The sequence below is a fragment of the Haliotis rufescens genome, unplaced genomic scaffold (assembly GCF_023055435.1).
Source record: "Haliotis rufescens isolate VD_foot unplaced genomic scaffold, xgHalRufe1.0.p SCAF_18, whole genome shotgun sequence".
NCBI lineage: Eukaryota > Metazoa > Mollusca > Gastropoda > Lepetellida > Haliotidae > Haliotis > Haliotis rufescens.
In genome coordinates this window covers 26,279,597-26,351,685 of record NW_025963868.1, presented here as the reverse complement: position 1 = coordinate 26,351,685, position 72,089 = coordinate 26,279,597, and the positions used below count along the sequence as shown (strand labels likewise).

General features: G+C 38.7%; 3 protein-coding genes across 7 annotated transcripts; 2 read left to right on the top strand and 1 right to left on the bottom strand.

Annotated features, from left to right (window-relative positions):
- The first annotated feature begins 2,708 nt into the window (after positions 1-2,708).
- Positions 2,709-25,494, top strand: LOC124122903 (tolloid-like protein 2). Of its 5 annotated transcripts, none has more exons than XM_048398506.1 (20): positions 2,710-2,993; positions 6,191-6,269; positions 6,385-6,524; positions 6,956-7,105; positions 7,633-7,720; positions 9,034-9,155; positions 9,599-9,790; positions 10,204-10,306; positions 12,011-12,132; positions 12,305-12,454; positions 13,524-13,593; positions 16,279-16,400; positions 16,582-16,731; positions 17,191-17,269; positions 19,108-19,232; positions 19,643-19,804; positions 20,567-20,645; positions 22,485-22,609; positions 23,022-23,183; positions 24,274-25,494. In XM_048398506.1, exons 1-20 carry the CDS (start codon positions 2,936-2,938, stop codon positions 24,651-24,653), a joined length of 2,658 nt encoding a protein of 885 aa, XP_048254463.1. In that variant the 5' UTR covers positions 2,710-2,935; the 3' UTR covers positions 24,654-25,494. The 5 variants fall into 5 exon arrangements, with proteins under 5 accessions (XP_048254465.1, XP_048254466.1, XP_048254463.1 ...); XM_048398505.1 differs by having other exon boundaries at positions 17,185-17,269; XM_048398507.1 differs by lacking the exon at positions 2,710-2,993 and adding an exon at positions 3,797-3,871 and having other exon boundaries at positions 17,185-17,269.
- A 14,978-nt stretch (positions 25,495-40,472) lies between these two features.
- LOC124122899 (mucin-7-like) lies at positions 40,473-41,592 on the top strand. The gene is made up of 2 exons (XM_048397978.1): positions 40,473-40,824; positions 41,318-41,592. Exons 1-2 carry the CDS (start codon positions 40,473-40,475, stop codon positions 41,590-41,592), a joined length of 627 nt encoding a protein of 208 aa, XP_048253935.1.
- A 9,236-nt stretch (positions 41,593-50,828) lies between these two features.
- Positions 50,829-61,521, bottom strand: LOC124122898 (tolloid-like protein 2). The gene is made up of 11 exons (XM_046486086.2): positions 61,356-61,521; positions 60,811-60,907; positions 59,256-59,377; positions 58,922-59,071; positions 57,980-58,073; positions 55,912-56,051; positions 55,581-55,730; positions 54,852-54,930; positions 52,891-53,015; positions 52,325-52,492; positions 50,829-51,247 (listed from the first exon to the last, which is right to left on the bottom strand). The coding sequence occupies exons 1-11, from the start codon at positions 61,444-61,446 to the stop codon at positions 50,874-50,876; spliced, it is 1,590 nt and encodes a 529-aa protein (XP_046342042.2). The 5' UTR covers positions 61,447-61,521; the 3' UTR covers positions 50,829-50,873.
- Between the last annotated feature and the right edge of the window lie 10,568 nt (positions 61,522-72,089).

The window sequence follows — 72,089 nt, the reverse complement described above, 5'->3', positions numbered from 1 at the left end:
TAGGATTATTACACCTATGTACGCATGCACGTGTGTGTGTGTGTGTGTGTGTGGCTGCTTGTACTAGTCCGGACTATTGCTGTTTTAATAGTGCTGTCCCACTGACATACCATATCACAGTTTAGGATTATTACACTTATGTACGTATGCACTTGTGTATGTGTATGTGGCTGCTTGTGCTTGTCTGAACTAATGCTGTTTTAATAGTGGTAGGCTACTGAGATACCATGTCACAGTTTAAGATGAATATCCAACTCAGTGTTTTGGTCTTACAGGGTATACAATTGAAAGCCCAACCTTCCGCTCTCCGGGCGGACGATCTACCTGTAGACCACTCTATGGAGGCGGTCGGATATTACAGAAGAAGCCATGGTTCTTTTACGACAGAGCCTGAAATGTTTTGAATCCGATGGATGGTATACATTCGTATTTTATCTTTAACTTACTAAATTTAAACGAGAGTGGGTGGGATTGGGTTGAACAAAGATACCTGCAATAGTTTCGTTCTTCATGTTCCACGATTGGTATGGTGCTCGCCAACCCAATAGCATTACCAAGATGCAACCTGCAGTCGAACCAATAATGAGCCGATACCGGAACCCAGTGACGGAACGGAGAACTGATATTATCGGCGCCACGGTCCATCTGATCATACATGCCCTGACAAAACCATAAAGATATGGACATTGATATAATAGACCAAAACCATGTCGCTTCGATCAATATATTTCTCTAACACTAAAGAGTTTCCAGTTTTTTTAGTCATGGTAGAAGGGAGATACGCATAATGTGTTTTCAATGTAGAGCTAGGCTACCGGCAGATTTAACCTCGTTCAATTTAAGATTTGAAATCTCATACAACGCATGCGGTTCCAAATTCAATTTAGCGAGGTGAAATCTACAAGTAACCTCTCTCCAGTTTTGAAGACACAGAGTGTTGATCTCCTAATTTATGCATTCGCTATACACACATTGCTTCAATTCAGACACCACTGGGTTTGGATCTTTTTGGATAATCAGCACATTTTGTCCGTGAATAATGCAGCTTCTAAATGCCAGTTTACGATTTATAACAGCATAAAGGTTTTCAGTTCGTAGATGAGTCATTGATTATTGTCTTTTCAGTTAATAGATACATGTATGGTTAACGGGGATTACCTCCCTTAGACCGTTACTCTCACCGTCGTGCGCTGGTAAATCGTATTATCTAACTATGTATGGGAGTCATTGATTATCGTCTTTTCAGGTAACAGATACATGTATGGTTAACGGGGATTGCCTCCCTTAGACCGTTACGCGCTCGTCTCGTCGTCGTGCGCTGGTAAATCGTATTATCTGACTTTGTTGCAACTTTATACACATGGTATTTCATTAAAGATGTGATTTAGATGTGGTCGTTAATTGTGATATATATTGGATGCACTGGATTCCATGACGAAATATGTACAATTTTAGATAAATCCCATATTTAGGTTTCTAATACAGTTCTGTGACAGAAAATACAGAACCTTCTGTGAAAAAAATATAGACTTAGATATACAGTGATATTGTTTACACATAATGTTTTGCAGTCGTTACATGTAAACACATATATCATCAGTCTAATAACAGTTCTTGCTGGCACATGTAAGACATGGAGTGTCACCTGCTGGAGAACTGGAGTGGCACCGGGGTTGCCAGAAACGATTCGGCTTGACCATGCGTTCAGCCGGAGTAAGTTGACCATTTGCTGACCTTTGTCGCTGGACTTGATTGTTCAGTTTAATGGTCATTAGCTGACAAGCTGAGCCTCGGAAACATATTCGATGTCGTCAGGTTGCAACCATGTGGCCATTTCAGTTGTCTGGTTTGTGGGAGAATATGATGCAATAAGAACGTTTTCAGACGTTTTCAGTTTTTCGAGAAGTTATCTTTGTAGGGATTTGAATGAAGTCTAACTTTGGCTTGGTTGTCTGATACCAAAAAAATGGCGGCAGGTTTTTCTCAATTGTATAAAACCAAGTCCCAGAGGCCAGTCAGTAGAATCATGGTCTCCTATTTTAATTTTAGAAGTGTGAACTGTGCTCGACAAGCAGCACTAATGTTGATAGACATGCAGTCCAAGGTAAGGATGTGCAGGATGTCCATGACTATTTAAAACTCAAAGATGATAAAGTACTATCCGAGTCAGGGATGTCCTTAAATTTTATATTGTAACAGTCACAATGTTTTATTTGAACGATTTCATAATGTTTAAACAAGTTATTCCCATATCGACGAATGTGACCTTATCTGCGAAACATCTGTCGTTCTATCACTGCAATGACTCACCGTAAAACAGAACGTTATCTAAGCCGGTAACGCCGGGTTGTACGGGTTGACACAGTCGTTCCAAGGCGCGGGAATGCACTTTGCGGAGTTGCACCCCTACAATGTTAGGTTAAACATGGCATATATTCCTGAAATAGGGGCATTTACATATTGCGTCACAATGTTAGTGATTTCCCTTTGAGTGTGCTGCCGAGAAATATTCCCATTTTATCATAAATACTTCTATCAGTTATATTGCTTTGTATAAAAAAAACATCATTGTAAATAACACAACATGAACAGATGCATAACAGAGACCGAACACTGATGTCATGGGCGTGACAGTGTGGTGACAGTGCACTCGTTTATCAAACAGGACTTATCACACTACCTGGTAAGCGTATCCGGGTGTCGCTGGGGACTATTGCACTTGAGGCCTTATCTTGATGTTGAAATAGGTCACATTGGGACGTGTATGTTGCAATAAATTGACAGTTTTTTCATGCGAGTGTCGCCATACACTCCAGGCAGACCACCGTGTACACAGGGCTGAGCTATTTCTGAATCTGGTGGTACAGGTACATTGTGGTGGGATATAGTAATCACTGTCTTCAGGGAGAGCGGTTGGCGACGACAGGACGCCATTATGATCATTTCTTGTTTCATTGGAGTATGTGTGCTGTTGTTTGGGCCGCTGGTCTCAAGTGAGTGTTACATATATTGGTCATAACATATTGTTCATATGTGAAATTGTAACTTGTAAAATGCATTTAAACAGGTTGTACATATAAACAGTATTGATTCCGTTACTTAGCACAAATTACATTGTTGCTCTGTCAATCGCATCAATGTAGTGTTTATATTTAGTATCATAATTTGCACGTACCATCAGTTCGGGTGATGTGATTATTTAAATCATAATAAGACACACCGTATGTATCTTCAGTTTGTGAATGTGTCTGAAAATGCATTGTATGCGATAGTCTCCTCTGTTCACTATCGGGTTTGTATCGGGTCGGCTGTTTAAACAAGATGGCGGACTCCGCTATTGTGTAATGTTTACTTCCATCCCCCTAGCTGCAAGTTTTATTCTAATCTGTAAATAATAAACATAATAATAATAATAATAATAATAATAATATGTTATTTGTTTATGTTAATATGAATAACTACTACTACTACTACTACTACTACTACTACTACTACTACTAATACTAATACTACTAATACTAATACTAATACTAATACTACTTCTACCATTACCACCACCACCACTACTACTACTACAACTACTGCTACTGCTACCACTACTACAACTACTACTACTACTACTACTACTACTGCTACTACTAATACTACTAATGCTAATAATAAATGCCGAATCAGTGTGGATGTTATTCCTCCAAAGTCGTAAGAAAGCAAATAACACCCCATTTAATTAACACCAGCCACTATGTAAATAAAAAGAAATGAGTACTGTGACATACGTTTCTTACAAAGAACATCGTGGTAAACCCGACCGTTAGTGTGTGCTCACTGGTGAGACAGGAATGCGTTAAACAATAATCCCAGGTGGTGTAAGGTAATGTGTTTTTTGGCATTCATCCTTTGTTCCCCTGGAAGTAACTTTCTACCCCGGAAGTAACTCTCATAAAGATTATCAGTGCAGCCACCATGTTCGACCTCGTAATCAGAACAAGTCACAACTAAATCTTGCAAACTATGACCTGAGTTGATAAAGACAGATTACAGAATGGGCTCAGGATGTAAAATTTGCTTTTGATTGATGTTGTTGACGTGTGCACTTGTCGAGTAATTAATACCGTTGTTAAGTGAGTGAGTGAGTATGTTTTACGCCGCTTTTAGCAATATTCCAGCAATATCACGGCGGTCCGTTGTTAAGCAAACAACAATCCCAGGGTCGCGTACATGTGTTTAAAGGAGAAGTCAACAGGTTACCCATCCTGTTAGCGTCGGCGGCTTCCTGGTTGCATGACAGACAGACGGACGGACGGACGGACGGAGGGACGGACGGACGGACGGACACACAGACCGACAGACAGACTTATCACAACACTGTTACATAATAAAATACCTATATGAGATTCTTCTAAAAGATATTCACATTTTAAGCATAGATAATAAGGACAGAAGCTGACTAGGATTTTTCCTTTTTTGTAAAATGCCATTGCAGGTTTTGGCGGTAACAGAACACATTATATTATATTTTGTACGTCACACTTGTTTAAGAGACTACGTCGCTCAACATTATACACAGGACAATTTAAAATGACATTGCATTCATTTTCAACAACGGCAAGACACTGAAAACACTTCCTGTCTTCTAACGGCATGTTAATATACCGTCCTAATTCAATTTGGATAGGCGCGGTGGCACATTAAAATTTAGCCAAAGCGCTTCTGTGGGCACGGGGCATAGGGCGGATGATATACTCATCAGCAGTATAGTCATGCTTTGAGCAATAGCTATAATCTAAGTTTATAACCTCCCGTGCGCGATGGACCAACAGGGTGTGAAATGGCATTTTTCCATTAGATTTTATGTGAATTAAAAACCAATCGTTTAACAATAAACCCTGATCTAAACAATTGCCTGGGGGAATAAAATGTCTCAAGTCCAGATCTATTAATTAACAATGAGTGCGGAAGTAAAGATTCTTCTTTATTCTGGTTGCTCCGAGATTACTCCATAGACATATTTTACGAACGATACGATCTTGGTTTATATTGCAAAGACGTTTCTATTGTCGAACCACACTTCCCCATTGGCGTACTACTGGTGGGGTCCATGCCATGACGCTGCTTACACCTACGTTTTGGACATACTTTGTCACAGTGAGAACAGAACGTATTGCACGATTCTGTACAGCATTAATATACGGCATATCATTCATTCACCACATACAAGATCCATATTCTAAAACCGAGCACACATCGTGTCATTTAACGTTGTAAATGTACGGTATTGCATAACACCATTTTCTTACGAAGTAAGGAAAAGAATTTATGGATAAACAACTTCTTTATTACTTTGTACTCCCACTTCTAAATGCCTATCAAAGAAGATATATTTGATAGTTTGAGATCAGTTAACCAAACGCTCTGCTAGCTGAGCTAGCAGCTGCTTTGCCATACGTGTATGGTCCAGATATTCTGTTAACAATACCCCTAAATAGAAGTAACTTTCCAATATGTGTAAAATCAAGTAAATGCGGAGTTCGTCTTCAAGACTTTGACTACAAATATTTTTGTTTTGTTATAACACCAGTCACCAAGATAGTCAAGCATAATGTTAATGTAATAAAAGTATGACTGATCGTTTGTTGGTACATGGCTCGCCTGTAATTACGGGATTATCGAATTGCCAAGAACGCTTGTTCAGTTGACTCATGAACATGTCCTAAAGCTTCATTGTACATGGGTGACATTTCAAACAACATGTATCCGACAGAATGTGTATTTTGTTTCCATTTGCATACAGGTAATATCAGTATGATGTGAATTATGTCCCTATAATCTCATAGAAAGCAGATCCATTACAACGGATATTTTTTGTCACATATCAGAAAACTTGCGAAATAATTCCATGCACTGCTAACTGTCGACATGTAGAGGCACGCAACTATGAAGAAAACGTTGTTCCAATTCTGTACAGTACTGGTTTTATATACAACTGTCAGCTATATATCTGTAAGAGTATTATTAATTTACCTTAACCGTTTTTCAATGCTTTCTTTAATAACACATACTTCATTATCAAAGGAACCAGTGTCAAGTAAGGAAATCTCTCATTACAATCCTTAGCTGTTCTTGAACTAGAGTGATGATAAAAATAATGTATACAATTGCATATATATAAACGGTAAACGTTTCCTTACAGGCGCGTGTAACGTTACGCTCTACGCTCAAGGGGAACCGCTGAATTTCACATCTCCCAACTACCCAGGCAACTACATGAGGTATGTAACGGGATATTCCTGTTCAATATAATTGTTATTCTTGATACGTCCGAATTTAATACAAACAGGTTGATGTTGTTTTGGTTCCAAACAAGCATTCTGTTTTTTTCTGCAGCAATGACAACTGCTATTGGGACATCTACCCTCAAACAAGAGGGTACAACGTTATACTCGACATGGTGTTCTCCGATATCGAAGGCTCATCCGGATCCAACTGTCCATATGACGCCCTTACCATATACGTAAAAAATAATGGTAAAATAATTAGTTTGTACATTGAAAACCTCATTTGTCTTAAATAGTCTCAGAAATAAATTATTATTGTTATAAGTAAAAGCAATAAGAATCGTTTGATTATATGTGGATTGGTGAAAGATGCTTTAAAAGTCAATCGCCTATTGGTTATTACATGTCATTGCAATAGTTTTTCATCAATCGTTTTCTGCTTATGTTTTCTTAATTTGTTAGTTACTCCGTCAAAGTACAACATTAACACGTTCTTGTTTCATGATGTCTGTAGGACATTTAGGAAGGCAGCTCATTGATATTCGCTAAATTTTTATTTTGACATTCCACGTTTTGTTAATTTGCAATTTTATTTAAGCTATTTCCAAGCATACTAAGATACATTAATGTTTGTAACTAGAAATTACTGATAACTGGCAATTACATTTTTTCCACCCTAGGTGATCAAAGGATAGGCGAGTCAAAAAGAATTTGTGGACAAAGCAGATTAAATCTTTTTACCCGTGAAGACCAACATATTCATGCAATGTTCGAGACTGATGGCAGTGTAACCAGAGGCGGTTTCTTAATTAAATATTATGAAACTGACGGTGAGTAAAACCATGACCTTGTTTGTAGCTCCAGTAACCACATGACCATCATGTTTCATTCATACCATAATAGCTCAGGAAGAGGCTTTCGCTTGCAAGACTCATCTGGAGTATATTTCTTGCAAATAATTTTGATATTTTACAAAATCAACATGTTGGTGTTTCATGTTGGTCAAATTCTAGTTCTTGTCCTCCTTAAAGTTTGAAAAATATATTTTCCTTGATGACCGCAAAGACCCATTCTGTGAGAGACTTTTTCCTTATTTAACAGGGTACCCACCACGGAGTAACTTACACCTTACGACTTGTCAGGCATCAGATTAAACATCCTTGAGAATAACAGGCACGATCTCATCTGTGTTTGCGTAAAATGACAAACCCCAATGGGATTTTTACGACGAACGACGTTAATCCTCTTAGTTTTAATCACTGTAGCTGTCAAATCGTCAAATTCTCGTTTTGTTTAATTGTGAATTATTTTGAATATGTTCGTTATTACATTTTGTTTTCCTTTATGTTAATTGAAGGTCACTCTTGTGGATTATCAGATCTTTCCGCCTCTTCTGTTGCATGGACGAACTTGACTTCTCCTGGCTATCCTTCAAACTATTCCAAGTAGGTACCTACTCACGTAACAAATGAGTAATAGTTAGTCAGTCAGTTAGTAGCTCTACTCAATTGACAAATAACACTGCAAGGGTGGCAAATAGCACCATACATGTAACGTGAAGGTAGCACTACACATGTGTCAAGTAAGTAGCACCACACACGTGACCTAAAGGTAGCACTACACATGTGACAAGTACGTAGCACCACACATGTGACGTGAAGGTAGCACTAGACACGTAACCTGAAGGTAGCACTACACATGTGGCAAGTAAGTAGCACCACACATCTGACGTGAAAGTAGCACTAGACACGTAATCTGAAGGTAGCACTACACATGTGGCAAGTAAGAAGCACCACACACCTGACGTGAAGGTAGCACTAGACACGTAACCTGAAGGTAGCACTACACATGTGACAAGTTCGTAGCACCACACATGTGACGTGAAGGTAGCACTAGACACGTAACCTGAAGGTAGCACTACACATGTGGCAAGTAAGTAGCACCACACACCTGACGTAAAGGTAGCACTAGACACGTAACCTGAAGGTAGCACTACACATGTTGCAAGTAAGTAGCACCACACACCTGACGTGAAGGTAGCACTAGACACGTAACCTGAAGGTAGCACTACACATGTGGCAAGTAAGAAGCACCACACACCTGACGTGAAGGTAGCACTAGACACGTAACCTGAAGGTAGCACTACACATGTGACAAGTACGTAGCACCACACATGTGACGTGAAGGTAGCACTAGACACGTAACCTGAAGGTAGCACTACACATGTGACAAGTACGTAGCACCACACATGTGACGTGAAGGTAGCACTAGACACGTAACCTGAAGGTAGCACTACACATGTGGCAAGTAAGTAGCACCACACACCTGACGTGAAGGTAGCACTAGACACGTAACCTGAAGGTAGCACTACACATGTGGCAAGTAAGTAGCACCACACACGTGACCTAAAGGTAGCACTACACATGTGACAAGTACGTAGCACAACAATGTGACACGTAAGTAGGACTACACACGCGACTTGAACGTAGCACTGCACACGTGACAGGGAAGTTGCAATCTACACATAAATTGTAAGTAGAATGTGAATTGTAAGCTAGGATAATATGTGTGTGTGTGTGTGTGTGTGTGTGTGTGTGTGTGTGTGTGTGTGTGTGTGTGTGTGTGTGTGTGTGTGTGTGTGTGTGTGTGTGTGTGTGTGTGTGTGTGTGTGTGTGTGTGTGTGTGTGTGTGTGTGTGTGTGTGTGTTTGTGTTTGTATGTATGCATGTAAAGTTGAATGTAGCAAGTTCTATTTGCAGGAACCCGAACTGCCAATGGACAATTTCTGCACCGGTTGGATATGAAATTAAAGTCGAAGTTGTGTATTTTAATGTGGAATACTCAACAGCTTGTTCAAGTGATTACCTTCTCTTCAGTGACGGTAAGCACACTGTACATATATTTTTTAAATATTTCAAATATATATAATCATAACTGTGTATATATAATCATAACTGTGTATTGCTGTATTGGTGTTTAACAAGTTCTGATCAATATCTGTATTATCAGTCCAAATTACACGAATCCGTTATAATTCAAGTTCACTTAATTTATGCTTATGCCACAAACCATACGACATGAGCAGGCCTATGAACAACTTAAGCCCCTCAGCTGGTTTCAGATACAAGGATTCATAATTATTAGTGTAATAAGTACTCATGAGAGATGATTGGCACAGAATATATTTATTCAAGCTTATGTTTGTATTGATTTCTGATCAATAACTTATAATATTAGCCTCAAGATGATTCGATTACTAAGATGTAATATAAGTGTCTAAATCGATGACATTGGTGAGTAAATATATTGATTTATTTATTCAAGGTTCCACGTCTTTCGCTGCTCAGTTAGGAAAATATTGTGGTCGTAGTAACATCACCAGGGTAGTCGTCAGTTCCAGAAACTACATGACCATTACCTTCCACACCGACGGCTCTGACACAGCACTAGGATTTAACCTGAAATACAAAGCTGGATATAGAACTACTACAAGTACAACTACTACAACTACTACAGGTGTGTGTTTACGGCCGGCTATTAAATAATCGGGGTCATGGTGTAAGGGATGTGGGGATGGTAGAATTAGATTATTTACTAGGTCACTGCTTCTAGACACACTTGAATCACATGGGACACAGTATAGTGTTACGTCTACAATAGGTGTTTGTGAAACAAAATATAATGATATTTGTATAAATATAACGATACATTTAGTGACAAAAAATAAACCTTTTCTCGTTTCTAAACTATGATGTCGTCATAAAAGTTATGAGTATTTTTACATGATGTTTGCTGACTAGTTATATATGTGAATTTAGAATAACAACAGGTTAGTTTACTTTTTCAATTGAAATATGTTCTACCGCTTTATAACCTTTAAAAAAAGAACAATTGTCCTTTCACTCTAGCTGTCTTTTTTGTTTCTATAGAAATAACAAATGGGCTTAATTGTGGCAGTCCTTTGCTCAGAGCCTCTACGTTCACCTGGAGACATTTGTCGTCTCCTGGTTACCCCAACCACAACTACAGGAAGTAAGTACATGTACATATGGACATCTTTGGTTGAAACCCCTTATTGATAAATGACATGTAAATATAATGACACCTTCGTGCCATAAGGTGACCAATACATTCAACTACCCTTCCAACCACAATTTTTTCCCGTTGTAATTTCCTGTACAGAGTTGCGGACCTACAAAAACATGCCTGGATCCTATGATGGTAGTTTGAAATCCTAGATTCTCCCTGATTATTATCCTTGATTTGTCCGCATCATAATCGTGCCTGTGAGTGTAACTTTGTGGTAAAAGTCTTAGATGCACATCATTTAAATCTTTCGCCTGGCATTTGAGGAAGCAGTCGACCTATATCCTAAGGCCGGAAGGCCTAACATAAAACATGACCATAATACATCACAACTGAACTGCACACATTGATAATATCCTGTAGTGTTTAAGAGCACCTCACCGAAGGACGTTAAATTGAACAATACTGCATTGAGATTAAGCAGCGTTTGTACATAACGCTTGATGGCTACCTTTAACTTACCTTCATCGCCGAAGATAAGGTGGTATTGTGTTAGCCGTGAAAGACTGGAACAGATATGTTTAGTTTTGATGATGATATTTACCTTGGTGATTTCTATTTGCCCCCAGAATACATCCAAATAAATGTTGTTGTTTTTCGAATTAGAGAGACAACTGATTGAAGGGTTTTCAATTTCCGAAAACTATTTTCAAAGGTGATTTTAATACCCGAACCAGTAGCCTATTTGACTACTGTATTTTGGATCTGCATATCGGGAATAAACTGTCTAATGACTTTAACCCAGATACTGTACTTATGAAAGTAAACTTACCATTATCGCGAACTTATGAAGCTGACAAAAGTGTCAATAATTACGAATATAATTTGATTTATATGTGTACATAAAAAAATGTATTCATTTCTGACGGCTTTCTGGGAAATGATCTACATTTTGGTCAATTCACATGCAAAGATTTGAGAGTGATTGATTATGTTAGCAGTCATTTTACTGTGTCTGAAGGGGGGTATTCGTGTTAAACTGCGGCATGGAATCTCAGTGGCCTCGCACTCTAAAATTGGCATTCTTCAGGACAAGTTCAGGGAGCCACACATGGTGGATGCACGTCGCTATATAAGTGCAATAATCTTGACTGCATCCGGTCATTGCACACTACGGTTTTAAGGTGCCATCAAGCAGACACCTTGAAATGATGATGAACTATTGTTGAGACACTACCATCACATTTTATTCCTTTTTGGACAAAGATCCTGCATAATTTGAACCCCTACCCTTGCAAATACCTGTTCCCTAGTCAGAGATGACTTCGAAATTTCCACACTTTGAATCATGTTCAGGTCACTTTCGTTTTCGCTTGAAGACTGCGTTGAATAATTGGGAGCATCATCACGATAAACCCCAGCAATACGGTGGACAAGGGATGCATTAATAATCTTCTCTTAGGAGAAACGTTACATTGATTTGGTGTTTTGCTCTGGTCATGTTCATGGCTTCAAAATGTCAGAATAATTACAGATAATTACCAGGAAGAACCACGTTGCTACGGACGGAAGAGTGGTGTCAAGGAAATTGCTTTCCAGCTAGCCCAGACTTATATTGCTGTCTAAGATTTTCGTGTCTTATTCTATTGTGCGTTTATGCGTTTGATCTGATTTGTACGTTTAATGATTACAATACATATTTCTTTGTAGCAACATGGACTGCAGGTGGACAGTTTCTGCACCTGCTGGATATAAAATAAAAGTTGAAATTATAGTGCTTTCTGTGGAATTTGAAGCCACCTGTGCATTCGACTATCTCCTCTTCAGTGACGGTAAGCAAAATGTTCAACGTTATGAAAGTGCTTAAACATCATCATATTGCACTTTGTGTTTAATTGGTTTGCAAGTAATATGCTCATTAATTAGTATCATTAGACTCAAGTTGACTTCATTACAGTATGTTAACGTGTATGTCTTTATTCTTTATTAATATATTTATTCAAGGCTCATCGTCTTTCGCTACTCGGTTGGGTAAATACTGTTATGGCACCAGAAACGTGGTCAGCTCCAGCAACGCCATGACCATCACCTTCCACACTGACGGTTCTAGAACGGACAGAGGATTTTCTTTGAAATACATGGCGAGGACGTCAGGTACCTATCTATATTGTTGTTTAAATGATTCCTCTATAACATTGAACTAACACTTCATAAAACACAAATTTACTCTCTTGTTTTGAAATTGACTATAAAGGTTCCAAACACGCTGAAATATAATTTGGTTCCTGTCAAGGTTTACAAAACAATGGTGGATATGTTGGATGTCCTGAGCTAAGAATGAGTGAAAAAGGGAACTGAATTTCTCCCTCTAACCAAATGATAAATGTTGAAGCAATCACTGTCTCTGATAAAATCCCCGTATATTTCTTGTTTTATATGCATACGTTTTAGGCTTTTGCTTTGTGTAGCCTAAACAGGAAACCAGCAAGGGATAATAACACAGTCAACCTACCATGTGTATTCATGACTACAATGTGTGTGGGGTTGGGGTGTGTGTGGGGGTGGGACTGTTTTGGGCATGGCCATATTAAATGGTGCTTTGGGCTGGAATTGATGGTAGAGATAGATTATTTACTTAGCCTTACGTCTACAATGATTGCTGCAAAACAACACAAAATCACATTGTTATACATTTAGTGACACGAGTAAACCATTTCACGTTTCTAAATTATTCAGATGCCGTGGGTCTAACACGGCCCTCGGAATTGATCGATTTTGAATAAAGATTAAATGTATTTATTGCATGATCTTTACTAACAACAGTAAACTACGGTTATAACGAACTCAAGGGGACCACACATTTAGTTCGGTATACCCGTAGTTTGTTATAAAAATATATACAACAAATGGCCAGGACCAAAACAACAGTTCGTTATATCCGCCAGTTCGTTATAAGCGTGTTCGTTATAAACGTAGTTTAGTGTAGTTGCATAAGTGAACTTAAATGAACAACAGGTTGATTAAATTTTCCAGTATAATATGTTCTACCGCTTATAGGGGCGGTCAGGGTAGCCTAGTGGTTAAAGCGTTCGCTCGTCATGATATTACTGCAATATTGCTAAATGCGGCGTAAAACCACACTCACTCACACACTCTACCGCTTATAACCTTGAAAGGATTTAACAAATATCTTTTCACTGTTGCTTTCTTTCCCTTTATATAGGTTCTTTGCTCAGCGCCTCTACGTCCACCTGGTCAATTTTGTCGTCTCCTGGCTACCCCAACTACAACAAGTTAGTACATATATACATCTTTGGTTGATGCCCCTTATTGATAAATGGCATGTTAATATAATATAATGACACCTTCGTGCTGCAAGGCGACCAATACATACAACTACCCTTCCTACCACGAGGGATCGAACGCGTGACCCAATAGTTTTTGTCGTGGCAATTTGCTGTGCAGAAAAACATTTCTGAATCCTATGATCGTGGTTTCAAATCCTAGATTTTCCATGACTATTATCCTTGACTTGACTGGCCTAACATAACACATGACCATAATACATCACAAATGAATTGCACACATCAATAGTATCATGTAGTGTTTATACACCTCACCGAAGGACGCTTTATCAGGAGAATACTCTGTTGAGGTAAAGCAGCGCTTGTATATATCTTGATGGCGACCTTTAAGCTTGCACAGCATGGCTCTCTCCAACTACATGAAAGGTAAGTAAACATATTCATAGGTCATGTTGGCAGTAAAATATTACTCGAATGTAGACTTATCAATATGTTGGGATTTCGTGTTCATGATGAAAAGAGGTGTACATCGAATAGCATGTCCTATGATCGTAGGTCATTAATTCACCGTTGTCAGGGAGCTGAGTTCCTACGACTAGGTTGTTAATAAAAGTAAATATCGAAATGAGAGACAATAGATTGGATAATATTATTAACACAGTTAATGTTATGGTAAATATTAAGATATCAGATCATTTTCCGAGTTATACTGCGTTCGATAAGTGGAAAATATATCCCGATATAATTTCTCAATTTATCTAAATGATCATGAGACATTTCTAAATGAATGGCAGTGTAATAGCTGTTTATTAGTTAACGATGATAATACTTTTCTATATGTTAAATTATTTCTTCTGCTGTATGGTGATGATACTGTACTTTTCTGCGAAAGTTTTTTTCCTTGCATGTGTCCACTGACACTGTGCACAATTACTACATTGATTGGAAATTATCAGTCAAATTAGAGTAAAATTGTTAGTTGGGTAAAGGGCTTCTAAATGTAAAATTCTGACATTTGTATGTGATGACAATTAATTTCATTCCATCAGCGATTTCAATTACCTTGGAGTTAAGTTTCACAGGAACCAGCGTCTAATAAGTGCAATCAAAGGTTTGTCAGAAAATGGTTCAAAAGCGATGTCTTCCTTACTAAAAAAAGCAAGAAATATAAAGCTACCACAAGACTGTTTGTTTTAAGCCTTCAATGTATTGGTAACACACATTCTCCCCCATGACTGCCAAATATGGGGACACGGAAATTTCGAAATGATTGAGAAATTATAACTTTTTTTAAATGACAACAAGACTTACATCAAAAGTGCCCAAAACTTCATGATTCATGGCGAATTTGGAAAATGAAAAGTATTTAAAAGAATGATAAACTTCTGGCATTAAACAGGAACAGGTAATCAGAAGCGGTAACACTCAGTTTATAATTATGTTTATCATGATACAAGAAGTGGGGAAATAATGTAAAACTAATATGTTAAACTCTTGTTGTTTATATAACATGATGGATAAACATTATTCAGTAACGACTTATAAGTGTCTCATATATACAGTGTTGAAAAAACAGTTTCATCAAGGATGGCGATGCAATGTCATAGCTAGTTCCATAGGCAATCTATAAAAGTATATTAAACATGAAAGATTATATGCAAGCTCGCTAAATATGCAACCGTATACTAGATATAATGACTAAATAAATAACACTCTAACAAGACACACTGACAGCTGTCATGGGGGTTCAATTAATTCTGCACTTTTACATGAGTGAGTAACCTAGGCTTGAAATGGACACTGTGGACCTGTGCCTAAGATATATATGTCTCGCGGAAACGAAATGATAGGAGAATATGCTCAAATAAAGATATCAGGTCTTAAAGACAAAGGTGCCCTGGACTAAAAAGGAAATACTTGACTTCCAGAATATACCAGCACATGTACTTCAGAACTTCTTGAGTTTCAACAATAAATAGGTGCTTGACCCAAGCTACAGAACCCCGAGGAAATTAGTTTTCTTGCTTGCCTCAATGATGTCATTATTGGCATACGTGATTATAATTTTAGGAGACAAGTAGTGCATCCAATAAAATAGATGCCCTTGCCTGTTGATGTTTGAGTGCGGATGGTGTTCCCATTGCATAGACACGTGTGTTGTTTCAGGATCCAGTATGTGCATCCCTGATCATCACCTGCTATTCCGGATAACGAAAATTATCTCTGTCCTCAAAAACAACAGTGACTTGACTGCATCCAGTCACTGCACACTAAGATTGTAAGGTGCCATCCACAGCAGACACCTGAAATGATGTTGAATTATTGTTGAGAGACTACATGACATATTGTACACTGTTTGAACATTTCATACTGGGACAGAGATTCTGCATCGTTTGAACCTCTACCCTAGCATTCTACCTCTTCCTTAGTCATTGATGCCTTCAGGTAATGCAAACTTTAAGTATTGCAGCTTTTGAATAATTGGGAACACCTTCACGATAAAGGAATGTAATTCTTTACCTTCCCTGGGGAGAAACGTTATGTTGGTTTTATATTTTGCTCTGGTCATATTCATGGTTTCAAAATGTAGAGGTGACATACAATTTTATATTCATTCCTTTTGAATCTCATCTGTGCTTACGTTTAAAGAGTACACCACATCATTCTTTGTAGCAATATGGACTGCAAGTGGACAATTTCTGCACCTGCTGGATATAAAATAAAAGCCGAAATTATAGCTCTTTCTTTGGAATATGAAGCCACCTGTGCAAGAGACTATCTCCTCTTCAGTGACGGTAAGCACAATTTTCAATTTTATGAAAGTGCTTTAATGAATGAAGTCATATTGCTCTTTTTGTTGATTTAGTTTGCAAAAATATGCCCAATAATTAATTTATTAACCTCAACTTGACTTCAACTCTCGTATCTTAACGTTTATGCCTAGACGACATGGGTTATTCAATGTATATATTCAAGGCTCCTCGTCTTACGACACTAAGCTGGGTAAATACTGTACTGGCACCAGGGACGTGGTCAGCTCCAGTAACGCCATGACTATCACCTTCCACACTGACGGCTCTGTGACAGGAAGAGGATTTTCTTTGAAATACATGGCCCGGACGTCAGGTACTTTCTGTCTCTGATTAAAATGACGATTATCTTGTCCCACTGGTTAACTGCATGAGTTATCCATATGCCCTAGCATTAAAACTGCAACATCATTTATAATAATAACAGAACCAAGGAGGGTGGTACAAGAAGACGCATTGTTGCTCTGTTAAAATGCCAGATAAAGTTAATGTTATGTTTTCAACATGGAGTTATTGAAAAGAACAAAACTCTAATTATCTTTCTTGTTAACACATTTCACCACGTCGATAACGTTGATGAAGGTATTTCATATTTGTAAAAAAATACGCGGTAATACTAGATATTTAACAGCTATGGAAAGTCATTGCCTAATCCCTTCTTTGTTGTGCCTCTCAACGTGAACAGTCCTGTTTCTCCTTGGACATCCTCATCATCACACAATCTAAACTCTACTCATGAATCAATCCAATGCTGTGTAACTATTCAATGTTTCAGGTTGTGGCACAGACGAAGAGATAAACGAATATGAAACGAAATATATTGTATCACCCGATTACCCTCTGCAGTATCCCAGGTGAGTATACACAACGCGGGTTACGATTATCACGGCCACAAAGAGGTACATCAAAATTCCCCGAGCGATAGGGCAACTACGAATTTACCTCAGCACCGTGTTTATCATTTACTACAATTTTAAACATGCCATACGAATCTGTAGTCTACATGGAAATGAATCCAAACGTCACTGACCAACAGAATTCAAGTATTCTACGTGTAAAGCAACATAAAGTAGAGCTGATTGAAAGCATATCATTGGAGAAACACAGCTGAGTTAGAAGCTCAGATGGTGTCTTTTGTATAGTTTGCACAGTTTACCATTTCTTTGGACATATTTCTCACAAAAACAAACGACTACCGAATATTTCCGTTCTTTGGTTTAAGTCAGGCATGTTTCATAGCAGCTGATGGATATGCAACATAGATAGACCCATGTCTACACCTTACCTGCAAAGATCCGGGGTAGAATAGGTCTTCAGCAACCCATACTTGCCGCAAAAGGTGACAGGCTAACTAACTTGGTTGATAATTGTCATCGCACCCCAATTGCGTTGATCAATGCTCATGAAGTTAATCACAGGATTGTCTGGTAGAGACTCGATTATTTTCAGTGCGGCTTTAAACAACGAACAAACAAACAAACATGCCTGCACCACAAGAAATGAATGTGAAATAAACCACGCCTGTACTTTCTTGTTCTTTGCAATTTATGTCGCGGCTATCTTATATTCACAATAGCTCAGATTGTAAGTTTGGTAATCTGAATGTGCAAAAAGATCATCAATATTGATAGCGTTTTACATAAGATACTCGAAATAGAGTTGGAACAAATATTAATAATATACTGTCGGAAATAGAAATAAGCTGATTTTTGCCCTTTTTAATATTGATTTTACAAAACATGTTTTTTTATCATTAATTATACAACAAAAGTTGCAGTACCTATGGTGTTAACTGCATCGATATAGGCAACGGGAAAACGGGGGAATTTAAAGTAGGATTGTGGGTTCCAATTGGATTACCTGCAAAAATTCTCTAGCAAAAAACAAACGAGATTAGTTCACCAAGATATGTGAAATATGTTTTATTTTTAACCCACATGAATTAACGTAATGGCGATTGTCATGTTCCACTGTTATAACGGCATGAATTATCCATATGTCCCAACATTCACAAAACACTTAGCTATGACTCGTTTCATGAGTAGAGATTGATGTATATAGGTATTTAGTGTTCGAGAGTGACTTGGGATGGGCTCAAGTTAACGACGACATGGTATTAACCGAACCAGGAAATCAGTATAGCACCAGTAAAGCACTGACACTCTATTCGCAAATAAAACAAATCAATTTGGGTCCTTGTAAACATCAAAACTTTGGAGAAACCATTAAACTTGACCCTCCTTTACGTGCATTTCAATTGCCTTTTTACCACATGTGTTTTGACTTATAACATAGTATTATACATGGAGACTTCTCACCTCAACCCCATGATAATCATTTTCGCCATTCATAATATTGTATTCAGCAGTGTGACACCGGGTATAGAATTAACAATATCTTTAGTTATCGCAAGAGATTGTCAGTCGTTCTTGAACCTATATGTTCGACAATTCAACACATGGTCAACAAACAAAACATAAATAAGAGCATAGTATTTGTTCATTGAATGTAGTGATCTTTAAGAAAGTCAACAGAAACACCAGAAACTTCCATGAGGGTTGTATTGCAATTCACGGAATACTGTGGCGAATTTGCAAAACTGTGGCGTTGCGTCATGAACAACACTCAGATCTTGCTACAATTCGAGTTTTGTAAAATATTTTACAATATATAACTTATTATTTATTTTTAGCAATGCAAATTGTTCATGGACAATCAGCACCCGCCTTGAAGGATATGTAATCCATGTCGAAGTGGTGGATTTCTTCCTGGAGCCTCACAGCCTGTGTTCCTATGATTATGTGCAGCTCTATGACGGTAATGACTTTATGATTTACAACCATTAAGGGCTTTCCTAGAATTGAGTAAGAGAGACAGTGTGTTATGCCCCCGAATAAGCGTCTCTATGTCGATGCGTGTAACTGTTTTTGTAAGACAAGTGTCATTTTATCATTGCAGTACATTGATGTTAATCCAGGTTATACCTCGTCGTTTGATTTGCAGAGTAGAACATGTCATCGACCTGAATCACATCAGCTTTTTACTCCCACTTTACACTAAAAAATGAAAATAAAATAGTCATGTGGAATAATTGAATATCATTCCCAAATATATGTTAAAAGTAATGCCTGTCTTAACACAGCTAGCATCCTAGCATGTGTATGTGATTTGTTGTCAGTATAACAATATCTTCACAATATAATACACATGTTCTATTCTTGCAATAGTCACTGGAACATATGAACGCTCGCTTGGTCGATGGTGTGGATCGAATGGACCAGATACACAGAGTACAGGGATGAGTATGAAGGTTCGATTCCTCTCCGATAGTTCGAACACCTTCAAAGGATTTAAATTGGCCTTCACTGCCGGAGAGCCAACATCTTCCCGTAAGTTTTTAAGTTGTATGCATTCTTTTTAAAAAAAATCATCGAATCTGTTAAGACAGGACGAATGAGATGCATCTATCGGCACCCCTACTATAACGTTTATGTCACGTCTCAGTCATTGTACATTTCCATTGTATCCGTGTTGATTAACATCTGCAGCGTATTATGCACCATACAGTATACTAAGTACCTTGTGCAGAACATTTGGGGTTAAACATTATACATACCACGTGTTTAGATGTCTGAGGAGTATCTTGAGGGTAGGGGTTGACTATGGAAGTGGAGGGGCGGGACACGGTGGTCAGGATGACTAAACTGTCACATATTCGCCCTGGTTATGTTTACGAGACCAGTGTCCATTCATTTCACATTGCATCAAGATGACTAATCTGTACATGGCTAAACTAGTTACAAAAGGGCCTTAATCTAAACAGTTATAAACTGTTTCATCGTTTGTGAATAATGTGTCACGGGTTGTAGAGGGGGTGGTTGTCGATTCATTGAATAGAACAAAACTCTAATTATATTTCTTGTCAACACATTTCACCACGTCGATAACGTTTGATGAAGGTATTTCATATTTGTGAAACATAAGCGGTAATACTAGATATTTAACAGCTATGGAAAGTCGTTACCGCATCCTTTCTTTGTTGTGCCTCTCAATGTGAACAGTCCCGTTTCTCCTTGGATATCCTCATCATCAAACAATCAAAACTCTACTCATGAATCAATCCAATGCTGTGTAACTATTCAATGTTTCAGGTTGTGGCACAGACGAAGAGATAAACGAATATGAAACGAAATATATTGAATCACCCAATTACCCTCTGCAGTATCCCAGGTGAGTATACACAACGCGGGTTACGATTATCACGGCCACAAAGAGGTACATCAAAATTCCCCGAGCGATACGGCAACTACGAATTTATCTCAGCACCGTGTTTATCATTTACTACAATTTTAAACATGCGATACGAATCTGTAGTCTACATGGAAATGAATCCAAACGTCACTGACCAATAGAATTCAAGTATTCTTCGTGTAAAGCAACATAAGGTAAAGCTGATTGAAAGCTTATCGTTGGAGGAACACAGCTGAGTTAGAAGCTCAGATGGTGTCTTTTGTATAGTTTGCACAGTTTACCATTTCATCGGACATATTTCTCACAAAAACAAACGACTATCGAATATTTCCGTTCTTTGGTTTAAGTCAGGCATGTTTCATAGCAACTGGTGGGTATGCAACATAGGTAGACCCATTTCTGCACCTTACCTGCAAAGATCCGGGGTAGAATAGGTCTTCAGCAACCCATACTTGCCGCAAAAGGTGACAGGCTAACTAACTTGGTTGATAATTGTCATCGCACCCCAATTGCGTTGATCAATGCTCATGAAGTTAATCACAGGATTGTCTGGTAGAGACTCGATTATTTTCAGTGCGGCTTTAAACAACGAACAAACAAACAAACATGCCTGCACCACAAGAAATGAATGTGAAATAAACCACGCCTGTACTTTCTTGTTCTTTGCAATTTATGTCGCGGCTATCTTATATTCACAATAGCTCAGATTGTAAGTTTGGTAATCTGAATGTGCAAAAAGATCATCAATATTGATAGCGTTTTACATAAGATACTCGAAATAGAGTTGGAACAAATATTAATAATATACTGTCGGAAATAGAAATAAGCTGATTTTTGCCCTTTTTAATATTGATTTTACAAAACATGTTTTTTTATCATTAATTATACAACAAAAGTTGCAGTACCTATGGTGTTAACTGCATCGATATAGGCAACGGGAAAACGGGGGAATTTAAAGTAGGATTGTGGGTTCCAATTGGATTACCTGCAAAAATTCTCTAGCAAAAAACAAACGAGATTAGTTCACCAAGATATGTGAAATATGTTTTATTTTTAACCCACATGAATTAACGTAATGGCGATTGTCATGTTCCACTGTTATAACGGCATGAATTATCCATATGTCCCAACATTCACAAAACACTTAGCTATGACTCGTTTCATGAGTAGAGATTGATGTATATAGGTATTTAGTGTTCGAGAGTGACTTGGGATGGGCTCAAGTTAACGACGACATGGTATTAACCGAACCAGGAAATCAGTATAGCACCAGTAAAGCACTGACACTCTATTCGCAAATAAAACAAATCAATTTGGGTCCTTGTAAACATCAAAACTTTGGAGAAACCATTAAACTTGACCCTCCTTTACGTGCATTTCAATTGCCTTTTTACCACATGTGTTTTGACTTATAACATAGTATTATACATGGAGACTTCTCACCTCAACCCCATGATAATCATTTTCGCCATTCATAATATTGTATTCAGCAGTGTGACACCGGGTATAGAATTAACAATATCTTTAGTTATCGCAAGAGATTGTCAGTCGTTCTTGAACCTATATGTTCGACAATTCAACACATGGTCAACAAACAAAACATAAATAAGAGCATAGTATTTGTTCATTGAATGTAGTGATCTTTAAGAAAGTCAACAGAAACACCAGAAACTTCCATGAGGGTTGTGTTCCAATTAACGTAATCATGTGGCGAATTTGCAAAACTGTGGCGTTGCGTCATGAACAACACTCAGATCTTGCTACAATTCGAATTTTGTAAAATATTTAACAATATATAATGTATTTTTTTAAATTTAGCAATGCAAATTGTTCATGGACAATCAGCAGCCGCCTTGAAGGATATGTAATCCATGTCGAAGTGGTGGATTTCTACCTGGCGCGAGACGGCCCGTGTTCCTATGATTATGTGCAGCTCTATGACGGTAATGGCTTTATGAATTACACCCATTTGGGATTTTCCTAGATTTGAGTAAGAGAGACAGTGTGTTATGCCCCCGAATACGCGTCTCTATGTCGACACGTGTAACTGTTTTTTGTAAGACAAGTGTCATTTTATCATTGCAATAAAACGACGTTAATCCAGGTTATACTTCCTCGTTTGAGCTGCAGAGTAGAAAATGTCATCCACCAGAATCACATCGGTTTTTTTTCTCCCACTCTACATTAAAAAATGAAAATAAAATAGTCATGTGGAATAATTGAATATCATTCCCAAATATATGTTAAACGTAATGCCTGTCTTAACACAGCTAGCATCCTAGCATGTGTATGTGATTTGTTGTCAGTATAACAATATCTTCAATATATCATACACATGTTCTATTCTTGCAATAGTCACTGGAACATATGAACGCTCGCTTGGTCGATGGTGTGGATTGGATGGACCAGATACACAGAGTACAGGGATGAGTATGAAGGTTCGATTCCACTCCGATAGTTCGAGCACCTTCAAAGGATTTAAATTGGCCTTCACTGCTGTCGAGCCAGCATCTTCCTGTAAGTTTTTAAGTTGTATGCATTCATTTTAAAAAAATATCGAATCGGTAAGGACAGGACGAATGAGATGCATCGATCGGCACCCCTACTATAACGTTTATGTCACGTCTCAGTCATTGTACATTTCCATTGTATCCGTGTTGATTAACATCTGCAGCGTATTTTGCACCATACAGTATACTAAGTACCTTTTGCAGAATATTTGGGGTTAAACATTATACATACCACGTGTTTAGATGACTAAGGAATATCTTGAGGGTAGGGGTTGACCATGGAGGTGGAGGGGCGGGGCACGGTGGCCATGATGACTAAACTGTCACTTATTCACCCTGGTTATGTTTACGAGACCAGCGTCCATTCATTTCACATTGCATCAAGATGCCTAATCTGTACATGGCTTAACTAGTAACAGAGCGGCCTTAATCTAAACAGTTATAAACCGTTTCATCGTTTGTGAATAATGTGTCACGGGTTGTAGAGGGGGTAGTTGTCTATTAATTATTATTGCCCTTTGTAGTTGAACAATTGGCAGTTGACACCTATACCATGCTGGTATCAATGGCTCGATAAATGTAATACAATGACAAATATGCGTGTATTATTACCTTCTGTGCAAACGTTTCCCCAGCATAAGAACCAGCAAGAAAAACATGAGAACCGCTAGATCTCCCTTTAACATTAACTTCTCAAGCAATCTAGAACCTTGGAAACATCAGACAGGTTAGGTTTGACATTATGAGGACGCTGTTGGAAGGTATAGATGCGTGGCATGCTGTAACAGAACGCAATAGAGTTATGAAACCACAATACTTTTGCAATAATGTAATTGTTGTGAAACGTTCAGGAATCTATTTCAAAACAATATTTAACGCACATTCTACCAGAGTTCTTATAAAGTCATGTAATACACATGTCTGTGACAGTCGTTCTTAGGGCAAGCTACAATATAAAAAATCACCTTGAACGAGAATATAATTATTATTCAGCTTCCGTGTCCAGAAACTTTGGAACAATACCATTCAATGAACTTAATAAGTGCGATACTCGTCTTTATTATAAAGTTCCTTTTCGTGTTGTTTATTTTGTACAGCGTCTGTTTCACCGAACCTTGGAGGCATAATTGGAGGGGTATTCGGTGGCATTGTGGGCGTTGCAATTGTAACGTGTTGCTGCTGTGGAATTTGCTCCAGGAAAAAATCCACAACCAATGACCAGTCGCAAGGGAACAGATCACGTGAAGTCTACCTGAACACCATCTACACTGTCCCAGTCTCAAACTACCCACCAACTACGGCAACTACCCTGCCGGCCATGTTTACTCCACCTCCAGCTTACAGTGAAGTCGTGAAGGATGACCCTCCACCCTACTGTCAGGCAGTGCCACTATCAGATATACTACCTGTTGTGACGTCGTCCTCTAATGGCGCATCTTCATATCAAGGAATAGATAACCCAGCAGGCCCTAGTTGAGTGACAGCTGCACATGATGTCCACGTTTTGTATTGCTGGAGTAAATAGAAAGGACACATACATGGACATTCCTTCACACAAATTAGCGTCTTCATCCATTTTAACATATTTGATTAAGAAAAATCTAATCTCCCTCCACAGCAAATAATAGCAACGTTAACAAATGTTCTGAAAACAAACCAAAGAGGTATAATTTGTATCATATTTTTAAAAAATGCAATTACCTGTATTCTCACATTATCTACTTCCCGATTTATTTGGGTCATGTGTGATGTTGATTGTTCAACTGTGCATAACCAAGGATCAGAAGTCACGTTTTACAAGTTAACGAACATTCATCAACTGATCGGTTTTACATATGCCCACCAGTTGAGTGACAGTTTCACATGATGTACATGTTTTTGCATTGCTGGACACATACATTGATACTCCTTCACACAAAACAACATATATTTTAATGAAATCCCTAAACTGCCTCGACAGCAAAAACTGTTCCAAAGAGGTATAATTTATATCATCGTAGGCCATAAGAAAACGCAGTTACCTGTATTCTTACATTATCTTGTTTCCCATCTATTTGGGTCATGTGTGATGTTGATTGTTGAGCTGTGGATAACCAAGGTACGGATGTCATGTTTTACAACTGAAAGAACATTCACCAACTGATCAGTATTCAAGAAAGACTATCACACTCATGCCACAAGCATGTCACAGTTATGAATGGATGATAACACAATGACCACGATGAGAAACTTTTGAAATTCATCTTTGTTGTCGTAGCATATACTTTTAATTGTTTTTGTTTTTTGTTATAAAATTTTAAATTTTGTATATCAAATGATGCTTGGTGTTGATGTTATGTTTATGTTAATGAAAACATGAAAGCTTGTTAGAAATCATATACATATTTTACAGTCAACGTGCATGTGCGCGTGCGTGTGCGCGTTCCTGTATCTGTCATGGGTGTCTGTGCTTATTGAACACAGATGTTTTTCACTTTGATGGAATCCGCGAGCACAGGTATTCAAGAATCGATTTCATGGCAAATATTTGGCTAAAGGTTTCGCTGGATGACCCATTGTCATCGATTGCATGGAAGAACTACCACGGAGTAACCTAGAAGTGGTTTTGCTGTTCCGACCGTTGACATCCGACCACGTATTATACAACACATCTTGCTACAACAACGATAGGTTCCTGGCTTCCCTGATGGGCATCAGCATGTCCATCTGCATCTCTTTATTATGGAGATTTGTTGTTTGATGTCATTTTGGAATCATCTTATTTCCCTGAATCATGGAGTACAAGTACCATAATCCCTTTGTATAAGTCAGGTGATCAATCTGATCCTTATAATTATAGAGGTACGTGTATTTCCCTTTTAAGCACTTGAAGTAAACTTTATACATTAGTTCTTAATGCAAGATTAGTATTTTGGTCAAATTCGTATGACAAAATTAGCGAGTCGCAAGCAGGATTTCGAAAAGGATATAGCACAACAGATAATATTTTCATTTTACATCTGTTATTCAACACTACCTTTCAAAAAAGCGTGGTAAGGTTTATGCGCTTTTTGTGGACTTCAACAAAGCTGTCGACTTTTTCTAACAGATCTAAATTATGGTTTATATTAAAATACACGGGAGTTTCATCCAAGATGTTAAATGCACTTGAATCTATCTCTAGTTGTGTGAAGGGGTGTGTTAAATGAAATAACATATTATCTGAAAGTTTCGATTGCCCTTCAGGCCTCAGGCAAGGCTGCGTGTTGAGCCCATTTTTGTTTTATATTTTTATAAATGAACTTGCTGAACAAATAGATCTTCATGTGCGCCAGGGGTGCAGCTGCATCCTGATATCATACAGGTATTTTTGCTGTTATTTGCAGATGATATCGTCCTTTTTGCAGATACTGTCTATGGGCTACAAAATCGAATTAATGTTTAAAGTTGTTTTTGTGATAAATACCACTTGTCTGTTAACTCAGCTAAAACTAAAATCGTTGTTTTTAAAAAAATGGTATAAATTTATCAAGAGTCGAAAAGTGGTATTTTAACTTGAATGTGTTTCATGTTACAAATACTTGGGATTATTATTCTCCAGATCACTACTGTGGTCTGCTCATGTTAAAAGTTAATCAACTTAGGCAAAAGAGGTTCTGTGTGGAATTATTAAATCATTATATATGTTATATCCATTACCTCATGATCTATTTTTAAGGATATTTGATTCCCAAATCAGCCCAATTCTATTGTATGGCTCTGAAGTTTAGGGTGTTCATAATTACGAAGAAATAGAAGTTGTAGAAATGTTTGCCTGTAAGAGATGTTTATGTGTTAAGCAGTCATCCGCAAACCACGGTGTTAGAGGAGAATACGGAATATACCCACTATACATATTTGCATTTAGACGTGTTGTTAAGTATTGGTGGAAAATAATTAATATGCCTTAATCACGTTTGGTAAAGAAATGTTATAACTTATTATTGTAAGGCTGTAGTAATGGTAAAATTAACTGGGCATCAAAAGTAAAACACATCCTATTCTCTGCTGGTTTTGGTTACATATGGGAACAACAATTCATAAGTAATATCTCCAGCTTCTGCCGGAAATTTTACTCTGTCTAAAATTATCTTATGAACAAATTGGCACGCACCTCTTTCATCAAGCTCAAAATCAACTCTTTACAGTTTATTCAAAATAAATATCGGCTTAGAAACATATTTAAAAAAATTACCAATTGTTAAATATAGACGTGCCCTTGCGCTACGTAGATGCTGTTTCCATCAGCTCCGAATTGAGACTTGGAGGTATAAAAAAAAGTTAAAATCTGAAAGGTTATGTCTGGCTTGCAATCAAAATCAAATTGAAGATGAATTTCATTTTATAATAATTTGTGATCCATATGTACATTTAAGACGAAAATATATACCCAAAATGTTTTACCTGTACCCCTCCATACATACGTTTAACATTTTAATGGCATCAAATAATGTATTAATCATTCAAAATCTATCCTATTCATCTACAAAGCAATGAAACTACGTCTTGTACAAATCACCTAAAATTTACTTTTGTCTTATAATGTTTCTCTCTCACTGTATACTCTGTAATGTATAATGGTCATGTGGCCTGCAATACCTAATGATAAAGACTATATAATATAGAGATGGATGGTTATTAATGTGAGTTAGTCCTCAGAGAAAATATATTCATTTAACGGAGCAAAACAATAGCAGGCATGTTGTGTTCTTTGCATATTGCATGTGAGAACAGATGAAATGGGGTTTAACGTCGCGTCGAAGATTATTGCACTTATGTACCTATGCACTTGTATGTTTATGGGGCTGCTTGTACTAGTCCGGACTGTTGCCGCATTAATAGTGCTGGCCTACTGAGGTACCATGTCGCAGTTTAAGATGAATACCCCACTCCGTCATTTGGTCTTATGCAGCCTATGATTGAAAGCCCAACCTTCCGCTCTCCGGGCGGACGATCTACCTTAAGACCACTCTATGAAGGCGGTCGGATATTACTGAAGAAGACTTGGTTCTTTTACGACATAGCCCGAAATATTTTGAAACTGATGGATGGTATACATTCGTTTTTTTTATCTTTAACGTTCTAGATTTAAAAGAGAGTGAGTGGCATTGGGTTGAACACGGATTCCTGCCCAACCCAATAGCATTACCAAGGTGCAACCTGCCGTCGAGCCTACAATGAGCTGATACGGGCAGCCAAGGGACAGCAGGGAGAACTGATATTATCGGCGCCACGGTCCATCTGACCATACATGCCCTGACAAAACCATAAAGATGAGGACATTGATATATTCTATCTCCTCCCGAGACATCTATCATCTCAGACAGAAATAAATCACTCTCATTAGTCAGAGCTGATTTCTTTCAACAAACAATGGTAATACGAGTAACATTCTATATTCTCCCATGAATTGGGAAAATACTCGATTTTGATTGGTCAAGCAGAGGTTTTAAATTATAATAAAATGAATGAAACAGCCGACTTGACAGCCGCGTCAATGGGGAAGCTAATATTTTTAGAATATTACTTCTTGTACAGTCATTGTCAGTGGGCATATATAAATAATTATGTGTACAATTATAGCCTACAAAATGCAAAGTTGCTGCAACAACAATATCCAAATGATGACGGAAAATATTGTGGAACGAAACCTTTGCACGGTTTGCTAGTTTTCTTTAGGTGTGCCCACCTCATTGTAGCTTACAAAGTTGATGTGCTAGCTACATGCTTTCAATGTCTGCCATAATTAGAGTGAAGTATATAAAGAAACTGCTTGAGTATAAAGAGTGCCATGTTTTGTTTAAAGGCTGCTGTTGTCAGTGATTCATTAAATTCGTATCGACAACCGGCTCAAAACAAGAGACCCAACCCATGCCATTTGGATCAATATATGTTTCTAACACTAAATAGTTTCCGTTTTATTTAGTCATGGTAGAAGGGAGATACGAAATTTGAAATCTCATGCAACACATGCGGTTTCAAATTCAATTTCGCGAGGTTAAATCTACAAGTAACCTCTCTCCAGTTTTGAAGACACAGAGTGTTTATATCCTAATTTATGCAGTCGCTATACACACATTGCTTCATTTCAGACAGCACTGGGTTTGGATCTTTTTGGATGATTGATGCAGTTTGTCCGTGGATAATGCAGCTCCTAAATGCCAGTTTACGATTTTGGTTTTATCACAGCATAAAGGTTTTCCTCTATTTGTCCTCATTACGTTTGCTGGGTCAGCAGGAGAAATTTAGTACGGCTAACATGTTTCATTTGATAATAATCATACATTTGCTAAATGTAGGATGTATGCAAAGAATATATTGGGATAATATTATCATAATGATATTATTTCGGGGCAGAATCAGTTCCAGAACCTCGTGTTTGTTGTACCAGTGACCACTGAGATCAAGACGGTTACTGTGGTGGCTCACTCTGTCACGACCTCACCCTTGCTGTCATCCGTCGATGTGAAGCCAATAGTGATATAGCTGGGCTATAGCTGACATAGTTGTAAAACAACATTCACTCATTTACTCACTAACTCTGAATAGTTATAAGTCAAATGGATGCCTGAAATAAATAAAAATACACTTTTAATATATTGCATCTGAAATCAGGAACACCTCGATGTGTATGCTTCAAATTACGATTACACTCTTAATCCCGAAGTCCAATATAAACACAAGGCAGCCCATTTCTGGTGTCCCCCGCCGTGTTATTGCTGGAATATTACTAAGAGCGGCGTAAAGTCATACTCACTCACTCACTCACTCACTGCATTGAGTATGGATGTTGCAGTTAGCGTAAAGTGGTCTTTTGAAGAATGTGTACCCAGTATTTGTGGCATGGGTTCGTTGCTTCAAAACCTGAACATCAACCTTTTGTACACCCTTGATTATACAGTGTGTTTCTTTTCAATAGGTTAAGATAGTTAGCATTCGGGTAGTCCCACGCCGTTGATTGTTCTTTATATTGGTCACTGGAAGAACATCGGAACATATAAGAATCATGGTTGATAATCCATGGTGAAGGACGTTACTATGGACACCAAGCAGAAGCCAATAAAATGTTGCGATAATCAAACTGAAAAAGACTTTAATCAAGTACGAATATACAAGCTGTATTTATGTATGTATATATGTCTTTATGTATGTATGTATGTATGTATGTATGTATGTATGTATGTATGTATGTATGTATGTATGTACATGTATACTGTAAGTTACTAATCTGAAATTGATCATGAATTGAATATGTACTCTTTACTTCCTTATACATTGTAAATAATTGCTAAAGAGGATGCAATGCCTTCCATATATAGTGATTTCCACAGTTTTATCTGCAGTTCAATTGGGACTCTTTTTCAGTCTGATGTTGTTACATGATCTGTATCATGATAAAATGTTCTCGAAAGCAACCTTTTCGTTGTTGTATCCCCACGTGTGTCAATACTTCAATTCATATGGTACACAAACACAAACACACAAACACACTCATCCACGCACGCATACATACACACACACAGACTCATACGCACAGACACACACATACACATACGTATACGCAACACATCCACACCTAGTCATCAACCTAGACCCATGTACAGTACGCGGACGCACACACGTAAACTAAACACGCAACCACACACGAGTCGCACACACACACATCAACACACACACACACACACACACACACACACACACACACACACACGCGCGCGCGCGCGCGCACGCGCGCACACACACACACACACACATCCACACACACAGAAACAGACGCACACATATAAATATGCACGCACAATGTCAACTTGAACATGAACTTACTCTACTAGTAGAGTCACATAAGTTCACAACACAATCCATGTATAAGTCTTTTAAGACAAACGCTGGATTTCGTTTCCTAAATCTAACTGAAAAGGGATAATAATTGTTGACTTGAAAGTTATGATATATAATTCGTTATAAGTGTAAGTTTGATATATTTGTGCAATACTTACAGCGGTAAAACATATGCACAAATCAAAATTCTGTAAAACAACTCAAAACAGCACGTGGTTCCTAATTATGATGGGCAGTGTTGGTTGAATAAATATATAAATACAAGTATGATAAAATTATTCTCAAAAATATTTCCTCCCAACTCAGTTTCTGATCCCTGTTAAGAGGACATGTGTTAAAAACACTGATCACCGTCCACAACGCTGTCGGAAACCGAAACGTTCCGGTCACTTAAGGACTCACTGTGAAAATGATAAATGCGTTCAATGCATCAATCGTCATGGTAGAAGTGTAGTAATGTGTAATTAGACATACGTGAGTTTATGGAAAGTTAATCTGCGTTTACAGGAAAATTAACTAAAGTGTGTAAATAAATTGTGTAGTGTAAGGCACACATATTCATCAGTCTGTTCATGACTTTCAACATGAAAAGGTTGTTTTCCTATCAAAGACGAATGAGAAGAGCGTTACCATACCTACTGTGTGCGTCCTTTATAAATGATTGGTTATTCAGAGGCTGATTTGGAAGAAAGATTGAGATTTAATTTGGTAGGAATTGAAATACATCTGGTGACGACATAGTATGGTACGAAAAATTTAGCATGAGGCAACATGTGCTTTATTTAATCTGTACACAATTTTGTTATTCCTGAAAACACAACGTGAACACGTTCTCCGGATGTTCGGATTAAAGTTTGTACTGCTGAATAGCGCCAACTTGAGAATGAAGAGCTGTAGCCAATCAGTTTGGTGTTGGCAATTCAACAGATAGACATGGTTGTGTTAGATCTGGCGTTGGTATAAACGTTAACATAACAACATATATATACAGTGCAAATTTTCACTTGTGTACATTTACATTTGCGCCTGATCCACACTTTTTTTCTTTTTTTTTATTTATACGCGTATGCAAGTATACACGCATATGAACAGAGGGTCTCACCAAACTTTTACAGTGGAGACTATTTATACAGTCTATGTCCTTCTTCTACTTTTTCTTGAGTGAGTTTTTGTTTAAGTATTATACTGGCGAAAAGGAAGTATCTTCATGCGATCTGTCTTCAATGGTCTCGATTGCGATTTATCAAACTATTTTCAACGTTGGATTTGCTACATTCGCTATGATCACCAGCATGGTAACGCTCCACAATACATCAATGAATTTATTTGAACAATAATATCGTGCTATTAAGAGTAAGTTTATAATGTGTGAAGTGTACACTGTACAATCATGGCTTCGCGTGTTCGTATGCTCTGACTCTCTGCATGGTATCACTTTATCACTTCAAACAGGAAGGATTTTCTTATACCAGGAAACAAACCAGTGACTAATTCGTTTCATGGTGTTTGTGAAATATTGCGAAGTGTTTTTTGTCCTTGTCTATTTGTTGTTTAACGCCACATATAGCAATATTTGCGCTACATCACGACATCCGAAATATCAGGGCCTGAATCAGAAAAAAACCAGTGGTTGATGCTACGTGCAGCACCCTTGTCCCCGTTTAGTCAAATTAATAACGTAAGCTATATGTTTTATCTGCCGTACAAGACAACTGTAATCAAACAGGTAGGGTCGACTTTAACATGGAAGCGTAGCACAGGAGGTGCTTTGACGGAAAAAGCCAGAACATCCTCTGTATGTATTCGTGCTCATAACCAGAACCAAATTATGAAATGCTTCTTTCGGGCATGTTTTACGTCACACATGAGTGTGTAAACATTGTGAGAGTTTTGAGATAAAGACGCGCATGTGGAACACAGATGGCGCTGATCTCTCTACCCTGAATTTCGTACATAGAAAGTATCTAAAGGCGTCGCATTTGTCCGATATTTATCCTACAATGAAAAACGCCTCCATTTCGAAGCGTAATACGTATAAGGTGTATCCCTTTGTTGTCCGTCAACCATATGTTTTTACAATTATATTTCATTTAACACACATCCACACAACGACAGATAATTATTATCGAATACTAATCATTGACCTAACTAAAAAATACCAGTTCTGTTATATTTCATCTCCGAATAAAAATATGTTTTTCTTTGTTATCATGTGATTTTGTGACCGTTGGGTGATGGGGGTTGGGGGTAAGAAGAGACGATTTAACGTCCCGCAACAATGACATGCGTGTCAAACATGCTTGCTTCATGTCACCTAAATATCTTCCTTGATGATGAAGGAATGTCTCAAGACATGTAAATAAGTAGTTTTATTCGGACATTAACTATTACATAACATAACGTAACCAGTTGCCCAGGGATGGTTGAGGACAAATTTACCCTGGAATGAAAATGTCAGGGGGAAATATATATATGCAGGAAATAAGGATATTGTAACTTCGCCTTTTAACCAGCTTATCTTGTCTTTTCTGTGACGGGCGATGGTTTGGCCTGGTGGTTGAAGTGTTCGCTCGTCACGCTGAAGACCACGTTTCGATTCCCTACAAGTGAAGCCCATTATTGGAATAGTGCTTTAGGCGGCATTACACCACACTCACTCTCGTTACCGTGTCATTATATAGCTATGCGCATCTTAACTGCGTCTCGGAAGTATATACGTTCTTTCAGGTCAATTACCAAGTTATAAGCGAATCAATAAATATGCTACTGTGATGCCAAGGCACCCACAACGATCGTAACGTTATGGAGCTGATAATACATTGGGTATGAAGGTATGAAATTAATTTACAAGATTGAGTATCTATCAAAAGAACAGAAACATATTGCGAGGTTCCTATTCATCCCAATGCTGACCGAATATATTTATGATAAGACGGTGAATCAGTGGATCCTGGTACAGCTGAGGGAGGCAACTTAAACCGATTAAACCACGTAATAACGACTATGAAGTAACCGTATGTTCATCTATGTTAACTTTGGCCACAATAAATCGGATATATATTTTTATGATTTGTTCCCAGTGTGGGGATATACATGCGCGTAAACTGATGGCATGTCAAACAAAACATGTTGTTGAATTTCCTGAGATCATGACCCTACATCGACTGGTCAACCTTTTAATAATACGATGTACTGTTCATGAGAGGGGCACCTCCATCAGACAGAAAACATTGATAAACATTCTGACAGATGAAAAGCCAGTTTTTTTATAAATACATATGGAATCACAGTTTCAGTAACTGCGAACACCGTTTGTAACGATTAGTCTTGTTTCAAAAGGGGAGGAAGGAAGATGTTCTTAATATTCATAATGTATTTTCTGCTGTGTATCACATGGGTCAAATATAGCCGAAATCGTGACCAAGCCGTTTCGTTTCCTGTCAGTTGTGTAGTAGCATTTCATTGTCAAACCAGCTCATAGTTATCCACTAGTAGGGAAGAAATAATTCCACCACTCACTCAATACTCCATTAAAATCCATACTTACTCACTCACTCTTACGCAAGTTATGATGTAGAACGAGCAATGTATTTCAGAAAACACGTATTTCTGTCAAGGCAAAAGTGAGAATGAAATTGCTCTTGATATGGATACTAAGTAAAAGTTGTTTGTGTGATCTCAGAATGAATAATTAATGTAAATGTAATGCTGCTAAAGCTGAATCACTTTACGAATTGACATAAATATGTGTTTGTTTGTAGGGATATGTATGTATGAAACCTGATTATCGCAAAGAGGTTTTGACGTTTATTCCAGGAAATTACACAATGTGCAAACCGGCTTTTACGCGTATATCTCCATGAACACACTAACATATTTCATTCAATTATTGAAAAGAATAATTGTATTGTAAAACATTATTGACGTGGTTCGGATCGTGGGCGTGGCTGATTATTTGCTTTGTTAGCTAATCAAATGCCACAGAGTCACTTGCAACTTATTTACCCTCACGTGAGCAGGCAACCAATCACCCTCAATATTCCTGCGCTTATGTCTGCTAAAACAACATATAGACAAGATGTTCGTACACTAATGTCTATCACAACAACATATAGACAAGATGTTCGTACACTTATGTCTATCACAACAACATATAGACAAGATGTTCGTACACCTATGTCTTTCACAACAACATATACACAAGATGTTCGTACACTTATGTCTATCACAACAACATATAGACAAGATGTTCATACACTTATGTCTATCACAACAACATATAGACAAGATGTTCATACACTTATGTCTATCACAACAACATATAGACAAGATGTTCCTACACTTATGTCTATCACAACAAAATATAGACAGGATGTTCGTACACCTATGTCTATCACAACAACATATAGAGAAGATGTTCATACACTTATGTCTATCACAACAACATATAGACAAGATGTTCGTACACTTATGTCTATCACAACAACATATAGACAAGATGTTCCTACACTTATGTTTATCACAACAACATATAGACAAGATGTTCGTACACTTATGTCTATCACAACAACAGATAGACAAGATGTTCGTACACTTATGTCTATCACAACAACATATAGACAAGATGTTCCTACACTTATGTCTTTCACAACAACATATAGACAAGATGTTCGTAGACTTCTGTCTATCACAACAACATATAGACAAGATGTTCATACACTTATGTCTATCACAACAACATATACACAAGATGTTCGTACACTTATATCTATCACAACAACATATAGACAAGATGTTCGTACACTTATGTCTATCACAACAACATATAGACAAGATGTCCATACACTTATGTCTATCACAACAACATACAGACAAGATGTTCGTACACTTATGTCTATCACAACAACATATAGACAAGATGTTCGTACACTTATGTCTATCACAACAACATATAGACAAGATGTTCCTACACCTATGTCTATCACAACAACATATAGACAGGATGTTCGTTCACCTATGTCTATCACAACAACATATAGACAAGATGTTCGTACACTTATGTCTATCACAACAACATATAGACAAGATGTCCGTACACTTATGTCTATCACAACACCATATAGACAAGATGTTCGTACACTTATGTCTATCACAACAACATATAGACAGGATGTTCGTACACCTATGTCTATCACAACAACATATAGACAAGATGTTCGTACACTTATGTCTATCACAACAACATATAGACAAGATGTTCCTACACTTATGTCTATCACAACAACATATAGACAGGATGTTCGTACACCTATGTCTATCACAAAAACATATAGACAAGATGTTCGTACACTTATGTCTATCACAACAACATATAGACAAGATGTTCCTACACCTATGTCTATCACAACAACATATAGACAAGATGTTCCTACAATTATGTCTATCACAACAACATATAGACAAGATCGATGTTCCTACACGTATGTCTCTCACAACTACACGTGTGTCTGTCACAACAACAAAAGCGACAAGACGTTCGTACCGGCACACATATGTATGTAACAACAACGGCAAAAAGACGAGTTGTTCCTGTACGTACACGTATAAATGTAACAACAATGACACAAGGGCCAAGATGTTCCTGTACGTACAGATATGTATGTAACAACAACGACACTTGAGCCAAGATGTTCCTGTACGTACATGTGTACACGTATGTATGTAACAACGACACAAGAGACAAGAAGTTCCTGTTCGTACACGTATGTATGTAACAACAGCGATACAAGAGCTGAGATGTTCCTGTTGGTACATGTGTACACGTCTGTATGTAACAACAACGACACAAGAGACAAGAAGTTCCTGTACGTACATGTGTACACGTATGTATGTAACAACATCGACACCAGAGGCAAGATGTTCCTGTTCGTACACGTATGTATGTAACAACAGCGATACAAGAGCTGAGATGTTCCTGTTGGTACATGTGTACACGTCTGTATGTAACAACAACGACACAAGAGACAAGACGTTCCTGTACGTACATGTGTACACGTATGTATGTAACAACATCGACACCAGAGGCAAGATGTTCCTGTACGTACATGTGTACACGTATGTATGTAAAAACGACACAAGAGACAAGAAGTTCCTGTACGTACACGTATGTATGTAACAACAGCGATACAAGAGCTGATATGTTCCTGTTGGTACATGTGTACACGTCTGTATGTAACAACAACGACACAAGAGACAAGAAGTTACTGTACGTACATGTGTACACGTATGTATGTAACAGCATCGACACAAGAGGCAAAATGTTCCTGCACGTACACGTATGTATGTAACAACAGCGATACAAGAGACAAGATGGTCCTGTACGTACACGTATGTATGTAACAACAACGACACAAGAGGCAAGATGGTCCTGTACGTACACGTATGTATGTAACAACAACGACACAAGAGACAAGATGTTCCTGTACGTACACGTATGTATGTAACAACAACGACACAAGAGACAAGATGTTCCTGTACGTACATGTGTACACGTATGTATGTAACAACAGCGATACAAGAGGCAAGATGTTCCTGTACGTACATGTGTACACGTCTGTATGTAACAACAACGACACAAGAGGCAAGATGTTCCTGTACGTACATGTGTACACGTCTGTATGTAACAACAACGACACAAGAGGCAAGATGTTCCTGTACGTACATGTGTACACGTCTGTATGTAACAACAACGACACAAGAGGCAAGATGTCCTGTACGTACATGTGTACACGTATGTATGTAACAACGACACAAGAGACAAGATGTTCCTGTACGTACATGTGAACACGTATGTATGTAACAACATCGACACAAGAGGCAAGATGTGCCTATACGTACACGTATGTATGTAACAACAACGACACATGAGCCAAGATGTTCCTGTACGTACACGTACGTATGTAACAACAACGGCAATGTGGGGAATCGTACCCGGGTCTTCGGCGTGACGAGCCAAAGCTTTAACCACTAGGCTACCAGACCGTCCTTGTTCATCCAGAAATATGCTATCGACTGGCGTCAATAAGAGCTGAGGTGAGGTGAAATGGGGTTTAACATTGCGTCCAAGTGCTGGCGCACTGAGATACCATGCCGCAGTTTAACATGAATCGTTAGCATAGTTTGAAGCCGTATTTAGCAATATTCTAGCAATATCACGGCGGGGGACACCAGAAATGGGCTTCACACATTGTACCCATGTCGGGAATCGAACCCGGGTCTTCGGCGTGACGAGCGGACGCTTAAACCACTAGGCTACCCGACCGCCCTTTTAACATGAATACCCCACTCAGACACAGTGTACTGACTCCGAGCCGAAAAGTCCTTGTTTTGGACACTTAATGCCGAGCGCCAGAGAGGCTAATTATATATAACAACAAGTACCATGTTTTAACGTATTTTGGTAAGACGCGGCCGGGGCTCTCCGTGCGGACGCTCAACCATAAGACCAGGGGGGCGGCCAGGCGTCAGTAAGAACGGGAAATAAACGTATACATACAGGTTTCTTCCATGGTGTATTCAGCGCTCCAGTTTGAAACCTCATCCAAATCGTTGGCCTGGCACGAATACCTGCCTCTGTAGTGCCATTCGTCCTGGAAAGCGCCGATGATGAGAGTAGAACCTGTATAATGGTATTTGTTTGTACTTTCGAGCAGGAGGCTGTTTCTCCTCCAAGGGTAAGACATTCTTTGACCATGATCCACTGACAGACTCCTTGATAGCGTTGGACACGGATCCACTTCTGTATATATGCGGGTCCTCTGGCTTACCTGTAATGGTTGAATATTATACATATGTTTCTGTTATGAAGGCAAAACATTTTGCTTGGATGGGTTGAAGAACTGGAAATAGAGAAAAACAACATTTATGGAGTCGTTTATGCCCAAAAGAAAGTGTTTCAGCAGATATTCGGGACGGATTACTTTCTGGCGTTCACTTTAAACTTTACACCTAAGGGACAACAAGAAATCCATAAACTGTTTTTGCCAAGTAACTAGGTTGTTGTGTGATGTGTAAACTAGAAACGCAGCTCTAACACAAAGAATCTCTCAAATAACCATACTATATTTGCCAACATTTTCACCAGTAACACACCCGTGAGCATCCGGGGAGGATTGGGCCTCAGCAGCCCATGCTTGTCACAAAAAGGCGACTGTGCTTGTCGTAAGAGGCGACTAACGGGATCGGGTGGTCAGGCTCGCTGACTTGGTTGATGCATGTCATTGTATCCAAAATTGTGTGGATCGATGCTCATGATGTCAATCACTGGATTGTCTGGTCCAGAATCGATTATTTAGACTGTCGTCATAAAGCTCGAATATTTTTTAGTGTGGCGGTAAACAACAAATAAACAAACAAACAAACTAGAAAAAAAGATTTTAGTGTATAAATCTGTACATAATGTGAACGAGTGAATCAGATTGCAGTGAACACATGTTCGAGACATGATGATTATGCTTAAACAGGTTCTGAGTGATTGAATTTGGTCTAAGGTGGCTCTTGAAAAGTATTTCAGTCATGTCCCGGCGCGTCCTCATAATGTGGAAGGAAAGCCCGAAGCAGGACTCATACATTTTCCGCTATCATAAGACAAAAGACAAAGTGTATGGTGGGGAGAAACCTCGAAACATAATCAGGGATTCGAACTCACGCACATTGGTTTCTGGTACGTTTAAGGGACGTTGTTCACCATGTAAAACTGCGGCGCCTTAGACACTTTGGCCACACATGTCCGTACATTATACCTACGTGCGAGAATCAGCATGTGGTGCCAGTCTGGAAGAATATGCCACTCTTTGTGGTATACCCTGCAGTCAAGCTTGCCGGCATCAGATGATGTAACGTTGTAAAGAGTAAACTGCACAATAAGAGAATGCGGTGTAGTAAGTATTGCCGCTGGTTGGACATCACTGTAAGAAAACATGAAGACGATTAGGAAAAATCAGAGACATTCAGTGGATATCTTCGAGTCGGGTGACCTATTCACAAGAAGGGGCGTTCCTCCACTGGCAAAGAAAAGAAAACGCACCAAATTCAAATGAATCAAAAAGATGAATGTCAAGACAAAAGCCTCTCGACAGGCTAAACCTAAGCTACAAAAGAAAAATACTGTCTCAGATGGAAGCTATAATCAAACGCGAAAAGGCAAGAGTAAAGGCTGAATGTAACAGGAAGAACCCAAACCACCACGGGAGAGATGGAGCCAACTCTGTAGTGCTCTGTTGTCGTAATACATCTTCAGTCACACATAGTGTGGGAACATGACTCTTTTGACACTGTTTTTCACATCAGCAAGCTGACGACATCAATGACTGTATGAAGGAGTGTGTATAAAATAAGTGTTGCAGCTGTTTCATGGGACAGATGACAATTCTTACTCATGATGAATGGGAGGGTATCTTGCAAGAAATGTGGCAAAACATTGTCCAGAAAGGATGCTCTGTTCAGACACAAGAGGCTTATTCACAGCAGGAAAGATGTGAATAGTCTACCCATAAGGCAGATAACACTATCAGAATCTCGTATGACATCATCTACACCGTCGCTGCCGCCGCCACCGCCACCATCGTCTTCATCCCTTCCAGAGTCATCGACCCTGGTACTTCAACAAAGGCCAACACTTCCGACACAAAAGCCAAGACTTCTATCGCCACCGCCGTCACTTGTAACACCATCACCACCTTTCACGTTCAACATTCCTCCCAATTCAGTGACAGTAGGTCCGTCCGCCTGTGGTAAGTCTATGTTTGTCTATAACATACTTCAGAGAGGACGGATCAATCCACGACCCAACAATACCATATGGTGTTACACTGTGTGGCAACCCCTTTACGATACCATTCTTAAAACTCTACCCTAAGTACAGTTTGTGAAAGGGATACCTTACAATCTCGAAGATGACGACTGCATTGATGCCAGTAACCAGAACATGATGGTGTTGGATGATTTTTTATCTGAGGCCAAGAATGACAAGCGGATTTCCTGACTGTTTACTCAAACCTCACACCACACAAATGTCATTATCTTCTTGTTATTGCATAACCTATTCCCGAGAGGCAAGGAATCACGTGACATTGCTTTGAATGCCCATTACGTGACACTTTTCAATTCACCCGTGGATAGACAGCAGGTAAAATGTTTTGGCAGAAGAATTTTTCCTGAAGACATCGGTAAATTTATGACTCTTTGTGAAAAAGGCTGTTGAAACGCCTTATGGACATTTGACAGTACATCTTAAACCTGACACGAGTGAGAAGAACAGATTGCATGCCAATATATTGACAACGGTCAATCATGACTCTGAGTGTGGTTCACATCAGCAAGAGTTAAAAGGGAGCTCTCCATCAACAGAGCAGCAAATGGTCCCAGAACTTCCATCCAAGCAGTACACACCAGAAGAAAGATCTTCTGTAGGAGAAACATCTTGTGATCTTGACGAGGAGACAGCATCCACTTCCAGTGAGGAATCGGGACCTTTTAACCATCGCCACTGCTTGCGCTGACTGTGGCATCTTGATAGAAAACATGCATGATTTACAGAAACATATCAAAACATGGTGCCCCGAAAACGAGTTTAAGCCTAAGAGAAAACGTGTACGATACGATAATGATGATAGTGACGAAGAGCTGCCCATGCAGAAAGGGGATGCTGATGTTAATACTAAATCAAAATGGCATGACCTCGAGGCCAACGAGTGGCAAAACGTGGGTTTACAGCGTATATGGAATAGGGTGTATGACAGGAGCCTACACAACATGAAGCTCAAGAAGAAAAACTACAGGCAACAAGGAAAATCGGAGGAATGGGTCGAAAGAAAACTACATACTGTGTGGAAAAATGATTTGGCAAACACGTTGAACTGTGTCATTGAGTTTACCCGCTATTTTGCAGAGGCACCCTTGTTCCAACCCATCCTAGACAGCTTGAAGGAGATGGATCCGAGCACTGAACAAACGGTCATCAAAGACAAGATCAAACGTTTCATGAAACCCATCATGAACGATATTCTGACTCGCGTAGACATGACTGAAGCAGACAGTGACATGGAATCTGATGCTTCTCAAGAGGAGGAGGAACTGAGTGAACAAGAATGATGAAAACCCCTCACTTCAAGTGTCACGCCTTTAGTTGACTTCTGTCAGTCTCAGCTATCACATATAAACCTCTATGACAATGCCGAGTTACAACAAGAAAACAAGACTTGTTCATATAGCGAAAACATATACCAACAAAATGCACACCACTGAACCGAAACAGCGTCATCCGACTGACACCAAAAGCTCAACACTAAAGAAACACCTCGTGTTGTATATGAGGAGTCCAGCCAAATATGGACCTCTAGGACGAAAATCCCTAGCCTTTCTGCATGATGGCACTTGCAATCTTTCTCATCAGACTATGCCATGTAACTATCCCCGTACTTTATCCACTTTATAAATCTGGAAATAAACACAGAATTGACATCTATGGGTTCTGTCATCATTGAAAGATAGTTATGTACAGTGAATCATTCATATGTGTTGGTTGATATGCCATTTGACACAGACACCAAGACACACACACAATACACAGACACACCACACCACACACACACACCACACCACACAAACACCACACACACACACACACACCACACACACACCACACACACCACACACACACACACACACACCACCACCACACCACACAAACACCACACCACACATATTCTATGGCATGTAGGTTTTCATTGATGAGCGTAGTAAACTTCGAGTACTTTCTTTTTCTTTTCATCGTCTTTTAGCCCATTGTTGATAGCCTAAATATGTAATTTTAAATTGTTCGTGGAGATCATTCAGGCAGTGTTCGTTTATTCGTTGTCCGTTCATTCATGGATCTGATTTGTGCACGGATGAAAGGTTTCAGACGTAACATCATTTTCCATTCGCCCTGAGTAAGCGTTATACCTTTTATTGTTGGTTTTTCATTCAGAAACTGTCTCACGTCAAGTACGGTGCGATTTTCGCTACGACAAACGACAGCTCGTGTTGAATAGGCTAAGACAAACTGTGTGTTCGAGCACTGTGAAGGAGCGTTGATCGACTGTAGACTGAGGGTTGGTTCAATAGGAGGGTCGTCAAAAAATAGTTCACTGTCTATTTGCTGCGACGTTTTATTTTTCCAATTCGAAATAGTAACCGCAGTAACGACAGTCAAAATGATGATTGCTAACATCAGTAAACCAACCAGAGTTCCGACTACAGCGTCCTCCGTGTGAAAGGGTCTGATACATATGCCTCTTCTACGTTCGTCAGCGACTCAACGATTAACCTCAGATCTCGCCAATAAATCTCGGGCGCAATTTCCATCGGGAGATGACATGTTGTACAATTTTCGTCCAGTTACAAAAAAACAGAGAGTAAATATGAATCTCAACGGAAGACGGTGAATATTGCTTCCACTCTAAGCCAAGAACCAAACTGGACTGATCGTTCACTTTTAAACATAGTTTTTTTCAATGTTCGACAGTCGCTGTAGTATGTTTACTTTACAACGAAACGATAAAGTCGATTCTACCTCGGCGATTGAATACGTACTTAACCACCCATCAGCAGTATAGCATGTGCGTTCGAGTGAACAAGCTGCTTTTTAATGAAACAGGAAATATAAAATAATCCAAAGTTGTGAAAGAAAACTATTGCTTCTACCTCCAAGCGCGAATCAGTGACTCGTGACTAAATAACGAGAGATGCTTGTGGACGTTTAAATATGGTATAATAGATATTGTCGATGATTCCCCGAGACGTCGTGGAAACTGTGCGCTAATGTGCTACATTCCGCCAGCTGTGGTGATGGTGTACTTAACATTTGAATCTAACATTGTTGTCGACACGGGTGACCCACATCGTCTCCCAACAGCGGCAGCCTAAATTCACACACGGTTTAGCAATGCCTGAGGTAATGTATCCATCTAGGTCAATCAGTACAACGCGTGTCCCGCCCATTCATACAGCCGGATGTCGTATGAGTTAACATTATTTTCAGAGTACATACTAACGTATCATATCTAAACAGGGTACTGGGTAACCATAAGGGGGGACGGTTATTGCTATAAGACCATTTACGGTGGTATATCACAGTGTAGGGTTGAGGTGGGTAAAAGTTCTTAAAGCCGTGTGGAATAAGGGATACATGCTACACGGAAGATATGTGTTTCGTGAATTTCAACAGGATTTTGAAAACACTATCGGTGAGATAACACTATTCTGAAACTGTTCATGTATCCTTAACAAGAACTTGTTATGTTTCATTTCAACCTAGCTTTTACACCATACTTACATTCATATATCATATGCTCGGTGAATTATATGTGATGTGAACCGGATATAATTTAAGAAGAACGTGTATTGTCGGATTTAGGGTTTAGATGGGAAACTTATATAAGTGGAGGAAATCTTTCAGAGTTGAAAATTAAGATTGAAAATAAGAATAAGACTGACTTTTTACAACGAAATATATCACGGCGTGAATAAAGTAGAGAAATATTTTATAAAACTATACTATTTTTTATTCATTTATTTTAGTGAACATGATTGATGGTATTGGTTTAATCAGATTTCTTTCATCCAAAAATGAAAGGTCCGTCAGTATTTTGTAAGACAAAAAAAATAAATATATTTCCTCGCAGTCTGTGATGATCAAATGGTGAGTCAACTCGTACATTCTCCTCTTCATCTCGATGATGACATTCTACTTATTCATTGAGTAGCTATATCAAGAGACCGAGGACTGTTTCATTCTTTCACGATAGGGTGACATTCCGTTTGATGACGATCATTCTAGTATACATCTGAAGGTATCTACCCCGACTACATTCCACATAGCTGGCATTCGTAAAGAATTCCAAATAGCTGGCATTCCGAAAGAATTCCTCAACCATGACATTTTTTAACAAAGGCCGCATTCTTCACATTCTTAACATGCATGCATAATGACGCCGTTCTCATTGTGACGTCATGCATGTCTATTAGCATAACAATAGGCTCATGAATATGCATAGGGCACCTTCCACGGAAGGTGCTGAAGGTATTACTTTTATACTACTAAGAGAGTCAGAGAGACAAACAGGGAAACATTTCCGTGTTGAATGAGAGTGAGTTTCAATTATAATATGGCGTGTCACCTGGGAGTAATGTACGATGTTATATGATGAGAGAGAGAGAGAGCGTGATGAACAGAGAGATAAGGAGGAATACTACTCACGGGTCATCCGGAAGTTTTTCTCCTCACTCAATACAGTCACCCTCATCTTGTCGACTGTAGCTTGACACGAGTATCTGACTCTCATCTCGCTCCCCCTCACGTCGCGGACAGCAAGTGTACTGACATGATAGTATTCCCAGTTGTACGATCTACCATCATATGACGTAATGTCATACTTCCCTCCACTTTCCACCGGCAAATTGTTCTTCCGCCAACTATGGGACGTGGTCAGGGAACCCTCGCCGCTCATGACTGTGAAGGAGTAGCAGGTAAGACTCCTTCTGTATTGAACAGTATCTGTTGCCACTATATACGGGCCCAAGACATCTGTGAACATATAGGAAGCAATAACATTGATAACAACAGTAAGGAGACGCAGTTATTCGATTTGATTGTTTGTTGTTAAACGCCACACTCAGCAGTATTCCAGCCATATGACGGAGGTCCGTAAAAAATCGAACCTAGACCTAGCAATCCAGTTATGGATATCATGAGCATCGATCTACGCAATTGGGATACGATGACATACATCAACAAAGTCAACGAGCCTGATCACCCGATCCCGTTAGTCCCTTCTTACGACAAGTATAGTCGCCTGTTACGGCAAACAAGGGTTAGCAGTAATATGAATAGCAACCGTGATGTTTATGTGATGGAGCTAGAGATATTTTAAGGAAATTCCAAAATTGAGAACTTCTTTGATAAGCATTTAGAAGTTGGAGTGCGAAGTAAGGATCGGATTTATGGATGAACAACTTCTTTATTACAATTAGGAGCGACGTTTTGGTGTAGGTTCTTACACCGTTATCAAGCAAGCGATCCAAGGTGAAGGACTTGGTCTTGCGATGGTGGCGTATCCGTTCTATGGCAAGGTGTTGCAAGGCTTTCTGGAGGATGGTGCGTGCTGCTGGTGAGTTGACCGGGCTCCTCAGCTGTAGGCCTTTAGGAACGAGTTTGTTGTCTCTGCATCGCATCAAGAACGTAAGGTGGTTGGATGAGTGGATGTACTTGTCCACATGGGTGTTGAGTCGGTTGATGGTTGAGATTGCCACGCCTCCATGAAGACGACGAATAACTTCTTTGAGGGGCATTTAGATGTTGGAGTACTAAGTAAGGATAAGATATATGGATGAATAGCTTCTTTATTACAATTAGGAGCTTGGATGAATGGATGTACTTATCCACAAGGTTGTTGAGTCGGTTGATTGTTGTGATTGCCACGTCTCCATGAAGATGACGAATAACTTCTTTGAGGGGCATTTAGATGTTTGAGTACTAAGTAAGGATAAGATATATGGATGAATAACTTCTTTGAGGGGCATTTAGATGTTTGAGTACTAAGTAAGGATAAGATATATGGATGAATAGCTTCTTTGAGGGGCATTTAGATGTTTGAGTACTAAGTAAGGATAAGATATATGGATGAATAACTTCTTTGAGGGGCATTTAGATGTTTGAGTACTAAGTAAGGATAAGATATATGGATGAACAACTTCTTTATTACAATTAGGAGCTTGGATGAGTGGATGTACTTGTCCACAATGCTGCTGAGTCGGTTGATGGTTGAGGTTGCCACGTCTCCATGAAGACGACAAATAACTTCTTTGATAGGCATTTAGAAGTGAGACCCTCGATAACAGTGTTAGAACCTACACCGAAACGTCGCTCCTAATTGTAATAAAGAAGTTGATCATCCATAAATCCTATCCTAACAAAATTGAGATGACTCGGCAGACCCTTGGTCAGTTCTATCTGGATTCACATTCGTAAATATCATTGTCAATGCAAGAGAATAATCAGTCCAGATTATCCGCCGAAACAAATTCCATTTGGCGTAAAGGACAAAATTTATTTGTTTATTATATGGATGGACCACTGAAAATCAGTGATGACACCAGGTGTTCGCAAAAAGGGTAGGTCCGGCCCTGCCTGTAGCACCGGTAAAACAACTGTGTCAGGAATACGATTTGGAGAAACTATGTAAAGTGGTGCAGTTTTAGTATGTCTTTCTCAAATATGCAAAATAATATCCATGTCGACCAACAGTGAGAACAACTTTTGTTTCATGAATCGTCTTACAAAATATGCACCCTTACTCAGTTACCTTGCACTTCGTTGCGTGTTGTAAGATGCGACTAAATTGGATTGTGTGGTCAGGCTCGGTGACATTGGGTTGATTTTGTATACTCATACCTCGACTTGGCTATGTTGGTTGTTTGTTGGTTGGTTGTTTAACGCCGCACTCCAGCAATATTCCAGCTATATGACGGAGGTCTGTAAATAATCGAGTATGGACCAGACAATACAGTGATTGACATCATGAGCATCGATCCACGTAATTGGGATCGATGACATGTATCAACCAAGTCAGACCAAGCCTGACCACCCGATCCCGTTAGTTGCCTTTTTACGACAAGCATAGTCGCCTTTTACGCCAAGCATTGGTTGCTGAAGACCTATTCTACCCCGGAATCTTCACTGGTCGTGCATTGTTGTGAGATACTTATTGTCTTAATAATTTATTTATTTATTTTTTAAAATGTGTGTTTGTGTGTTTTAATGAAATAAATCATGTGTAAACAGTTTAAATTTGTATCTGTTTTCATTTGAAAGGAATGATTGAGATGGTTATATCATGACTTGACATGGGTCAAGTTCCTCAATCAATCCTTGATGTTATGTAAAACAGATGAACTGGTACTGGTGAATCAAGGATATATATTACTTCCTCCCGAATAAGGTTGGGTTTAAGTCCCACAAAAGATTCCAAAACGCAATCTCCAAACTCATGTTTCATCTTTTCGAGTACCTTGGCATGGGTTTTTGAAAACAGAGGATTAGAAGGGTCAAAATTGCTAGTGTCAAACAAGTCCTGATGCTTTGCCATATCAGCATAAATATCTGGTGTTTCAATGAGGTAGCACAAGGAATCTGTGTCTGTGAAACAAAGCACTGCCTTCTCCTGGTACTTAGACTTAATGAAATAATAATTGAAATCATACATGACAATTTTTGACATGTCAAGAATAGAGAAACCAGCACACACTGGCTGTTTAAGATGCAGTGATTTGTTTTGTAATGTACAGCAGCCAAATCATCATTAACATTTTTAAAGGCGTCCAAGGTGGGTTTAGCACAGAGTTTTCCCAGACGTTTTGATTAATTGACTAGTTCTACATTCACATGTTTCCTTACATTCATCATTGAGCAGCAAAATACTGAGTTGTTCGACAAATAGCTTGTGGTTTATGTAGCTTGGAGAATCCTTATTCAGTAACGACTACGTGGCACATCAACCGCGTTTCAAATACCAGATACTGTTACTGCCTTAGGCGGTAGGGCAGTGAGTAAGTTTGATTTGCCGTCGCATTCAGCAATATTCCAACAAAATCACGGTAAACAGCCGTGTGTAATCAAAATTTGAAGCATATACATCGAAGTGTTCTGATTACTAATGCAATATATTTTGTGTATATGTACTTATTTCAGAAAAAAAACCATTTGACTATTAAGAGTAAGTGATTTAGTGAATGTTGTTTTATACATCCGTCAGCAACATCCCAACAACAACACCACCATATCCTGCACATGTTGGCGACATGTCGACGGATGACAGCAAGGGTGAGGTCAGGACACGATGACACACAACAAACCACTGTAACCGTCTTGATCTCAGTGGTCACTGGTACAACAAACATGAGGTCCTGGAACTTATTCAGCCCCGAAATACCGACACAGCCTTTCATTATGATAATATGATTCCAATATATCTTTGCATACATCATCCTACATGTAACATGTTTATGATTATTATCAAATGAAACATGTTAGCGTACAGTTTCCCCTGTCACGTCACAGCTGTTATTGTCCGTTCCTGTAGACCCAGCAAACGTAATGAGGACAAAAAGAGGAATACGTCCATGCTGTGATAAAACCAAAATGACCAAGTTGCATTAAGAAGCTGCATTATCCACGTATGTATTGATTATACAAAGACATCGAAATGCATGTCAATGTTGTCAGAATTGAAGCAATGTGTCTATAGTGGCTGCACAAATTATTCTGTGTCTTGAAAACTAGAGATAGGTTACTTGTAGATTGAACCTCGCTAAATTGAATTTGGAACCGAACAATTTGCGTGATATTTCAAATATTAGATTCAGCGAGGTAGCAGGTAGCCTAGCTCTACATTGAAAACACAGTATGTTTATCTCCATTCTACCGGACTCTGACGCGGGCAATTCCCTCACATGAGAATAATAAAAAAAACGTGTCCAATAGTCGGATCGGTTAGGGGTATTTTCGCCAGATGAATGGTCAGACTCTATAAATCTTCGTTTTGCACCAGGTGATGGGAAGCCATGTGAAAAGGAAAATGGTTCGGCACCCCTCTCCCACCCATGGATGTCAACAAGGACAGTTTTATGCTGCAGCGGATCTCCGTACAGAATTCGGAGGTCAGCATCCCCAGGTTGGCCCGCGAGTCACTTCTTGTCCTAGGGCTCTAAGAAAGTTTATAGCTTGATGCATATATAATAGACATTTAGAATACATTTATGTTACAATATCAAACGTTTGTGGGAAATAGAGTATGAACAGGGCATGGTATGACCAGCCGATTGATATAATCGTGCCCATTCTTCCACCGGTCTAGGCAAAGTTAGGCTCGAAGTGGTGCATTGGACTGAGAAACACCAATTGCCAGCCCGGCGCCCTCAGCCACCAGACTCCCTTCCTCCACCGACACAGGGACGCAACACACGACAAACAGGTTGACCAATTTCTCTTAGGATCAGCTAATGGGGTGCTGGGGACACATTTTACCCAGGGTCCCCACGGGGTCCATGCTATCATTGTCAATGGCAGATCCATCGTCCCTTTTGCAAAAGATTCGCAATGAATTTTATTCTTGAATACCTATGATCGTGGATTCCATCAAAGTAAAAAACATCTGCGTTCAGTGGGCTCGTACATGGGCACATGCAAAGTATGTGTATGATTTTTTACCAGTTTTCATATTCTAATAAACATAGAGATAACACCAACACCAAGCAAAATAAGTTTTATTACAAAAAAACAAAAACAAGTATATGCTACGACAACCAAGACGAATTTCAAAAGTTTCTCACCGTGGTCATTTTGCTAACATCCATTCATAATTGTGACATGCTTGTGACATGATTGACTACCGATCAGTTGGTGAATGTTCTTTCTCGTGTTAAAAGAGACTTCTGATCCTTGGTTATGCACAGTTCAACAATCGACATCACACATGACCAAGATAGATCGGGAAGTAGATAAAGTGAGAATACAGGTAACTGCATTTTTTAAAATACAATATGAATTATACCTCTTAGGTTTGTTTTCAGAACAATTGTTAAAGTTGCTATTATTTGCTGTCGAGGGAGTTTAGATTTTCCATACACAAATAATGTTAAAATGGATGAAGACGCTAATTTGTGTGAAGGAGTGTCCATGTATATGTATTCTTTTCTATTTACTCCAGCAATACAAAACGTGTACATCATGTGCAACTGTCACTCAACTAGGGCCTGCTGGGTTATCTATCACTTGATATGCGCAGTTAGGGGATGACGTCACAACAGGTTGTATATATGATAGTTGAACTACCTGGCAGTACGGTGGAGGGTCATCCTTCACGACTTCACTGTAAGCTGGAGGTGGAGTATTCATGTCATGTTGGGTAGTTGCCGTAGTTGGTGGGTAGTTGTAGACTGACACAGTGTAGACTGTGTTCAGGTTGGCTTCACGTGATCTGTTCCCTTGCGACTGGTCATTGGTTGTGGATTTTTTCATGGGACAAATTCCACAGCAGCAACACGTTACAAATGCCACGCCCACAATGCCGCCGAATACCCCTCCAATTATGCCTCCAACGTTCGGTGTAAAAGACGCTGTACAAAATAAACAACACGAAAAGGAACTTTAAAATATAGACGAATAACGCACTTATTAAGTTCATTGAATGTTATTGCTGCGAAGTTTCTGGACGCAGAAGATGAATAATAATTATATTCTCGTTCAAGGTGATTTTCTTTTATTATTGCTTGCCGTAAGAACGACTGTCACAGACATGTGTATTACATGACTTTATAAGTACTCTGGTAGAATGCGCGTTACATATTGTTTCACAACAGTTAAATTATTGAAAAAGTATTGTGGTGTCATAACTCTATTGCGTTCTGTTACAGCATGCCACGCATCTATACCTTCCGACAACGCCCTCATGATGTCAACTGTAACCTGTCTGTTACCAAGGTTCTGTAGATTGCTTGAGAAGTTAATGCTTAAAGAAGATCTAGATGTTCTCATGTTTTTCTTGCTGGTTCTCTTGCTGGGGAAACGTTTGCACAGAAGGTAATACAATGCACATATTTGTCATTGTATTACATTTATTGAGCCATTTATACCAGCTGGGTATAGGTGTCAACTGCCAATAGATATACTTCTTGGTGTATTAAAATTGGTCAAATACAATTACAATGAATCGACAATTGCACCCACTACAACAAGTGACACAATATTCAAAAACGATGAAACAGTGTATAACTGTTTAGATTAAGGCCGCTTTGTAACTATTTCAGACGTGTACAGGTGTGGCGTCTTGATGCAATGTGAAACGAATGAACACTGGTCTCGTAAACATAACAAGAGCGAATATGTGACAGTTTAGTCATCCTGGCCACCGTGCCCCGCCCCTCTACCTCCGTGGTTAACCCCTACCCTCAAGATATTCCTTAGTCGTCTAAAGAAATGGTATGTATAATGTTTAACCCCAAATGTTCTGCACAGATAACTTAGTATACTGTATGGTGCAAAATACGCTGCAGGTGTTAATCAACACGGATACAATGGAAAAGTACAATGACCGAGACGTGATTGTATACGTTATAGTAGGGGTGCATTTCATTCGTCCTGTCTTGATAGATTCGAAGTATTTTTAAATGAATTCATACGACTTAAAAACTTACCGGAAGATGTTGGCTCGCCGGCAGTGAAGGCCAACCTGAAACCTGTGAAATCGAAGGTGCTCGAAATATCGGAGTGGAATCGAACCTTCATACTCATCCCTGTACTCTGTGTATCTGGTCCATTCGATCCACACCATCGACCAAGCGAGTATTCATATGTTCCAGTGACTATTGCAAGAATAGAACATTATGTGATATTATGAAAATATTGTTATACTTACAACAAACCACATACATATGCCAGGACGTTAACTGCGTTAAGGCAGGCATTACTTTTAACATATATTTGGGAATTATATTAAGTTATTCCACATGAATTTTTATTTTTAGTGTAGAGTGGGAGTAAAAACCCAATGTGATTCTGGTTGATGCAATTTCCTACTTTGCAGTAGGATGCAGCTAAAACGAACAGGTATAACTCGGATTAACAGCGTTTCATTGCAATGATGAAATGGCACTTGCCTTACAAATACAGTCACACTCGTCGACATAGGGAATAACACACTGTCTCACTTTTACTCAATTCTAGGAAAACCCCAAATGGGTGAGAGTCATAGAGTCATTACCGTCATAGAGCTGCACATAATCATAGGAACACGGGCTGTCTCGCTCAAGGTAGAAATGTACCGCTTTAACATGGATTACATATCCTTTGACATCAGTGCTGATTGTCCATGAACAGTCTGCATTGCTAAAGTTAAAACAATACATTGGTATTGTAGCACAACAAAACGAATTATAGCATCATCTAAGTGTTGTTTATGATGCAACGCCACTGTTTTGAAAATTCGCAACAGGATTACATAAACTCCGACACAATCTACATAGAAGTTTCTGGTGTTTCTGTTGACTTTCTTAAAGATTTCTACATTCAATGATCAAATACTATACTCTTGTTCGAGGTGAGTTTATTCATTTTGGTACGTTCTGCCACAATCCTATTTATATCTTGATTCAGAAAATTTATTAATTGATGTTTTTAGGTTTTGTTTGTTGACCATGTGTTACATTGTCGAACTCATAGGTTCAAGAACGACTTAAATCTGTTGGGATAACCAAAGGAAGATATGGTTAATTCAATACCCGGTGTCTCTCTGCTGAATACAATATTATGAATGGCGAAAATGATTTTCATGGGGCTTTAGGTGAGAAGTCTCCATGCATAATACTATGTTATAAGTCAATACACATATGGTAAAAATGCAATTGATATGCATGAAAAGGCGGGTCAAGTTTAATGGTTTCTCCAAAGTTTTGCTGTTTACGATGACCCAAATTGGTTTGTTTTATTTGCGAATGGAGTGTCAGTGCTTATTGGTGCTATACTGATTTCCTGGTACGGTTAATACCATGTCGTCATTAACTTGAGCCCTTCCCAAGTCGCTCTCGAACACTAAATACCTATATACATAAGCAATAACAGAACAAGCGTCGAATAATCATGATTGTCAATCTCTACTCATGAAACGAATCATAGCAATGTGTTTTGTGAATGTTGGGACATATGGATAATTCATTCGGTAAAAACAGTGGAACAAGACAATCATCATTGCGTTAATTCATGTGGGTTAATAATAAAACATATTTCACATATCTTGGTGAACTCATCTCGTTTGTTATTTGTTATAATGTTTGCAGGTATTCAGTTAAGGTCAACAATCAGTTTATTTCTATTTCCGACAGTATAATATATTATTATTAATGTTTGCTACAACCCTATTTCGTGCAGCTAATGTAAAACGCTATCAATATTGATGATCTTTCTGCACATACAAATTACCAAACTTACAATCTGAGCTATTAAGATTATATGATAGCCACGACCTAAATTGCAAAGAACAAGGAAGGACAAACGTGGTTTATTTCACATTCATTTCTCGTTGTGCAGGCATGTTTGTTTGTTTGTTCGTTGTTTAAAGCCGCACTCAGCAATATTCCAGCTATATTCTGAAAATAATCGAGTCTCGTCCTGTGATTAACATTTTGAGCATAGATCAACGCAATTGGGGTGCGATGACAAGCATCAACCAAGTCAGCGAGTCTGTCGCCTTTTACGGCAAGCATGTGTTGCTGAAGACCTATTCTATCCTGACAGGGTAGGATCCAGACATGGGTCTACCTTTACTGTATATCCATCAGTTGCTATGAAACATGCTTAACTTCAACCAAAGAACGGAAATATTCAGTAGTCGTTTGTTTGTGTGAGAAATATGTCTGATGAAATGGTAAGCTGTGCAATCTATACAAAAGACACCATCTGAGCTACTAACTCAGCTGTGTGTTTCCGACGATAAGCCTTCAATTAGCTTTACTTTGTGTTGCTTTACACGTAAAATACTTGAATTATATTGTTCAGTGACGTTTGGATTCATTTCCATGTAGACTACAGATTCGTATCGCATGTTTAAAATTGTAGTAAATGATAACAACGGTGCTGAGATAAATTCGTACTTGTCCTATAGGTCGGGGAATTTTGATGTACCTCTTTGAGGCCGTGATAATCATAGAACGTGTAGTGCATACTCACTTGGGATAATGCAGAGGGTAATTGGGTGAATCAATATATTTCGTTTCATATTCGTTCATCTCTTCGTCTGTGCCACAACCTGAAACGTTGAATAGTTACACAGCATTGGATGGATTCATGAGTAGAGTTTAGATTGTGTGATGATGAGGATGTCCTCGGAGGAACGGTACTGTTCACATTGAGAGGCACAATACAGAAGGTGAGGTGAGGGGAAATTGGGGACACAGTATACTGACTCCGAGCCGACCAGTCCTTGTTTGAGCCCCTTAATGCCGAGCGCCAGACAGGGTAACAACAAGTACCATATTTTAACGTCTTTTGGTTTGACGCGGACGGGGATCGGGCGGTCGCTCTACTACTAGACCACGGAGGCGGTCAACAACAAAGAAGGGGTGTGGTAATGACCTTCCATACCTGTTAAATTGCTAGTATTACCGCTTACGTTAAACAAATATGAAATACCTTCATCAAACGTTATCGACGTGGTGAAATGTGTTGACAAGAAAGATAAAGAGTTTTGTTCTTTTCAATAATACCATGTTGAAAAAAACATTCATGACATTAACTTTATCTGGCATTTTAACAGAGCAACAATGCGTTTTGTTGTACCACCTTCCTTGAATTTATTATTATAAATGATCTGGCAGTTTTAATGCTAGGACATATAGATAACTCATGCGGTTAACCAGTGGAACAAGATAATCGTCTAATATCAGAGACATAAAGTACCTGACATCCGGGCCATGTATATCAAAGAAAATCCTCTTCCTGTCACAGAGCCGTCAGTGTGGAAGGTGATAGTCATGGCGTTACTGGAGCTGACCACGTCCCTGGTGCCATTACAGTATTTACCCAGCTTAGTGCCGTAAGACGAGGAGCCTTGAATATATACATTGAATAACCAATGTCGTCGAGGCATACACGTTAAGATACTAGAATTGAAGTCAAGTTGAGGTTAATAAATTAATTATTGAGCATATTTTTGCAAACTAAATCAACAAAAATAGCAATATGACTTTATTCATTAAAGCACTTTCATAAAATTGAACATTGTTCTTACCGTCACTGAAGAGGAGATAGTCTCTTGCACAGGTGGCTTCATATTCCAAAGAAAGAACTTTAATGTCGGCTTTTATTTTATATCCAGCAGGTGCAGAAATTGTCCACTTGTAGTCCATACAAAGAATGATGTGGTGTACTCTTTAAACGTAAGCACAGATGAGATTCAAAAGCAATCAACATATGATGTTGATAATTGTATGTTACCTTGACATCTTGAAACCATGAATATGACTAGAGCAAAATATAAAACCAACATAACGTTTCTCCCTAGGGAAGGTAAAGAATTACATTCCTTTCTCGTAAGGATGTTCCCAATTATTCAATAGCTGCAAGATAGTCTTTAAGCGAAAACGAGACAGCCCTAAACCTGATTTAAAGTCTGGATTATCCGAAGGCATCAATGACTAGGGAAGAGGTAGAATGCTAGGGTAGAGGTTCAAACTATGCAGAATCTCTGTCCCAATATGAAATGTTCAAACAGTGTACAATATGTCATGTAGTCTCTCAACAATAATTCATCATCATTTCAAGGTGTCTGTTGTGGATTGCACTTACAATCTAAGTGTGCAGTGACTGGATGCAGTCAAGTCAGGTGATGATCAGGGATGCACATCCTGGATCCTGAATCAACACACGTGCCTATGCAATGGGAACACCCTCCACGCTCAAACATCAACTGACAAGGGCATCTATTTTCTGGGATGCACTACGTATCTCCTGAAACTATCATCACGAATGCCAAATTGAATATTTGACAGAATTGAGGCAAGCAAGAAAACTAATTTCCTCAGGGTTATGTTGCTTTGGTCAAGCACCTATCTATTGTTGGAAGTCAAGAAGTTCCGACGGTCAGATGCTTTGTATATTCTGGAAGTCAAGTGTTTCCTTTTTACTCCCAGGCACCTTTTTCTATAAGACTTAATGTTATTTTGTTAGTCATCATAGCTAGTATATGGTTGGATATTTAGCGAGCTTGCATAATCTTTCAGATTCAGCACACAAGAAATAATTAACATTATGTAAATATATACAGAGAATTCAAGGAACAAAGACATTACATGGACATTAACATCGTTGTGAAGGGATGAATTTCGCCAGTGTTTAGTGCTGTTGTTGGGAACTTCTGATAATATTGTGGTATGTAAAGAGAACTATTTAGAGCAAAGAATTCACATTTAAATAAATAATCATATTCATCAGCTACTACAGGTCTATCTTCTCTAGTGAGGTTTTTACATCTAAAAGGTTTAATATACTTATATAGATTGCCTAGGTATGATATCGCATCGCCTTCCTTGAAGAAGCTGCTTTTTTCAACACGGTTCATGAGCCACTTATTAGTCGTTGCTGAATAAAGATTATCCATCATGTTATATAAACCACAAGAGTTAATATATTAGTTATACATTATTTCCATTACTTCTTGTATCATGATAAACATCATTAGAACCTGAGTGTAAGCACTTCTGATTACCTGTTCCTGTTTTATGCCAGAAGTTTATAATTCTCATTTTCCAAATTCGCCATGAATCAAGAAGATTTGGGCACTGTTCATATAAGTCTTGTCTTTTGACACAAGTTATAATTTCTCAATGAGTTCGAAATTTTCATTTCCCCACATTTCGCAGCCATGTAGGAGAATGGGTGTTACCAAAACATTGAAGGCTAAAAACAAACAGTTGAGTGGAAGATTTACATTTCTTGTTTTTTTTAGTTAGGAAAACATCGCTTTTGAACCATTTTCTGACAAACCTTTGATTGCACTTTATAGACGCCGGTTCCTATGAAGCTTAATCCGCAGTAATTGAAATCACTGATCGCTTGAAATTCATTTTCCCCGCATACAAATTATTTGAAGCCATGATCATAGGATCCAGGCATGTTTTTTAGGTCGCAACTCTGCACAGCAAATTGCAACGACAAAAACTTTTGAGTTATGAGCTCGACCCCTCGTGGTAAGAATGGTAGTTGTATGTATTGGTCACCTTATAGCACGAAGGTTTCATTATATTAACCTGCCATTTATCAATAAGTGGCATCAACCAAAGATGTCTATATGTACTAACTTGTTGTAGTTGGGGAAGCCCGGAGACGACAAATGTCTCCAGGTGGACGTAGAGGCGTTGAGCAAAGAACGTCCACACTTAAGCCCATTCACACCTTTATAAATGAGAAAGAAGCAACAGTGAAAGGGTAATTGTTAAATCCTTTCAAGGAGTGAGTATGGTTTTACGCCGCTCTTAGCAATATTCCAGCAATATCAACTAACCTTTTGTTCATCTAAATTCACATATACAACTAGTCAGTAAAGATCATGCACTAAATACATTTAATTTTTATTCAAGATCAATCAACTCCGAGGGCCCAGTTAGACCCACGACATCTGAATAATTTAGAAACGTAAAATGGTTTACTCATGTATCACAATGTGTTTTTTGTTGTTCCGCAGCAAGCATTGTAGACGTAAGGCCAAATTGTGTGATTTTCTCAGCATGTCTTGTAGCAGTGACCAAGTAAATAATCTATATCTTTACCATCAATTCCAGCCCAAAGCACCATTTAAAATGGCCAACCCCCAAACAGTCCCAACCACACACACACCCCATCCCCCAACACACTGTAGTCATGAATACAGCTACACATGGTAGGTTCACTGTGTTATTATCCCTTTTTGGTTTCCTGTTTAGGCTACACAAAGCGAAAGCCTAAAACGTATGCATATAAAACAAGAAATATACGGGGATTTTATCAGAGACAGTAATTGATTCAACATTGCTTCAGTCATTTGGTTAGAGGGCGAAAATCAGTTTCCTTTTTCACTCATATTTTTCTCAGGACATCCAACATATCCACCATTGTTTTGTAAACTTTGACAGGAACCAAAGTATATTTATGTGTGTTTGGAACCCTTTTAATCAATTTTAAAAAAAAGGTTGTGAATTTGTGTTTTATGAAGCGTTACTTTTATGTTAAAGAGGAAGCATTGAAACAACAATATAGTTAAGTACCTGACGTCCTCGCCATGTATTTTAAAGAAAATCCTCTGTCCGTTCTAGAGCCGTCAGTGTGGAAGGTGATGGTCATGGCGTAACTGGAGCTGACCACGTTCCTGGGGCCATCACAGTATTTACCCAACTGAGTAGCGAAAGACGATGAGCCTTGAATAAATGTATTGATTCACACATGTCGCCGATTTAAAGACATGCACGTTAACATACTGTATTGAAGTCAACTTGAGGCTAATGATACTAATAACTGAGCATATTACTTGCAAACCAATTCAACACAAAGCGCAATATGAGGATATTTAAGCACTTTTATAACAGTGAACATTGTGCTTACCGTCACTGAAGAGGAGATAGTCGAATGCACAGGTGGCTCCATATTCCACAGAAAGCACTATAATTTCAACTTTTATTTTATATCCATCAGGTGCAGAAATTTTCCACTTGCAGTCCATGTTGCTACAAAGAAATATGTAGTGTAATCTTTAAACGTACAAATCAGATCAAACGCATCAACATATAATAGTCAATAGAACAAGAAACGAAAAGCTTGACAGCAATATAAGTCTGGGATTTTTGGAGTGGTTCAAATTATGCAGGATCTTTGTCCCAACAGGAATAACATGTCATGGTAGTGTCTCAACAATAATTCATCATCATTTCAGGATGTCTGCTGGATGGCACCTTTAATTCTTAGTGTGCAATGACCGGATGCAGTCAAGATTATTGCACTTATACAGCGACGTGCATCCACCATGTGTGGCTGCCTGTACTTGTCCTGACGAATACCAATTTTAGAGTGCTAGGCCACTGAGATTCCATGCCGCAGTTTAACACGAATACCCTCAGACACAGTATACTGACTGCGAACATAGACAACCACACTTAAATCTTTGCATGTGAATTAACACAAATGTAGGCCATTTCCTAGGCAGCCGTCAGAATGAATATATTTTCTTTATTTACATATATCACTCAAATTATATTCGTTATTATTGACGCTTTTGTCAGCTTGATTAGCTCGCGATAATGGTAAGTTTAGTTGCATAAGTACATCATCTGGGTTAAATTTAGTTTATTCCCGATATGCTCATCCAAAATGCAATTGTCAAATAGGCTACTGGTTCGGGTATTAAAATCACCTATGAAAATGAAGTTTTCGGAAATTAAAAACACTTCACTAAGTGAACTCTCTAATTCGAAAAACATTTCTTTGGAAGTATTCTGGGGGCAAATAGAAAACACCAAGGTCAATATCATCATCAACACAAAACATCTCTTTTCCAATCCGAAACCAAACAATATAGTCACTGCTATTAAAGAGGGAGAACAATTTGTGGAAGTAGTTTTTCACGGCCAACCCAATACCACCTTATCTTCGGTGAGGACTTTGCCGCAAATGAAGGTCAGTTAAAGGTAGCCATCAAGCGTTATGTACAAGCGCTGCTTAATCTCAATGCAGTATTCTCCAATCTAACGTCCTTCGGTGAGGTGCTCTTAAACACTACAGGATATCATCGATGTGTGCAGTTCAGTTGTGATGTATTATGGTCATGTGTTATGTTAGGCCTTCCGGCCTTAGGATATAGGATATAGATTTGTATGATGTGCATCTAAGACTTAAACCACAAGGTAACGCCCACGGGCACGAAAATGATGCAGACAAGTCAAGGATAATAGTCAGGGAGAATCTATGATTTGAAACCACCATCATAGGATCCAGGCTTGTATGTTTAGGTCCGCAACTTTGTACAGCAAATTACAACGGGGAAAACACATGGTTGGAAAGGTAGTTGAATGTATTGGTCACCTTATGGCACGAATGTGTCATCATATTAACATGACATTTTTTCAAAAAGGGGCATCAACCAAAGATGTATAGATGTACTAACTTGTTATAGCTGGGGTAGCCAGGAGACGACAAATATCTCCAGGTGGACGTAGAGGCGCTGAGCAAAGAACTGCCACAATTAAGCCCATTTGATATTTCTATAGAAACAAAAAAAAACAATTGTTATTATTTTTTTTAATGTTATAAAGCGGTAGAACATATTTCAGTTGAAAAAATAAATTAAACTGTTGTTCATCTAAATTCACATTTATAACTAGTTAGCAAACATCATGCAAAAATACTTTTCAATTTCCTAACGACATCTGCATAGTTTAGAAACGAGAAAAGGTTTATTTTTTGTCACTAAATGTATCGTAACATTTATACAAATATAAATTATATATTGTTTTGCAAACACCCATTGTAGACGTAACACTATACTGTGTCCCACGTGATTCAAGTGTGTCTAGAAGCAGTGGCCAAGTGAATAATCTAATTCTACCATCAATACCAGCCCAAAGCACCATTCAATATAACCAACCCCACATCCCTTACACCATGACCCCGATTATTTAATAGCCGGCCGTCAACACACACTCATTGTACCTGTAGTAGTTGTTAAGAAAGTTCCGGCTTTGTATTTCAGATTAAATCCTAGTGCTGTGTCAGAGTCGTCGGTGTGGAAGGTAATGGTCATGTAGTTTCTGGAACTGACGACTACCCTGGTGATGTAACTACGACCACAATATTTTCCCAACTGAGCACCGAAAGACGTGGACCCTTGAATAAATATGTAAATATATTTATTCGCTCATTACATCGGTTTAGAGACATACACTTATATGTGTACATCTTAGTAATCGAATCATTATGGTTATTATTAGTTATTTATCAGAAATCAATACAAACCTAACGTTGAATAAATATATTCTGTGGCAATCATCTCTCATGAGTACTTATTACACTAATAATTACGAATCCTTGTATCTGAAACCAGCTGAGGGGCTTAAGTTGTCCATAGGCTTGCTCATGTCGTTTGGTTTGTGGCATAAGCGTAAATTAAGTGAACTTGAATTATATCGGATTCGAGGTGTAATTTGGACTGATAATACAGATATTGATCAGAATTTGTTAAACACCAATACAGCACCAACACAGTTATGATTATATATACTTGAAATATATATTTAATAAAATTATGTACATGGTTCTTACCATCACTGAAGCGAAGGTAGTCACTTGAACAAGCTGTCGAGTATTCCACATTAAAATACACAACTTCGACTTTAATTTCATATCCAACGGGTGCAGAAATTGTCCATTGGCAGTTCAGGTTGCTGCAAATACAGCTTGCTACATACAGCTTTATATACATACATACAAATACACACACACACATATATATATTATCCTAGCTTACAATTAACATTCTACTTACAATTTATGTGTGGATTGCTACTTCCCTATCACGTGTGCAGTGCTACGTTCACGTCGCGTGTGTAGTGCTACTTACTTGTCACATGTGCAGTGGTACCTTCACGTTGCATGTGTGGTGCTACTTATTTGTCACAAGTGCAGTGGTACCTTCCGGTCACGTGTGTAGTGCTATCTTCACGTCACGTGTGTAATTCTACTTACTTGTCACATGTGTAGTGCTACCTTCACGTCACGTGTGTGGTGCTACTTATTTGCCACATGTGTAGTGCTACCTTCAAGTTACGTGTGTAGTGCTACTTATTTGCCACATGTGTAGTGCTACCTTCACGTCACGTGTGTGGTGCTACTCATTTGCCAAATGTGTAGTGCTACCTTCAAGTTACATGTATGGTGCTACGTACTTGTCACATGTGTAGTGCTACCTTCATGTCACGTGTGTAGTGCTACCTTCAAGTCACGTGTGTGGTACTACTTATTTGCCACATGTGTAGTGCTACCTTCACGTCACGTGTGTGGTGCTACTTATTTGCCACATGTGTAGTGCTACCTTCACGTCACGTGTGTGGTGCTACTTATGTGCCACATGTGTAGTGCTACCTTCATGTCACACGTATGGTGCCATTTGCCACCGTTCCAGTGTTTTTTGTCAATTGAGTAGAGCTACTAACTGAGTGTAGGTACCTACTTGGAATAGTTTGAAGGATAGCCAGGAAAAGTCAAGTTCGTCCATGCAACAGAAGAGGCGGACAGATCTGATAATCCACAAGAGTGACCTTCAGTTAACATAAAGGAAAACAAAATGTAATAGCGAGCATATTTATAATAATTCACAATTAATCAAAACGACAAATTGACGATTTGTGATAACAACTACAAGGATTGCAACTGAGGGGATTAACGTCGTTTGTCGTAAAAATCCCACTGGGGTTTGTGAAGTCTGTTTACGCAAACACAGATGAGATCGTGCCTGTTATTGTCAAGGATGTTCAATCTGATACCTGACAAGCTGTAAGCTGTGAGTTACTCAGTGGTGGGTACACTGTTAAATAAGGAACAAGTCTCTCACAGAACGGGTCTTTTCGGTCATCAAGGAAAATATATTTTTCAAAGTAAGACAAGAACAAGAATTTGACGACAATGACACACCAACATGTTGACTTTTGTAAAACATCAAAAATATTTGCACGACATATTACCAGATGAGAACTGCAAGCGAATACCGGAAATTTACTGTCTGAATGAAACATGATGGTCATATGGTTACCGGAGCTACAAACAAGGTCATTGTTTTACTCACCGTCTGTTTCATAATATCTTATTTGGAAACCGGCTCTGGTTACACTCGAACTGTTCATCAGTCTCGAACACTGCATGAATATGTTGGTCTTCACGGGTAATAAGATTTAATCTGCTTTGTGCACAAATTCTTTTTGACTCGACTATTTTTTTATCACCTAGGGTGGAAGAAATGTAATTGTCAGTAATCAGTTATTTCTCGATACAAACATTAATGTATTTTAGTATGCTTGGACATAGCTTAAATAGGATTGCAAATTAACAAAACGTGGAATGTAAAAATCAAAGTTTAGCGAATATCAATGAGCTGCCTTCCTAAATATCCTACAGACATCATGAAACAAGAAGGTGTTAATGTTGTACTTTGACGGAGTAACTAAATTAAGAAAACATAAGCAGAAAACGATTGATAAAAAAACCTATTGCAATGGCATGTAATAACCAATAGGCGATTGACTTTTCAAAGCATCCTTAACCCATCCACATATAATCAAACGATTCTTATTGCTTTTATTCTTGAATATAGTTACTTATAACAATAATAAATTATTTCTGAGACATTATTTTTATCATCACTCTAGTTCAAGAACAATGAAGGATTTTAATAAGAGACTGATCATGATTCTTCCTTACCGTCAAGTAAGTAACACTGGTTCCTTTGATAATGGAGTATGTGTTATTTAAGAAAGCAGTGAAAAACGGTCAAGGTAAATTAATAATACTCTTTCAGATATATAGTTGAAAGTTGTATATAAAACCATTCAAACGGAGATCAGATGTGCTGTACCGTACAGAATTGGAACAACGTTTTCTTCATAGTTGCGTGCCTCTACATGTCGACAGTTAGCAGTGCATGGAATTATTTCGCAAGTTTTCTGATGTGTGATTAAAAATATCCGTTGTAATTGATCTGCTTTCTCTGAGATTATAGGGGCATACTTCACATCATACTGATAAGATATTTGCTGCATGCAAATGGAAACAAAATACACATTCTGTCAGATACATGTTGTTTGAAATGTCACCCATGTACAATGAAGCTTTAAGACATGTTTAGGAGTCAACTGAACAAGCGATTTTGTCAATGTGATAATCCCGTAACAGGCGAGCCATATACCAACAAACGATCAGTCATACTTTTGTCTTAACATTATGCTTGACTGTCTTGGAGCCTGGTGTAATAACAAACAAAATAGTTGTAGTCAAAGAACATACATTTTAGACAGCAATCAGTCTTGAAGAAAAACTGCGCATTTTACAAAATTTTAATACTTGAAAGTAACTTCTATTTAGGGGCATTGTTAATACAATATCTGGACCATACACATATGGCAAAGCAACTGCTAGCTCAGCTAGCAGAGCGCTTGGTTTACTGATCTCTAACTATTAAATATATGGTTGTGTGCAATACCGTACATTTACAACGTTACATGACCCGATGTGTGGTCGGTTTTAGAATATGGATCTTGTATTTGGGGAATGTAATATGCCGTGTATTAATGCTGTACAGAATAGTGCAGTGAGTTTTTATCTGGTTGTGAAATGTATGCCCCAAACTTAGCTGTAAGCGGTGACATGGCATGGGCCCCACCAGTAGTACGCCATTGGGGAAGTGTGGTTCGACAATAGAAACGTCTTTGCAATATAAACCAAGGTCGTAGCGCTCGTAAAATATGTCTATGGAGTAATCTCAGGGCAACCAGAATAAAGAAAAACCTTTACTTCCGCACCCATTGTAAATTAGTAGATCTGGACATTTTTTTCCCCAGACAATTGTTTTAGATCAGGTTTTATTGTTAAACGTTTGGTTTTTAATTCACATAAAATTTTATGGAAAAAATGCCATTTCACACCATGTTGGTCCATCGCGCACGGGAGGTTATAAACTTAGATTATACCTATTGCTTAAAGCATGACTATACTGCTGATGAGTATGTCATCCGCCCTATGCCCCGTGCCCACAGAAGCGCTTTGGCTGAATTTTAATGTGCCACCGCGCCTACCCAAATTGAATCAGGTCGGTATATTAACATGCCGTTAGAAGACAGGTAGTGCTTTCAGTGTCTTGACGTTTTTGAAAATGAATGCAATGTCATTTTAAATTGTCCTGTGTATAATGTTGAGCGACGTAGTCTCTTAAACAAGTGTGATGTACAGAAAATAGCCTATATTTTGTCAGATAATATTATTTATCATATAATGGGTAGGTTTCTCGGCAGGATAAAGCCAACGGATAAAAACGATATCCGTTGGGGTCATATGCGGATAGAGATGCAAATATCAAAGGTCAAGTAGGGACTACTTTCACTGTTTATAAACAAACATGGCGTCGCCCTCGTCACTCGGCGATCGAGTCGGAACTAACCATCGGGAATCTGGATAAACTACAGATATAATTGCTATCATTATCAAAAGAACAGTCTAATATACTGAAAATCTGTGTCTAACTGTGACGTAGCTAAGGCATTTTATAAGTTTTGGCAACTTTGGAGAAACAATTTTGCGAGGGCACGAGGCCTAGCCAACCGGGATCAGTGGCCATATCTGTGCTTGTAGACCTCTGCGGCTTGAAACCTTCTCCACAAATTAAAATAATTGGATTTGGCCGAAATATGTTTGAATTGTTACCTTGTTTCGTTTTGTCGCTGTGTGTACATCTGACTACACTTCTTAACGTTATGACAGGACAGACCGACTGTCAACAACGTCTGACCGTGGCCGTGACGTCTCAAAGACTAGGTTTAGAGTAGCTTCCCTTTGACAAAGGGCAGTTACTCTAGCGGACAGACCGATGGATTGCCGCGAAAGGCAATCAAAAACAATTGTTGTTTTGCGTATATGTTGCTTCGCCACTGTTTAAGAAACAGATTTCAGTTGGAACTATATTGGCGACTGTCACTGTCCGACTGACACATCACTTACCCTGTGACGTAATAAATATTAATGCGCGCATTCCAGGAAAACTCGCAATGTTTCGGTAATGTTTATGAGAGAGGGAAAGCGATTGGGAAGCACAGAATTAAAGAATGACATTATATGATAAAGAGGTTATCACGCTTGTGTATTTGGGGATAGTAAATATCCTGTATTAGGAATAAACACTATGTATTTAGCTCGCCAAGGCTCGCTAAATACAATGTTTATTCCTAATGCAGGATATGTACCATCCCCAAACACACTCGCGTGATAACCTCTATGTATCCTCTTACCGCCAAAACCTGAAATGACATTTTACAAAAAAAGGAAAAATGTTTTATACAGCTGCTAGTCGGCTTCTGTTTTTATTATATATGCTTAATATGTGAATACCTTTTAGAAGAATCTCATATAGGTATTATAGGTATATAGGTTTATTATGTTACAGTGTTGTAATGAATTTGAGTGAGACTAATACAAAATCTGTCTGTCTTTCTGTCTTTCTGTCTGTCTGTATGTCTGTCCTTCAACCGGGAAGCCGCCGACGCTAACACGATAGGTGACGCAGTTGACTTCTCCTTTAAACACATGTACGCGACCCTGGGATTGTTGTTTGCTTAACAACGATATTTATAACTCGACTCGATTATTGTTTAACGCATCCCTGTCTCACCAGTGAGCACGCACTGACGGTAGGGTTTACCACGATGTTCTTTGTAAGAAACGTATATCACAGTACTCATTTCTTTTTATTTACATAGTGGCTGGTGTTGAATAGGAGACAAACATACTTTGTTTTTAATGTAGAGCTAGGTTACTTGTAGATTTAACCGCGCTAAATTGAATTTGGAACCGAACGCGCAGCCTGAGGTTTCAAATGTTAAATTGAGCGGTTAAATCTTCAGGTGACCTTGCTCTACTTTGAAAACACAGTATGTTTATCTCCATTCTACCATGACTAACTCTTAGGGGTTAGCAAATATACTGAGTGAAGCGGCATGGGTAGAGTCCAGTGACAAATCAGAATCGAGTAAATTCCAAATTCATAGTAGAATTCGGTTTTATTTGCTTCCTTACGATTTTGGAGGAATAAGTTTCACACTGATTCGGCATTTATTATAACCATTAGCAGTAGTATTAGTGGTAGTACTAGTACTAGTAGTAGTAGTAGTAGTTGTAGTAGTTGTAGTAGTAATAGTAGTAGTAGTAATATTAGTAGTAGTAGTAGTAGTAGTAGTAATAGTAGTAGTAGTTGTAGTTGTAGTAGTAGTAGTAGTAGTAGTAACAGTAGTTGTAGTAGTAGTAGCAGTAGTATTAGTAGTAGTAGTAGTAGCAGTAGGAGTAGTAGAAGTAGTAGTAGTAGTAGTAGTAGTAGTAGTGTTCATATTAAAATATCAAAAGGCTGCGAAGGTTTAGGATGGCCCTGGCACATTCAGACTTTTTAGGCTCATCATTAGCAAATTTTTATTAGTTTTATTTACAGATTTTACTATAAAATGCAGCAAAAAGGGTTTGGGCGATTCTGGCACAGTCAGGCTGGCGTTAGGCTCATCATCAGCTCAGGGCCCTTGCCCCCTCTACACGCAGCCCAGACAGCGAATGTTACTTCTCCCAGGAAGCGCTGCCTTGTCAAACCAACCCTGAACTTTTCGGAGAATGTGAAGACTCTCAAACACTGCAGCCTTCTGCAGTACCCAGATTGTCCGAATGGCTGTATTCCTGGTAGCAAACCCGGGCACTCTCCCAATGTCAGTTGTCTAAATTTATTATCATCATTATCAAATTTCTATTATTATTGTGTATGGATTAAAATATAAAGATGCAGCCAAGAGGGTTTGGGTGACCCAGGCACACTCAGGCCAGTTAGGGTCATCATCAGCTCAGGGCCCTTGCCCCCTCTACATGCAGGGAAGTTCTCCTTGGAAGCGCTGCCTTGTCAAACCCACCCAGAACTCTTCGGGGAATGTGAAGACTGTCAGAAGAGCTGTATTCCTGGCAGCAAACTCGGGTACTCTCCTAATGTCAGGCAACAGATAGGGAGGTACCAAACCTAAGGCACCGAGAACAATGGGGAGTCGGGCATTTATTTATCCTTTCCAAGACATCCTCCACAAATTCCTGGTCGTACCATGGATGGACCTACTATTCTTCTTCTTCTTCTTCTTCTTCTTCTTCTTCTTATTATTATTATTATTATTCAGTAAACGACTTGATAATTAGAAGTAAACATTAGGAAATAGTCCGCCATCTTGTCTCCGATATGCAGCTTACAAACCCGATAGTGAAGCGAGGAGACTATCGTATTTCCAGACTCATTCACAAAATAAAGATACTTTTATTAAACTTAGGCTAGGGTTAAATGATTTGATTTGCAACAGGGGTCGCTTCTCCTCTATTAGTAAGGATATGCGTTTTTGTCCATTCTGCGAAAACCATATTGAACACGAATTACACTTTTTGTTTATATGTCCGATTTACAACAACCTTAGATTGAAATATATGCCTGATATCACTAAGAACCGCTATTCCATGAACAAACTATTATCTTTTAATGGTATCCCTAGTCAAAAATTAACTAAGATATTACAATACATCTATCAAAGTCTACGAGTGCATAGTAAATTACTTAGTAAATCCGATATGTCCAGAAATAATTAGTTGTTATGAAACTTTCGCATCTAGATAAGGTGTATCTAAATTTCATTTTTTTCTGTCTGTTTCTACTAGAACTGCATTTACATTTAAATTGTCAAATTGTCTTGACATGATGAGTATATTACTGATAGACCCTTTTGTATTGAACGTCGCGCTATGGCTGAAAGCCTTTGCGACGTAAAACTTCATATTTCCATTCCATTCCTTTTGTATTTTATACTACTACTGCTGCCAATGTGGTTATTACCACTGTTATTACAATACCTCTCTTACATGACAAGCATCATATTAGTTATCCAATAATTATATAATGCGATGTACAGCTGTAAATGATATTGTTTATCTGTATGTGTATATGGGTGATCAATGGCCTTTCATACAATAAAGATTGATTGATTGATTGATACACACGGTGTGTCTTGTTATCATTTAAATAATCACGTCACCCGATGTGATGATACGTGCAAATTGTGATACTAAATATGAACATTAAATTAATGCAATTGACAGAACAACAATGTAATCAATACTGTGTGCATGTACAACCTGTTTAAATGTATTTTACAATTGCAATTTTCAATTTCACACATAAACACTATGTTATGACCAATGTATGTAACACTCACTTGAGACCAGCGGCCCAAACAACAGCACACATACTCCAATGAAACCGGAAATGGTCATAATGGCGTCCTGTCGTCGCCAACCGCTCTCCCTGAAGACAGGGGTTACTATATCCTACCACAATGTACCTGTACCAGCAGATTCAGAAATACCTCAGCCCTGTGTACACAGTGGCCTGCCTGGAGTTTATGACGACGCTCGCATCAATTTATTGCAACATACACGTCCCGATATGACTTATTTCGTAATCAAGGGCACGCCTCGACTGTAATAGTTCCCAGCGACACCCGGATACGCTTAACAGGTAGTGTGATCAATCCTGTTTGATAAACGAGTGCACTGTCAACACACAGCCGCTATGACGCCTCAGGGGTCGGTCTGTGTTGAGCATCTATTCATGTTGTGTTATTTACAGTGAGTGAGTGAGTTGGGTTTAACGCCGCTTTTAACAGTATTCCAGTTTCATCATGGCGTGTCAGCTTAATGTGGGAGGAAAGCCCGAAGTGATGCAGGTCCCAGACGTTTACCACTTCGGTGAAACACACGAACACGGGTATGGTGTTGACAAATCTAGAAACATTATCGGGGCGAACCGGGATTCGAACCCACAATCATAGGTTTCTGGCGTGTCCAAGGGTCGCAACTCTGCACAGCGAATTGCGGCGCCTTAGACGACTGGGCCACCCGTGTCCCCATGTTATTTACAATCATAGTGTGTTTTTTGTGTTTTTTTTATATATACAAAGCAATATAACTGACTGAAGTATTTATGATAAAATAGGAATGTTTCTCGGCAGGACACACCCAAAGGAACATCACTGACATTGTGGCGTAATATGTAAATGCCCCTATTCCAGGAAAATCAGCAATGTTTAGCCTAACATTTCCGGGGTGCAACTCCGCAAAGTGCATTCCCGCGCCTTGGAACGACTGTGTCAACCGTACAACCTGGCTTAACTTGCTAAAATAACGTTCTGTTTTACGATGAGTCATTGCAGTAACAGAACGACAGTTGTTTCGCAAATAAGGTCACATTCGTCGATCTGGGAATAACTTGTTTAAACATTATGAACTCGTTCAAATAAAACATTGTGACTGTTACAATATTCTAGGACATCCCTGACTCGGATAGTGCTTTACCATTAAAATATGACCCTGTTCATGCACAGTTCACACTTCTAAAATTAAAATAGAACATTGTTCATGCACAGTTTACACTTCTAAAATTAAAACAGGAGCTTGTCGAGCACAGTTCACACCTCTAAAATTAAAATAGAACATTGTTCATGCACAGTTTACACTCCTAAAATTAAAATAAAACATTGTTCATGCACAGTTCACACTTCTAAAATTAAAATAGAACCTTGCTCATGCACAGTTCACACTTCTAAAATTCAGCTGGGAGACAATAATTCTACTGACTGGCCTCTTGGACTTCGTTTTGTTCAATTCAGAAAAACCTTCAGCCACTATTTTGGTATCAAACGATCACCTCACAAGGCCTTGTTTGGTACTGAAGCCCAAGTTGGACTTCATTCAAATCCCTACCAAGATAACTTCTCGAGAGATTTGTGTCTAAAAAACGATCTTATTGCAGCATATTCTCCCACAAACTAGACAACTAAAATAGCCACATCGTATACGTTTCCGAGGCTCAGCTTGTCAGCTAATGACCATTGAACTGAACAATCAAGTCCAGCGAACAAGGTCAGCAAATGGTCAACTTACTCCGGCTGAACGCATGGTCAAGCGGGATCGTTTCTGACAACCACGGTATCACTCTAGTGCTCCAGCAGGTGACACTCTATGTCTTACATGTGCCAGCAAGAACTGTTAAAATTTAGACTGATGATATATGTGATTACATGTAACGACTGCAAAACATTATGTGTAAACAATATCACTGTATTTCTAAGTCAATATTTCTTCACAGTAGATGTAACAGAACTGTATAAGAAACCTAAATATGGGATTTATCTAAAATTGTACATATTTCGTCATGGAATCCAGTGCATCCAATATATACTGAACCAAATTAAAAACTTAACAATCCTAAAATTTTAACATTTTGACCAGTTATCATTGTGGGCCCTTATTGTGTATTTCAACAGTAATGGCCACGTATTGTCTTCAGATAACACCCGTTTTTGTGCAGGGGAATCGATCAAAATCATGTGCACAGCACTATAGTGGCAAAAGTAGTTTTTCACAGGCAACTGGTCACGTGGCCATAATACCGCATGTGTTTTCAGCCATACTTGTTAGCAGTCATTAACAAAAAAAGTAAAAACACAAGAAAACAAAAGTCTTTACGGTCATTTGTCTTGCCACGCCTTTCAAATGTGCAACGTGAACGTGCCATTGGCATTTTGCAGACGGAAACGTCCGTAGCTGAAGTCGCAAGGACGAAGG

What these genes read in the sequence shown, in the direction of transcription:
- LOC124122903 (XM_048398505.1), top strand. Translation starts at nt 2,936, where the DNA reads ATGATCATTTCTTGTTTCATTGGAGTATGTGTGCTGTTGTTTGGGCCG. An exon ending in ATACATGGCCCGGACGTCAG is followed by an intron (nt 16,732 to 17,184) that starts GTACTTTCTGTC and finishes AACTATTCAATG; the next exon opens with TTTCAGGTTGTGGCACAGAC. An exon ending in CGGAGAGCCAACATCTTCCC is followed by an intron (nt 19,805 to 20,566) that starts GTAAGTTTTTAA and finishes TCAATGTTTCAG; the next exon opens with GTTGTGGCACAGACGAAGAG.
- LOC124122899 (XM_048397978.1), top strand. Translation starts at nt 40,473, where the DNA reads ATGAATGGGAGGGTATCTTGCAAGAAATGTGGCAAAACATTGTCCAGA. An exon ending in AGTAGGTCCGTCCGCCTGTG is followed by an intron (nt 40,825 to 41,317) that starts GTAAGTCTATGT and finishes GACATTTGACAG; the next exon opens with TACATCTTAAACCTGACACG.
- LOC124122898 (XM_046486086.2), bottom strand. Translation starts at nt 61,446, where the DNA reads ATGACCATTACCTTCCACACCGACGACTCTGACACAGCACTAGGATTT. An exon ending in GGCTACCCCAGCTATAACAA is followed by an intron (nt 59,378 to 60,810) that starts GTTAGTACATCT and finishes ATTTCTTTGTAG; the next exon opens with CAACATGGACTGCAAGTGGA. An exon ending in ATACATGGCCCGGATGTCAG is followed by an intron (nt 54,931 to 55,580) that starts GTACTTTATGTC and finishes TCAACGTTTCAG; the next exon opens with GTTGTGGCACAGACGAAGAG.